The 72,089-nt window shown below is 31.8% G+C and overlaps 2 protein-coding genes across 2 annotated transcripts in view; both read left to right on the top strand.

Annotated features, from left to right (window-relative positions):
• The first annotated feature begins 12,604 nt into the window (after positions 1-12,604).
• LOC119609648 (box A-binding factor) lies at positions 12,605-55,149 on the top strand. The gene is made up of 6 exons (XM_037964490.1): positions 12,605-13,335; positions 13,402-13,565; positions 38,014-38,080; positions 38,147-38,274; positions 45,545-45,636; positions 54,220-55,149. Exons 1-6 carry the CDS (start codon positions 12,605-12,607, stop codon positions 54,847-54,849), a joined length of 1,812 nt encoding a protein of 603 aa, XP_037820418.1. The 3' UTR covers positions 54,850-55,149.
• Positions 55,150-71,035: 15,886 nt separating this feature from the next.
• LOC119609649 (transcription factor Sox-14) overlaps positions 71,036-72,089 on the top strand; it is a 7,604-nt gene continuing 6,550 nt past the window's right edge. Inside the window, exon 1 of the mRNA XM_037964491.1 lies at positions 71,036-71,530. The gene's annotated coding sequence lies outside the window, so the exon portion shown is untranslated. The remainder of the gene's footprint in view (positions 71,531-72,089) is intronic.

Genomic DNA, 72,089 nt, shown 5'->3' with positions numbered 1-72,089 from the left:
GACTAGACTATAGACTAGACTATAGACTAGACTATAGACTAGACTATAGACTAGACTATAGACTAGACTATAGACTAGACTATAGACTAGACTATAGACTAGACTATAGACTAGACTATAGACTAGACTATAGACTAGACTATAGACTAGACTATAGACTAGACTATAGACTAGACTATAGACTAGACTATAGACTAGACTATAGACTAGACTATAGACTAGACTATAGACTAGACTATAGACTAGACTATAGACTAGACTATAGACTAGACTATAGACTAGACTATAGACTAGACTATAGACTAGACTATAGACTAGACTATAGACTAGACTATAGACTAGACTATAGACTAGACTATAGACTAGACTATAGACTAGACTATAGACTAGACTAGAGACTATAGACTAGACTATAGACTAGACTATAGACTAGACTATAGACTAGACTATAGACTAGACTATAGACTAGACTATAGACTAGACTATAGACTAGACTATAGACTAGACTATAGACTAGACTATAGACTAGACTATAGACTAGACTATAGACTAGACTATAGACTAGACTATAGACTAGACTATAGACTAGACTATAGACTAGACTATGGACTAAACTAAAAACTAGACGACAGACTAGACTATAGGCTATAGACTAGACTATAGACTAGACTATAGACTAGACTATAGACTAGACTATAGACTAGACTATAGAGCTATAGACTAGACTATAGACTAGACTATAGACTAGACTATAGACAGACTATAGACTAGACTATAGACTAGACTATAGACTAGACTATAGACTAGACTATAGACTAGACTATAGACTAGACTATAGACTAGACTATAGACTAGACTATAGACTAGACTATAGACTAACTATAGACTAGACTATAGACTAGACTATAGACTAGACTATAGACTAGACTATAGACTAGACTATAGACTAGACTATAGACTAGACTATAGACTAGACATAGACTAGACTATAGACTAGACTATAGACTAGACTATAACATAGACTATAGACTAGACTATAGACTAGACTATAGACTAGACGATAGACTAGACTATAGACTAGACTATAGACTAGACTATAGACTAGACTATAGACTAGACTATAGACTAGACTATGACTAGACTATAGACTAGACTATAGACTAGACTATAGACTAGACTATAGACTAGACCATAGACTAGACTATAGACTAGAATATAGGACTAGACTATAGAATAGATTAGACTATAGACTGGACTATAGAATAGATTAGACTATAGACTAGACTATAGAATAGACTAGACTATAGACTAGACTACTAGAATATATGCTAGATTTTCACTTCAGTTACAAATCTTAAAAGCACAAAATTTATTTTAGTAAAACTTTAATTAATTTCTCTTAACAAATTTGTTTATTAAACTTTTACAAAATATTTTCCATAACAAACAGTCACTAATCCATTGATTAATATTTTATCTTTTAAAACTTCTTTAAACCAGACATTTGACAAATATTTGATATTCTATTCGTAAAGAAATCTTTTTAAAACCCAACACTCTTTATCATTCTCCAGCACTTATATTGTTAGACAAATGTCTTTTAGAATTGATCAGTTTTTTAAACTCACATAAAAATCTAAAGACTGCAGCAAAGAACTTGATTGAGAAAGAGTGAGAACCGAAGAGAGAATCAATATTCATTCATGTGAAAAGAATGATATTGTTAGCGAGTGTGAAAGTATTTGTATTTATTGAACATTAGGTGGCCTTTTTGTCGTTATTATAGTTGCTGTTGTTGTTGTGGTGCTCATGAAAAGAGCGCGAAAAACGAAATCATATACCGATTTAATTTAAGACATGTCCAACGATTAACCAAACAAAACGTTACAAACCTGAACAGAAGAAGAAATAGAGGAACAACAAGAAGTTTTGAAATGAACAATAGTGATCATAATAATAGCAGCAGCTAACAAGCAGCAGCAACAGTAGAATCAACAAATAAACAATTTTAACATTTATTTTACAAGTTTCGTTTCTTTTTATAAATACATATACAAATGTTTGTCTGTATTCTTCATGTGTCTGTTTGGTTGTCTGTCCGTTGGCTGATCAGTTTATATCCCCATCCCAGGCTGTCTGATTGCCTTTAGCTTTAATGCAACACGAATAAGCGGCTCAGCATGTGGCTAAGCCGATCATAATTCTTGTTTGTCAGTCTCAACCTGAGCTAGAGACCAGCAGCTTTTGTTTCCTTTGTCTTGAGATATGTTTTTTCTTGATTTTTTTATTCATTTTTTTGTGGCTTTTGTTTTGCTCTTTTTTTGTTGGTAGTTTTTGTTGTTTTGTTGTATTCAATGTGAAACACATTTATATAGAAAATATTTGTTCATGTGTCAAGTGACTTGAGGCAATTTGCTCCTACTGTGGGCATAAAAATGCGCTTCTTGGCTCATTGTCAGAAATGCTTAAAAGATTTGTTGCTGCTGCTGCCTCTCAACTGCTGTGCGAACGAAGTTGGGGCTTTTCTGTTGGTGGACTAGTGGTGTATCATCTTATTGGATGTCCATGAGAGCTGCAGCACATTTGCATCAAAATGTAATTTAGCTGTGAAGTTATAAATTTTCACGATGAGATCTATTAACGCTCAGCTTTAACTAAATATATTTTTCTTGTTATTTTTGTTGGCTTTTGGTATGTGTATTTATAAAATATTTTTATAATGTTGCCCAACGGCCCACGTTTATGGAAATTTGAAATTTCAATGTGTGTGTTTTATGCAGCAATTCTTCGGCAGACATTATGGAACCAATAAAGAAGTTCAGGTTGATTGTTTGGTTTACGTTTTGCCTGGTGGTTATAGTTAAAGTGGACGTGGTAATGTTGTGCCATGTTTGCTTATGTTGTTTAATTGTTTTGTTAATCTGTAATACTAACGAGGAGCTAACGGTGAAATTAATATCCTTTTATAGTATTTTTTGGAGAAAATCGAATAAGTAAAAGGCTTTTACGACAAAGAATCCATTAAAAAAGTAACAAAAATAAAAACGATTTTAGACTAGCCAATATCATGTACTTGGATACACTTGGTCCAGACTATAGTCCATACTATAGACTATGGTCTAGACTATATACTAGACTAAAGTCTACACTATAGACTGGACTATGATTCCTTCTATAGACTATGAAGTAGACTATAATCCAGAATATTACTTCTCCTATAGTTCAGACTATAGTCCCGACTATGGACATGACTATTGACTTGACTATAACCCAGACCATTGACTTGACTATGGTTCAGACTATAGACAAGATTATGGGTTTAGACTATAGACTCGACCGTAGTCCAGACTATCGTTTCGTACTAAAGACTAAAATATAATTTATACTATTGACTAGACTATGATCCAGACAATACACTAAACTGTAAAACAGACTATAGACTAGATTATGGTCCAGACTATAGACTAGACTATAGTTTAGAACTGAACTACAAATGAACTGGAACTGAACCAGAACTGAACTAGAACTGAACTAGAACTGAACTAGAACTGAACTAGAACTGAACTAGAACTGAACTAGAACTGAACTAGAACTGAACTAGAACTGAACTAGAACTGAACTAGAACTGAACTAGAACTGAACTAGAACTGAACTAGAACTGAACTAGAACTGAACTAGAACTGAACTAGAACTGAACTAGAACTGAACTAGAACTGAACTAGAACTGAACTAGAACTGAACTAGAACTGAACTAGAACTGAACTAGAACTGAACTAGAACTGAACTAGAACTGAACTAGAACTGAACTAGAACTGAACTAGAACTGAACTAGAACTGAACTAGAACTGAACTAGAACTGAACTAGAACTGAACTAGAACTGAACTAGAACTGAACTAGAACTGAACTAGAACTGAACTAGAACTGAACTAGAACTGAACTAGAACTGAACTAGAACTGAACTAGAACTGAACTAGAACTGAACTAGAACTGAACTAGAACTGAACTAGAACTGAACTAGAACTGAACTAGAACTGAACTAGAACTGAACTAGAACTGAACTAGAACTGAACTAGAACTGAACTAGAACTAAACTAGAACTGAACTAGAACTGAACTAGAACTGAACTAGAACTGAACTTGAACTGAACTAGAACTGAACTTGAACTGAACTAGAACTGAACTAGAACTGAACTAGAACTGAACTAGAACTGAACTAGAACTGAACTAGAACTGAACTAGAACTGAACTAGAACTGAACTAGAACTGAACTAGAACTGAACTAGAACTGAACTAGAACTGAACTAGAACTGAACTAGAACTGAACTAGAAACTGAACTCGAACATGAACTAGAACTGAACTAGAACTGAACTAGAACTGAACTAGAACTGAACTAGAACTGAACTAGAAACTGACTAGAACTGAACTAGAACTGAACTAGAACTGAACTAGACTGAACTAGAACTGAACTAGTAACTAGAACTAGAACTGAACTAGAACTGAACTAGAACTGGAACTAGACTGACTAGTAACTGAAACTTGAACTGACTAGAACTGACTAGAACTGAACTAGAACTGAACTAGAACTGAACTGAACTGAACTAGAACTGAACTAGAACTGAACTAGAACTGAACTAGAACTGAACTAGAAATGAACTAGAACTGAACTAGAACTGAACTAGAACTGAACTAGAACTGAACTAGAACTGAACTGAACGAACTAAACTGAACTAGAACTGAACTAGAACTGAACTAAACTGAACTGAACTAGAACTGAAAGAACTGAACTAGAACTGAACTAGAACTGAACTAGAACTGAACTAGAACTGAACTAGACTAGAAACTAGAAGAACTAGAACTGAACTAGAACTGAACTAGAACTGAACTCCTGAACTAGAACTGACTAGAACGAACTAGAACTGAACTAGAACTGAAACTAGAACTGAACTAGAACTGAACTAGAACTGAACTAGAACTTAGAACTGAACTAGAACTGAACTAGAACTGAACTAGAACTGAACTAGAACTGAACTAGAACTGAACTAGAACTGAACTAGAACTGAACTAGAAACTGAACGAGAACTGAACTAGAACTGAAACTAGGAACTAACTTTAACTGAATTAGACCTATGCTGCTACTATAGTTAGACCATAGGTCACACTATAGATACTATAAACTAGACTATAATCCATACTTTATTCTAATTATAGTTCAGACTGTGTATGTTCAGAAAGTAAAGGTTTTCGTCTTAATATAAACAGTATTGTCCTGTATGATCAACTTGAATATTCGAAACAGAATCTTGTGTCTTTTTTAAATACCAAAAATGTGTTATAAAGCCCCTCGCAATTATATAAACAGAAAATTAAATGTCATTAATGATTTTACACTTCTAGATTTTTAGTAAAAAAAAAAAAAACATAAAAAAACAAGAAAAAATATGATAATGATGGTAATACTTTTAAACTAGAAGTAGTTAAATATACAATTTTATAGGTTTTTTACACCACAGGACATTTTACTAACCGAAACTGTCGCCAAAACAACGGCGATAACGTTTTAAAGGCTGCTGGTGTTAAAACTAAAATTCTGAAGCTAATTTTAAACGAACGAATTCTCACATTTTAACAAGCAACAAATCTGCAACTGGCAGATTAAAAGAATATACATATATTTTATAAAAGAAACAAAATGCAATAATAATGAAAATAACAAATTTGGAACAATCTTAATAATAACAATAAAAAAATACGCATATGAATAAAAAACTGAAAATTTTGAAAGGACAGACGTGGGTTTTTTATGGCAAAGTTTTTTTTAATCCTTATTAAGTGCCATGTGTATGTTTCATTTTTAATATTTTTTATATGATACTGACATTTCAAAAGTTAAGGGACAGACGGATGGACGGACGGACAGACTTTTTTGATACTATGTATGTATGTGTGAAACCTAAACATGTGCAAATTGCTGTTGATTGTCTCTGCTACATTGTAGAATTTTACATTTATTGTTGCTTTTTCGGTTTTGGGGGAAAGAATGGAAGAAACAAAAAACTGTCATATCATGAGAAGCACCAGTGACCAGGAGTACTCTTTATATGTCTGGCCAACACAGTAGTGCATCCTGCTGTTTAGAAGAACATGAAGAATTTGTTTGAACAAATTGGGTCGGTCGGCTTTTTTTATAATTGTCTCTGTTTTATTTTAAGTTTCTTGGAATTTGACAATTGTTTATTAAAAAAGAAATGATTGAAACTACAACCACTTTTAGTTAACACAAACATATTTAAAGATATCAATTGAAGAATTTGATTGCAGCAACAAAACCTAGCTAAAGCCAACAAAATTTAATCAAAATTTTATGATTACTTAATATATAAAAATAAATTTCTTACAAATTCTTCAACTCATCCACAGATGTCTTTTCTAGTTTATAAATATTCCATCAAAAATATCCAACAACTGTTTTAATAAAATTCTTTTCAAATTTCCTTAACTAGTTATTTAATCTTTTAACATAATATTCATATTTTAACTAATTTGCACGTTAAACATTTTTATTACTTTTAAATATTGATTTAATTGATTAATAAATAAATAAAAAAAATAATAAAAATCAAATTTCTTTTCTGCTTATACTCTTGTTTTGTCACTTTTAAATAAATTCTTTATAAATTATTTCCATTTTCTCTCGTTAGAAAACGAACATCATGGCATAAATCTTTGTTGTTGGTTTTATTTTTATTCTATTCTGTTCATACAACTCGCATCAAGTCCATTCATAAGGCATTTGGGCCAAAGCCGTCGTAAAGCAATTTGCTTAAGCCGTCATAAAAATAAAGTTTATTACACAACAACTATGAGTGGAGTGCGAAAGGGAGGGGGGGGGGGGGGGGTAGTAGTAGAGATTTTTAGACCCCAGAACGAAATAACAAACAAACAAATAACAGAAGAGAACAATACTGAACAAAATTGCTCGACCCATTGTCGTCGGTATAATAAAAAAACGTATTTTTGTAACTTTAAGCAGTTTCTTGTTTTCTTATACAGTTGTTTTGGTTTTTTCCTGTTCTTATGAGTTGTAGTGTAGTGACTTGCGTTCATTCACATTTAGTATGTTTGTACTCGTATGGGTAGTATATGGTGAAAAGTTAGGGTGTACCAGAATAAGAACTGAACTAAACTATAACTGAACTAGAACTGAACTAAAACTGAACTAGAACTAAACTAGAACTGAACTAGAACCGAACTAGAACTGAACTAGAACTGAACTAGAACTGAACTAGAACTGAACTAGAACTGACTAGAACTGAACTAGAACTGAACTAGAACTGACTAGAACTGAACTAGAACTGAACTAGAACTGAACTAGAACTGAACTAGAACTGAACTAGAACTGAACTAGAACTGAACTAGAACTGAACTAGAACTGAACTAGAACTGAACTAGAACTGAACTAGAACTGAACTAGAACTGAACTAGAACTGAACTAGAACTGAACTAGAACTAAACTAGAACTAAACTAGAACTGAACTAGAACTGAACTAGAACTGAACTAGAACTGAACTAGAACTAGAACTGAACTAGAACTGAACTAGAACTGAACTAGAACTGAACTAGAACTCAACTAGAACTGAACTAAAACTGAACTAGAACTGAACTAAAACCTAAATAGAACTGAACTAGAACTGAACTAGAACTGAACTAGAACTGAACTAAAACTGAACTAAAACTGAACTAAAACTGAACTAAAACTGAACTAAACTGAACTAGAACTGAACTAGAACTGAACTAGAACTGAACTAGAACTGAACTAGAACTGAACTAGAACTGAACTAGAACTGAACTAGAACTGAACTAGAACTGAACTAGAACAGAACTAGAACTGAACTAGAACTGAAGTAGAACTGAACTAGAACTGAACTAGAACTGAACTAGAACTGAACTAGAACTGAACTAGAACTGAACTAGAACTGAACTAGAACTGAACTAGAACTGAACTAGAACTGAACTAGAACTGAACTAGAACTGAACTAGAACTGAACTAGAACTGAACTAGAACTGAACTAGAACTGAACTAGAACTGAACTAGAACTGAACTAGAACTGAACTAGAACTAGAACTGAACTAGAACTGAACTAGAACTGAACTAGAACTGAACTAGAACTGAACTAGAACTGAACTAGAACTGAAATAGAACTGAACTAAAACTGAACTAGAACTGTGGACTAAACTCTAGTCCAGTCTATATGCCAGACTATAATAAAATAGTTAAGTCGATAATCGTATCATGTTTGTTTTCTATTAAGTATGATCAACGGACACCCTAAACATTGCCTGTCTTAAAATCATAAAAGTTGGTTGGCATGCGTTTTTATGCCAACACTGCCAAACAATATTGTTTAGACAATTCTAATGCGAAATTATGGGCAAATAAAAAAAAATTAAATTAAAAAAAAAAAAAACAAAACAACAAGAATATAAATTTATTTTAGACAAAGACCACAACAGTCTCTCCATGAGCAACTTAAGGGGTGTTTTAAAAGCCAAACAGTCTAAAATACAATTTTTGTTATGAATTTCAAATTAAAACAAAATCAATTAAGTAATTGAGAAATATAATACCAATTTAGTATTAACAATAATAAAGTGTTGTTTTAATGCAAATAAAATATAAAGAAAAGGATTAATAGAGGGTAAACAGATTCCTTCATTTGCAGTATTTTTAAAGACCTTTTAGAGAACAATAATGATGAATAGAAAAAAAGCTTAAATTTTAAATTATGAAAACAAATTTTCCAAAATGATTGTAAAAGCATTGTTTAGCCCAACACTATTGTCCTGTTGAGCATAAACACTCATGAGTCTAAAACACCAGCAGCTTAATGTTCCTTAACATTGTATAGATGATGGTGGGTATAATGGGTCATTTATAGAGAAAGTTTTTGAGGTTTGGGGGAGTCTATAGCTGATGACGATGATGATGATTTTGTTTTGAATAAACGATGACTGGACATTCACATGTCGCCGGCATATGTTTGCTTCTTTTTTTTGAAATACAAAAGAAAGAATGAATACTTTCTATTCATTACCAATAATACTTTTCTATTTTTCTAAGGGATGACCCTTGTCTTTTTTTTGTTGGTTTATGTTTTGTTAGGTTTGGGTCACTTCTCTTTACTGGTCTTGGTACTGCTTCATTGTCAGATTTGGTCTTTGTTTATTTCAGGCTTTTTTTGCTGTTTTGTGTGTTAAATACACTTCAGTTGGATTAAAATATAAAAGTGTTTAAGACACAATTTGGGGTTAAATATTCATAATGGTATTCTCCATAAAAGGGTTTGACTTGTAAAATACTTTTGTAAAATTTCTCCCGTAAGGCCGTCGGGCCTGTTCATGGCATTGAAGTGACGACCTAATAAATTTTTAAGATGTGTAAACAAATATTTACATCGTAAACTACAATGTACAAATTTAAGTGAAAATTAAGTTTAAGAATCGATTAAGTGCTGCAAATAAAATGAATTTAATTTAGCAACGAGGTCATTGCTTGGTTTAGAATAAAGAGCATAAAAGGGGTTTTGTTAGGACTATTGTTGAAAGCAAATAGTTGTGTTAATATTTATTTAGTTTGAAAGTTTTTAGTTGATAGAAATTTCTATAAAGAATCCTTTAACTGTGTTTAAAGCGGCATAAGCAAAACGGACAGACGGACGGACATTACTAAGCTCACCCTACACGCTATAAACACCTTTTGAAAAGTACATTTTATCAAATATTTTAGCAGAATTTTAGTAACGTAATTCTCTAGCATATGTCTGTAAAAATCCAAGACTTTAGCTCATAAGATAACTAAGGACTTTAGATAGTTGTTTTTAATTAACATACGGACAGACAGACAGACAGACAGACAGACAGACAGACAGACAGATAGACAGACAGACTTCACTAAATAAAATCCACTGTAAGCAAAAAGCTTTAGGAAGTTTATTTCAAACAATTATTTTAAAAGAATATCAATAATATATATCCGAGCGTATCTTTCTCCGACAACCAAGATTAAGGTCCATACAAGAGTACAGACTTTTCAAAATTTTATTTAAACCATTATACGGACAGACAGACATTACTAAATCGAATTCATTAAACTTAAAAAGCCTTTGGTAGCTTTATTTGAATAATAAGTTTTGTAAAATGTCAATAAAAAGAATGACTGGCGGATTTCAAGATTTAGAACCAAAGTTAAGTGAGGAGATAACTGGTGACCAAGAAAAATTTATTTCAACTAATATACAGACCGATGGATATTATTAAATCGTTTTCTTTATCAGTGGAAAGTCTTTGGAAATTCTATTTGCTCAACTATTTCTCGGGCGATTTAATTCACGGTTTAGTTCTTAGAGCGTTTAATCTAAGATTTAGGTCAATAGGATAAAGTGAACTTGAAAACTGAAATTTTAAAATTTTCTTCAAATATACGGACAGACGGACATTAACAAATCTACTTCAATAGCTGTAAACTACCTTTGGAATATGAGTTTAAACAAACAATTTTGCAGAATGCCCATAACAAAATTCTAGAGAATTTAGGTCCAGAAGTTGACAAAAGGTTTAGGTCCAAAAGTTAACAAAAGACTTTAAATAGTTGATTTAAACTAACATGGAAGGACGGACATCATTTAAACGGCAACATTAACTCCAACGAGTGTTTCATAATGTTCACTTCAGCAAACATTTCTCTAAATTGTAAGTTATATATCTTTGTCGGATATATATGTATAAACCAAGATTTCACTCTTTAAAATATCAGGAACCTTTAGGTTGTAGACCTTAACGAACGGAACGAAGGACACACTTCAATCTCATCAATATTTAAATGGATTTTATGGCCCCACAAATAAAAATTGTGGAAATTACAAATCAAACATGTGTAGAATATTTTGAAGATTACGACTCCACAAGATAACTGGCGTTCTCGAAAAATTCACAACAAAAAACATAAGGACAGACGGACATCACTGACGCCCTTAAATATCCAAAGACTTTGAAAGTTTAATTTGAACAAACGAATGGACAGACAGATATGGCTAAATCCCTAACGCTAGTTGAAAGAGTTTAGTGTATCGCTAATGGGGCGATTATTAGATTACAAGAAGATTTTGGTTGATACGATATCTGGGGTATTCAGAAATATGATTTCAAGAAATATATATATACTACAATACGGACGGATGTTACAAAATCGGCTACAGATTTGGTTAAATCCCTAACGCTAGTTGAAAGAGTTTAGTGTATTGCTAATGGGGCGATTATTAGATTACAAGAAGATTTTGGTTGATACGATATCTGGGGATTTCAAAAATATGATTTCAAAAAATATATATATGTACTACATTACGGACGGATGTTACAACATCGGGTCCTATCTATCAACTATGGGCCCGTCATAAAGTTTATTGAATTTAGAATACTCTGGAATATATATCGGACCCATATGATATCAGGGTCTTTTAAAAAATTACTCTAAAGTAACAGGTGGACTTTCTTTATCGTCTTTTTTATTTATGAAGGATGTTTTATGGGTCTTTGAATGAAAATTATAATTTCAATATGTTTAAGATTTACCCAAGATTTGATGCACAAGATATTCCCCCTGGATATATAGATATAACCCCATCTATCCCAAAGTACTTTTTATGTGAAATTTTGTAGAGAAACTTTAAAAAATGGAAACTGTAAATCTATTTTTTGTTAAAAAACTTAAAAATTTAAAACCGTTAAAGAAATTGTATCTTAAATTGTTTAAGATCAAGGGATTAAGGTTAAAATATGATAAATAATATAAAATATTAATTTTACAACTTTTGTTTTAAACAAAATTTTATAAAAATTAATCTATTGTTTTAAACACAAATACAAAATTTTCTCTCTATAAAGCAATGGGAATCGGTGTAAATATTTAACAGAGATTTCCGGTTTTGACAAGTCTTTTTTAAACATATATTTATAAATGTTTTTCTTATCTTAATCAAAACAATTAATCATAATTAATACCTAACTATTGTTTAACATTTTAAACAATGGAAAATTAACAAAAAAAAATTTTATATTAAAACAAATAAATTTGTTATTTGACTCTATTTTGAAAGTTATGACAGATTTCACACTGATTTTGTTTGAAAAAAATTAACAGGTATTTTCTCGTTTTAAGACAAAAACCTAAAACATAGATTTTAATTAAATGTCTAACATAACGCGCTAACAAATAATGTGTTAAAACTTCAAGGGGTGCCTAGTAAACAATATACGAAAAGGTGTTGCTTTCTTATGTAAATGAAAGAAAATTAATAAATCAATTTAAAAAAATTTATTTTAAAAATAAATCTAACTTTAACAAAAGGGTTTACAATTATAGGCCCCTTTGACTAATTGGATTTTTATTAATTTTTTTTTTTTTGTTTGTCTTTGCAGCATTGTTGGGGTTTTATTGGCAGCATCAGCAGCAGCAAGCAGAGGTGTCATCATAGTCTCTAAACATATTCAAACAATTTGTACTGGTGTTGTTGAAGTTGTTGTTAATAATTCTATGCTTGTCTGCCCAGAATGATGGAACATATTCCATCAATATCACTCTCTGGGATATCGTTAGCACATCCACTCTCTATCTCCACGGGACAAACACTCTCCAATCATTTTGGTAATAGTTCATCGGCAGTTAGTTCTTCAACCGGTAGTCATATTGAACAGTTAGCAGCAGCGGTACATCATCAGCATCATCAACAGCAACAGGCCCAACAGCAGCAGCATCAGCATCATCATAATAGTCATTTGAATTCCGCCTCTAGTCTACAACAGAGCGGAGGTAATCATTTGACTTTAAATTCTTTGTGTGGTTTACAAAGTGTTCAACATTCGACGGCTCCTACATTGGTCTCGCACAGTAACTCGGTTAGCAGTAGTTCTCAGCATTTGCAACAGAATTCTTCAGCTCATAATTATATATTACATCACGCTTCTCATCCCTCCAGTCACTTGCAAACGGTTGCTACTTCGCACTCCAATAGCTCGCCCTCACTGCACTCTCATCCTCTATCTTCCTCCTCCAGCCGTTCTTTGGCTTCTTTAAGGCAAACAGATCACTTAAATCACTCCTCGGCTAATCACAGCCACTCCTCAACGGCGGCTGATAACAGTTCCGTAGCAACGTCTTCAGCAAATTCTTCAGCCATGGCGGCGGCTGCAGCGGCTCACCTGCATCACAGTGCCCAATCATCGCCCATGACAAATTTACATCAAAATATGGGCAGTCTTATGAATAGTGGCGGTAGCGCTAGGTGGGTTTTAATTTAATACCATGTCTCCAGTAAATGGTCTCATTTTAATTGTTCCCTTTTTCTCAGCGATGTCTTTTTTAGCCTGATGATACAAAATACAACGAAACGTCAAAACGAAGAACATATAAAACGTCCAATGAATGCTTTCATGGTGTGGTCGCGGCTGCAGCGCAGAAAAATTGCCCAAGACAATCCAAAAATGCACAATTCGGAAATATCGAAGAGATTGGGTAAGTGGGATTTTAAACGACAACATTTATAAGATACAAAAGCTTTTTGTTAACTATTGTTTTTATACAAAACTTTGGAACTGGGATATCAAGAAATATTGTGGTGGTCGTGGTTTTTTGTAATTTAAAACAGAAACTTTCTCGAAGGTATGTTTGTTTGGAATTGGTTCCTTAAGATATCGGGGGTCTTTGTGTAAATGATTTCAATTTACGTATGGAAAGACGGACATTACTAAATTGACTTCAATTTCTAAAACGAATAGAAATTGGTATATAGCGTAAAGTTCCATGAAATAAGTTAGTGTCCTCGTAGTGTTCCTCGTTATAGTCAATTTTGATAATTTTAAATGCAAAGTTTTCCAACGTTTGCCTGAAAGATTACGGCAAGAATTGGATCCGCAAGATCTTAAATACAGATTTCAGGAGTGGTCTACGTCAGCGCCTACCTTGACAAACTAAGCTTACGGTAGTCTTTTTCAACCACACGCTGAGCTAGAGGCGACTTAACTACGCCCCTTTTTGACTTGCTAAGATCAATAAAGTATCAATTACTGAAACCGATCCATGTATAAGCTCTTTACTTAAGTACTCGAGCAATATAATGTCTGACCATTACAGTTTCGTTGTGGAATGTTTGGCAAATCTTCAGATGATATCTAAAGTCTTCCTCGACTGCTAAAGTCTCTGTTGTTTCGACAACTGCACTTAGAACCGTATTTGGTAGGCAAAAGTATGATATCTATCAATAAGTCTAGACATCGTTCCTTCCACACATGCGGTAGTTAAGGAATGCACAGAGTAAACTTTGACAAAAATCCCGGAAAAAGAAGAGAAGTGATAATACCATTACCGAACCTTATATATCATCCGGCACACACAAGATAAAACCCATACAACTAATACTTTCATGAGAGAGTGTGTAGCTAGTTCCACATACTCTCTCTATAGCGATCCGGTGACATCAACTAGTCTAGACATCGTTTCTTCCACACATGCGGTAGTTAAGGAATGCACAGAGTCCCGGAAAAAGAAGGGAAGCGATAACACAGGGATAGGATACCACACAATTTTATCACCATCCAACCCATCACAGAACCTTATATTTCATCCAACACATACAAGACAAAACCCATACAACACATATAGTCATGAGAGAGTGCGTAGCTAGTTCCACATACTCTCTCTATAACGATCCGGTGACAGCAAATCATTCCTAACATTTAGTCTCATAATCACTGCTTCGTTGGGTGATGTTGCCGAGACAAAATCAATCTTTAAACCAATATTCCTTTCCCACGATTTGGGTTTAAACTACGTGCAACTCGAAGGAACCTTTCTAACATACACTACAAGGCAAAGTCGGAAACAATGAACGACAGGCAACCAGATAAGTACCAGGTACCAGATAAGTAAGGATCTCTGGTAGGACCACGAGTCAATTGACTACTGTTGGAGTCATTTATAACCTCAGGATTCCAATAGCAGGAGAGGGCGGTCAACCAAGGTAGTAACATGCCCCAGGTTGTTATCAAAAAAATTCGAAAAGTTGATTTGGGTTTCAACTAAGTGCACCTCGAAGGGACCTTTCCAATATCCACCACAAGCCAAAGTCCGAAACAATGAACGGCGAGCAACCGGTACCAGATATGTTAGAATCTCTGTAACTTATGGAGTATGATGCCTCAAGATTCCAATAACACCATAGTGATGGCAGTTCATCGATGACACATGCTCCAGGTTGATTTGATATCATTCGAAGAAGATATTCGGCAATAATTGATGCCTGAACATCACTAAATTTATTTCGCTATCTAAAGCATCATATTTACTCGATTCCTTCCTCTTTTAGCGGGAAAGTTCACAAAGTTTAAACCATCATTGTTGTTGTAATAGTACCACTACCAACCATTCTACACTTGTTCTATTTATAATGAAACTCTTTTCAAAGGTTTCATCTTTCTAAACTAAACAAACTTTCAAAATATGAGAACAAAAACCCAAAAAACACTTAAACAAATTTGTTTTCACACTTAGATGTCTTCTCCCAGGCTTTTTAAACACCTACAGCCTGCACCAAGCCATCAACAATTGTTTAAATAACTACTTTGACCTAAGCACTTTTATAATCTCTTGCCTAGCTTTCAAATATTGAATGTAAAACATTTTAAATGAATATTCAATTAGAAAAAAACCCTCAAATTTCGCCATAATCATTGGCACACTCAGTTCAACACATTTCCCACACACTCTCTCTATCCCTTAGCCGCTAACACTTTACTTTCCTTTAAACAGTTGGCCGTTGAATGACTAAACTAAATTTGATTCAAAATCCTTAACGAGCAAACGAGTGTTTGACAGACAGACAGACAAGCCAGTTAACAATTTTTTGTATTAATATTGTATGTCTAGATAAATTTTTTGAAGCGAATGACAAAGATGACATCAACTGTCAAACAATGACACTAGTTTTATCACAAACATAAAACAAACAAATAGATTTTTCCAAAATGACACAACACTATACAGGAGTAAAGAGAGAGAGAGAGATTAAGCTCTTTAAAAACCACTACTCCCTAAAGCTACCAAAAATGAAGGGTTGCCAAAATCACGCCCCTGAACAAAACATAATCTCAGATATCAACCTTTTTGTTGCAAGTTAACTAGTTGCAGCTTAGTTAAGTAGTTCGCTTTAAATAATCCCCGTTTAAGCCAAATGAGAAAATAGATGACGCGTGTCCCACAAGTAATGCTAAACAACCAGTCATGTAACCACTGATTGAGAATCTTACAAAAATTTTTTTAATTTAATTTGAATTCAATTCCATATACATATATGAGTAGTTTGGGTTTTAATTTTTCCAGCCCAAAATCAGCTTGTCATATATAGGGTGTATTTGCCTTACGTTTGACACGTGTCCTTGGTACTGTATTAACTTTACTCTCTATTATTATTTCAATACAACGTCGTCACTTTTCTTACTACTCTACCACCCCACCCCCTTCCTCCTTCTATACTAATCCACATTTGATGCCGACGAGACGAGATTTCTTTTAATGTAACTTTTTCATTTAGCATAACAAAGGACCAGAGTATGGTGATGTCTTTAAAATTACCCAAAATTTCTTAGACACCAGGCATATTGTCAATTGTTGTGACACAATGACACAGCGAAGGCAAACGAATTTGCTGAAACACTAACGCTGTTTGACAGACTTTGCCTGTTTCAACACAGATAGTCAGCAAATAAACTAGAAATTTATCGTCTTAAATATCATAAGCACCTTGTGTTAAGGATAATTGAAAATTGTTAAGAAAAATACCACAACCTGATTTATATTTCTAAAGGTATTTGCATTAATTATTATAAAATAAATATGCGAAAATTTTAAGGGAATAAGTGTGAATGTAGAAATGTTGCATATAAATGAAAATTATCTTTAATTGAAAACTATTTCCCAGATTAGTTGTTTGAAAAAAGATTTTCCTCTTGGTTTAACATTTAATTTAAAGATAAGACAATGTTATTCAATATCATGCACAATGAGGGATTTGAGATAGCTTATGGACTCTAAGTTTCCTCGGAGACAACAATCTTCACTAAAAAATTTTGGAAGTACGCTAAGATCAGCCTTAGCTTATACTCCCTATAGGCACAACTACACAGACTCCGACGAGAGGTCAGAGAAACTCTTTTTTCCACAACCATTCCCATGGAAAGCTTAAAAATCCTCGAATCAATATGATCCTTTATCAATCCTTGCTATTCTCTTCATCATTGAGACTAATGATCATGGAAATCAATAACCGGAAATGATTGTATATGTCAAATTAAACGTGTTAGATGATTATCTTAATAAGAATATCACATTTAGATCAATTGAATAGGGAAACTTCGATCGTTTACTTTCCTTTCCGAGTGATAAAGGAGATTACGAAACGTGATCTCCACTAATTATGTGGATGTTGTAAATTGTTAGGCAAGTATTGCTTGTATATAGGTATGATCTTTTTCCAAATGATCCATTAGCCATTTAGGGATCAATTGTATAGGGAAGACGCTCGATCACTTTCCTTTCCGAGTGATAAACGAGATTATGTGGATGTTGTAAATTGTTAGGCGAGTATTGCTTTATATAGGTAGGATCTCTTTCCAAATGATCTATAAGCCATTTAGGGATCAAGAGAATTCTGGTTCTGAACAAGCAGAAGTAAAAGATGTAAAATTTCTCAAATAGAAATCTGTGAAAATCTAAGATCACTAAGAGTTCTTTAGACGTTAAGATATATGGGGAAGTCGCGACATAACTCCAGCAAACGTCAATTCTTCAATCCGAATATTCAAGTTGTACAACTCTATAGGATAATCCCTTTTAAAGCGAAGGTTTGTCTTATATTAACACAATCCGATGTTTTAAACGGATTTAGAAGAATAAATACTTTTGTTCATGATCGAAGAGAACTGGCTAACCTAGATCCTCTAACACGGATGTTCAAATTGTATCACTTTATAGATTAACCCGTTTAAAACGTAGATTTTATGCCGTTGAAAAGTGGTAGTATTGACTTGCACGAAGATGGATCTATAGGATAATCCGTTTTAAAACGAAGATTTAACTTATATTAACACAATCCGATGTTTTTAAAGGATTTATAACAATAAATACTTTTGTTCATGATCGAAGAGAACTGACTAACCTATATCCTCTAATACGGATGTTCAAATTATTGGACTTTATAGGTTAACCCGTTGTAAACGCAGATTTCATGCCGTTGAAAAGTGTCAGTTTTGATGTGCACGAAGATTGATCGCTGGATGATTGCTATAAGCATGATCAGTTGAATTTATCGGATATGAACATTAGGAATTACCTTCGCACATGATCGTAGTGTATTGACTCAGATGTCACAAAGGAATCTTAGTTGTAGGACTAAAGTGCCTTACTAAATGGGATCGCTAGTTGAGTGCTATAAGAGTAATCAGACGAATTTATTGGATATGGACATTTGAAGATATATCTTAAAGGGACCATAGTTGTAGAACTAAAAAGTACTACTAACTGTTGCAAAATAGAGATATTTGTTTCGATGTTGAAAATCAGAGAACGAACGAGTTTAGTGTGTAGTCTCCTTTCCCCGATAATAAGTCAGGAATAAGCTGGTAGAGGCTTATTTCAGGAGAGGAATAGAATCCAATCACTTTTCTTTCTTGATGTTTTAGATTCTTGCCCACAGTTTGGTTTGAATGTCAGCAAACTTCTTGACATCGAAAACAATCATTGTTGGACGTTATCTTTAAGTCCAATGTTCTCTGACCAAAACTAAAGAGGTAGAATTTCATTTGTAATGGTTTTTGCACTTCGTGGATGAAACATTCTTCCAGAAATCGGACAAATAACTTGTTTCGACAAAAAACAAATTTTTCAGCAACTTTCGCTTAAAATCCGGAATATTAGGCAGTAAGTAATGTCTTACAAAACGATCTTATCCGATTTTTAGGGATCATACATTTCATTAAGCCAACTGAATTGGATAAGAGGAAAAGTAAGCAAGATAAACTACTGGGATGTTTAATATTTAGAGAAGTTTTAGTTCAAAAACTCAAGTCTTCCACTTAAAACTTTTGATCAAATACCGCTAAAATCTTTAAAGATTTTATTCTTCATTTAAGCAAAAACTCAAGAGCCAAACAATTTATTTCAATGACTAACACAATTTTTGTGAAAATAACAATGAAATGATTTGTTATTCTTTTCCACAACACACAGAAACCCCAACAATTTTTCTATACATATATATAGAAAACAGGATAATGCTTATTTTCAATTATATAATCGAAATAGTTTGTTGTTTGTTATTGTTACTGTTATTATTATGATTATGATAAGTATTTAATGTATTTTTCACAATATTGTTGTTGTTGCGGTGGCTAAAGGTTTACTCTCACTTAGGATATAAAAAAGGATATAAAAAACAAACTATGAGCTGTAGTTGTGTGTGTGTAAACAAAACATATTGCTGCTGCTGCTACTGTTGTTGTTATTATTACTACTATTATAATGGTTGTTATTATTTTTATTCTGTGAAGTAAAAAATATTTTTTTAAGGGAAAAATAAAAAAAAAAACTAAATAGAAAACATATTTCCAATCACCTCTTTGTTAAAAGTACTCGGGGTACTTGAGTTATGAAATAAAAAAAAAATATCTAAAAAATATTAACTAACTGTTATTATTTTTTTCCATTTTTTGGGTTCTGCTAACAATGTTGAAGTTGATGTCTGTTGCCTAAGCCTGTGAAGGACAACCTAATAATACAAGTACTTGTTAAACACCCTTACCGCTTTTATAAAATACTGTTTCAGCAACCGGAAACAAAAAAAGAACTCTGTCTTTCTCATACAGTTGAAAAAAAAAAAAATAACAAAAAAGAATTCAAAAATTCAATTGTTACATTTTGGCGAAGCTTTTTGTAAAATGAGAATATTGTAACGAACGCAGGCAGTAATGAAAATATATTTTTTTCAAAACTAAAAAACATAAATGGTTGGATGATGCTTGAAGTGTATAGAATTGAAAAAAATAAAATCAGTGAGTAAATGGTGGGTTTGCCAAACAATATGTTTCCTGAATCTATCACAGTGTCTCAGTTTTCTGTCATATTGGGTTTGGCAACAGCAACGGCAGACGTTGACTACCAGGACAATATGTTTCTGTTATATTTGTGGTTGTTGTTGCATTAGCATCCTTTGTTGTAAAAAAACAATTTTTGATTAGGAAATTAAATCATATTTATCTGAAGTGGTCTATCTATCATCAAACCGCAAACTGCAAACACAAAAATAAACAATAAACAACAAACAACAAATAGCTCGAGAAAATAAACTTTAAACTAAATTGAAGAGGATGTGAAGCGTACAAAATGGAAATGAATAGAAACGAAATTTATCACAGTACTAGAAGTAATTAGAGGGTTAGTGGGACAAACAGCTAAATGCAAAAAACTATAGTTCAGACTATAGCCTACACTATAGTCTGGACTATAATCTTGGCTATAGTCTGGACTATAGTCTTGGCTATAGTCTGGACTATAGTCTTGGCTATAGTCTGGACTATAGTCTTGGCTATAGTCTGGACTATAGTCTTGGCTATAGTCTGGACTATAATCTTGGCTATAGTCTGGACTATAGTCTTGGCTATAGTCTGGACTATAGTCTTGGCTATAGTCTGGACTATAGTCTTGGCTATAGTCTGGACTATAGTCTTGGCTATAGTCTGGACTATAGTCTTGGCTATAGTCTGGACTATAGTCTTGGTTATAGTCTGGATTATAGTCTTGGCTATAGTCTGGACTATAGTCTTGGCTATAGTCTGGACTATAGTCTTGGCTATAGTCTGGACTATAGTCTTGGCTATAGTCTGTACTATAGTCTTGGCTATAGTCTGGACTATAGTCTTGGCTATAGTCTGGACTATAGTCTTGGCTATAGTCTGGACTATAGTCTTGGCTATAGTCTGGACTATAGTCTTGGCTATAGTCTGGACTATAGTCTTGGACTATAGTCTTGGCTATAGTCTGGACTATAGTCTTGGCTATAGTGTGGACTATAGTCTTGGCTATAGTGTGGACTATAGTCTTGGCTATAGTGTGGACTATAGTCTTGGCTATAGTGTGGACTATAGTCTTGGCTATAGTGTGGACTATAGTCTTGGCTATAGTCTGGACTATAGTCTTGGCTATAGTCTGGACTATAGTCTGGACTATAGCCTTTTACATAGTCTTATACATAGTTTAATATATAGTCTAGTTTAATCTATAAGGTAATCTAAAGTATAATCTATAACAAAGTCTTTGGTCTTGTCTTTAGTCTATGTTATAGTCTAGTCTATAGACTAGTCTATAGTCTAGTCTATAGACTAGTCTATAGTCTAGTCTATAGTCTTGTCTATGGTCTAGTCTATAGTCGAGTCTATAGTCTAGTCTATAGTCGTGTCTATAGTGGAGTCTATGGTCTAGTCTATAGTCGAGTCTATAGTCTAGTCTATAGTCTAGTCTATAGTCTAGTCTATAGTCTAGTCTATAGTCTAGTCTATAGTCTAGTCTATAGTCTAGTCTGTAGTCTAGTCTATAGTCTAGTCTATAGTCTAGTCTATAGTCTAGTCTATAGTCTAGTCTGTAGTCTAGTCTATAGTCTAGTCTATAGTCTAGTCTATAGTCTAGTCTGTAGTCTAGTCTATAGTCTAGTCTATAGTCTACTCTATAGTCTAGTCTATAGTCTACTCTATAGTCTAGTCTATAGTCTACTCTATAGTCTAGTCTATAGTCTACTCTATAGTCTAGTCTATAGTCTACTCTATAGTCTAGTCTACAGTCTACTCTATAGTCTAGTCTATAGTCTAGTCTATAGTCTAGTCTATAGTCTAGTCTATAGTCTAGTCTATAGTCTAGTCTATAGTCTAGTCTATAGTCTAGTCTATAGTCTAGTCTATAGTCTAGTCTATAGTCTAGTCTATAGTCTAGTCTATAGTCTAGTCTATAGTCTAGTCTATAGTCTAGTCTATAGTCTAGTCTATAGTCTAGTCTATAGTCTAGTCTATAGTCTAGTCTATAGTCTAGTCTATAGTCTAGTCTATAGTCTAGTCTATAGTCTAGTCTATAGTCTAGTCTATAGTCTAGTCTATAGTCTAGTCTATAGTCTAGTCTATAGTCTAGTCTATAGTCTAGTCTATAGTCTAGTCTATAGTCTAGTCTATAGTCTAGTCTATAGTCTAGTCTATAGTCTAGTCTATAGTCTAGTCTATAGTCTAGTCTATAGTCCAGTCTAGTCTAGTCTATAGTCTAGTCTATAGTCTAGTCTATAGTCTAGTCCTATAGTCTAGTCTATAGTCTATAGTCTAGTCCTATAGTCTAGTCTATAGTCTAGTCTACAGTCTAGTCTATAGTCTAGTCTATAGTCTAGCCTATAGTCTAGTCTATAGTCCTAGTCTATAGTCTAGTCTATAGTCTAGTCTATAGTCTAGCCTATAGTCTAGTCTATAGTCTAGTCTATAGTCTAGTCTATAGTCTAGCCTATAGTCTAGCCTAGTCTATAGTCTAGCCTATAGTCTAGTCTATAGTCTAGCCTATAGTCTAGTCCACAGTCTAGACAATATACTATATTCTGGACTATAACCTAGTCTATAGTTGTATTTTCCTTATAATTACATCACTTGGTTTAGAAACCTTATTTGGCAATAATTTTTTTTCTAGAAATCATTACCTATTGTACATTACATCACACTCAGAGACATTACACAGACCATATTTAATTTGTGTCAACTTTAACCCTCTCCCCCAACAGGGAAGCCATATACGAATGAATGTAGAATATGGTACCTTAGTCTGGAGTTGACAAAAGTTTACCATTGTTTACAATTTGTTAAGCAAAGACGTCGTCATTTTCGAAGTGAAAAAATGGAAAACCTTTTAACTTGCCTTTTGTTTTAAGAATTTTAATTAATTTGCTTGCCTGTTGTTGTTGCTATTGTTTCTTGACTTTTGTTTTTGCGAAGCCATTCTTGTATTAAATAGAACAATGTATACAGCAACAACAAACAACTCTTTTTTTCTTGCAATTTTACTCCACAACAAAAATTCTTACAGGAAAAAAAACCCAATAACAACAACATCAACAATACTACAAACTAATGTTCGCAGTCAAGCTCATGTTTTGTTATTGTTGTTTTCTAACTGCATATTATTACTCTTGCTAATGGCAACCTGTATGTGAGCAGAGTTTATTAAACTGGTTCAATTAAATGTATGTTTGTGATGATGTTTGCATGTCTCACGAGTAAACGACCATGTACGAGTTCATCAATTTATGTTTTTTTTTTCGCTTAATTTCAATTTCTTATTGTTGCTGTTGCTTGTGATATGCGTGGGGGGCTTCTTTTCTCAAGTTATTTGTTTTTGCTCAACTGCATAACAATTCATTCGTGATTAATTATAATTGTTGTTGTTATTAATGTTGTAGTTGTCGTTTTCGTCAATCTTCGTCTTCATTTTCATAATTATTTTTGTTGTTGTTTTGTTAGCTGTTGTTATTCTGTTCGATTTCTATTACAATTTGTTTTAATGATTATTTTTGTTTTTACATACATATTTGTTGTTGTTTTTTCATTGTTTAGAAAATTAATGTAGAATGTTGTTGTAGTGTAAAGTAAAAAATACACTGACGACTCAGTTAATAAGGAAAATGCATACAGAATTATAAAATGAAAAATTTCAATGAAATATGATCAATCGTGAAAATTTTTTAAAAATCGCTGTATCATAAAATTTATTTATACATCAGTTCTAGTTCAGTTCTAGTTAAGTTCTAGTTAAGTTCTAGTTCAGTTCTAGTTCAGTTCCATTTCTGTTCTAGTTCTGTTCTAGTTCTGTTCTAGTTCAGTTCCATTTCTGTTCTAGTTCTGTTCTAGTTCTGTTCTAGTTCTGTTCTAGTTCTGTTCTAGTTCTGTTCTAGTTCTGTTCTAGTTCTGTTCTAGTTCTGTTCTAGTTCTGTTCTAGTTCTGTTCTAGTTCTGTTCTAGTTCTGTTCTAGTTCTGCTCTAGTTCTGTTCTAGTTCTGTTCTAGTTCTGTTCTAGTTCTGTTCTAGTTCAGTTCTAGTTCTGTTCTAGTTCTGTTCTAGTTCTAGTCTGTTCTAGTTCTGTTCTAGTTCTAGTTCTGTTCTAGTTCTGTTCTAGTTCTGTTCTAGTTCTGTTCTAGTTCTGTTCTAGTTCTGTTCTAGTTCTGTTCTAGTTCTGTTCAAGTTCTGTTCTAGTTCTGTTCTAGTTCTGTTCTAGTTCTGTTCTAGTTCTGTTCTAGTTCTGTTCTAGTTCTGTTCTAGTTCTGTTCTAGTTCTGTTCTAGTTCTGTTCTAGTTCTGTTCTAGTTCTGTTCTAGTTCTGTTCTAGTTCTGTTTTAGTTCTGTTTTAGTTCTGTTCTAGTTCTGTTCTAGTTCTGTTCTAGTTCTGTTCTAGTTCTGTTCTAGTTCTGTTCTAGTTCTGTTCTAGTTCTATTCTAGTTATATTCTAGTTATATTCTAGTTCTGTTCTAGTTCTGTTCTAGTTCTGTTCTAGTTCTGTTCTAGTTCTGCTCTAGTTCTGTTCTAGTTCTGTTCTAGTTCTGTTCTAGTTCTCTTCTAGTATTGTTCTAATTTTGTTCTTTCTGTTCAAGTTCTCTTCTAGTACTGTTCTAGTTCTGTTCTTTCTGTTCAAGTTCTGTTCTAGTATTAGTTTTGTTCTGGTTCTACATCAGTTCTAGTTTAGTTCTTATTCAATTCTTATTCTAGTTTAGTGCTGGTTCAGCTTTGTTTTAGTCCTAGTTCTGTGTAAATAATTTCACCTTTTGAATCATGTGTTTTCTCCCTTTAATTTGATTACAATTCATTAACTTCTATTGCCTACTTTAAGGTTTTTAAATAAAAATTTGTTAACTTTTTTTACTTTCGTTCAACAACTTTTTAACTTTAAGAGACGCGGTTCATTGATAAAAATTGTACATTTAATTAATCACACAATATTTCATTTATTATTTTTTTATATTCTTTGTTTGTTTTTATATTTATTTCAACAGAAAAAGTAAAAATTTCATTTAAAAAGCTGAACTGAACAAAACAAAAGTAAAACATATAAACAAACACAAACTCCAGACTATAATTAATGACAGTTACAATCTCAAATACAATTACCATGAATTACGTGAAAAAAAATATAACGGGGAGAGAACTCTCAATATAATAATTTTTGTGAAGCACACACTTGAGTGAATGTATGTGTGTGCTTTTTTACTCTTTTTTTTATTTTTCCTGTTTTAATAGAAGTTGTTGTTGGTTTTTTCATTCATTATTGTTGTGTTACTGTTTTTTTGCTCCCATTTAGCCTTTAAAAAGGAAATTCGCACCGCCATTTTTTTTGTAACCTTTTCAATTTGAGGTTTTTTGTGTTGTTGTTGGGAAAGAGAGGTGGGTGTTTGGTTGTATGAATGGTATTTTTTCCTGTTTGGTTTGTTATTTATTTAAATAATATTGTACAGTATAAAATAATGAGCTCTTTGCAAGTCTTTTGTTTAACAAAAAGTTGGTTTTTTATTATTTCATTATATTATTATTAAAAAAAAAATTGGAAACAAAAAAATGTTACATTTCAAGTGTAAAAGTTTGACATTGCTATAATGTGGCAACTGTTTCTCAGTTTTATTTATTCATTCATTCATTTATTGAACAAAATGGCCGACTCTCTACAATTAAAGTGTTTGAGTTTGGTTGTTGTTGGAGTTTGTAGTTGAAATGGAATTGTAGTAAATCAGTTTTTGGCTAAAATTCTTAATTAAAGGTGACTTTACACTAGCAATCAAATATTTAAATAGATTTGTTTAATTGAAAAACTTAACGAAACTTTATTTTTCCCAACGAAAGCAAATTTTCTAAAAAAGCAAGTAATTTACGTTATAAATCTACTAAAACTTGTAATTTTTGATCATTTAAAAAACTTAACGAAATATAAATTTTCTGCAAGATATAAATTTTTAGGGAAATTTTAATATATTCGCTGATAATTAGAAAATTACTTCTTCAATCTTTAAACGATTTTAACTTTTGATCATTTTTTAAACTTAACGAAACTTTATTCTTCTGAACGAAAGAAATTTTTAAGAAAATTTTAACATATTCGTTTAAAACAAGTAATTAAATTTTAAAAACTACAAAAAAAAATTATTTTTGAGCATTTAAAAAACTTAACGAAACTTTATTTTTTTAACGAAAGGAATTTAAACGAAAAATTTTTAAAATTCATTCAGTTCTAATGAACTTTTCCTTAAATCCAATAAAATTTTTCTTTTTTGGTCATTTAAAAAACTTAACGAAACTTTATTTTTTTAACGAAAGAATATTTTATAGAAATTTTAACACATTCGTATAACTTGGTTAAGCTGTTATTTTAAACTGCTTAAAATTTGTATTTCTGTGCATTTAAAAAACTTAACGAAACTTTATTTTTCTGAACGAAAGATAATTTTACAGAAATTTTAACACATTCGTAAAGCTTAGTTAAGCTATTATTTTAAATTGTTTAAAATTTTTATATTTGTGAATTTAAAAAACTTAACGAAACTTTATTTTTTTAACGAAAGAAGTTTTTATGAAAATTTTATCAAATTCGTTCAATATTGCTCAAATACTACCCAAATCTAGAAAAAATTTTTGCATTTTGATCACTTTAAAAACTTAACGAAACTTTATTTTCTCAACAATAGAATTTTTAATAAAAATTTGACATAATATTTTAATATTAGTTAACCTACTAACTAAATTCGTTCAATATTTAATAAATTTTCAACTTATTTTTACTTGACGAAACTTTATTTTTCCCACTTTAATTAATTTCTTATACAATATTCAGCTTTATTTATCTTTCTTTACCTTCTGCTAGTGTAAACACTTTTTCCATTATTAGCTGTTATTTAGCATTAAACTTTCTCTAATACCTTTGGGCTTTTGCAAACTGACTAAAACATTCTTTGCATTTAATTGTAAAAGTTTTTAATTAAAACTTAAATTCATTCAATCATACTTTATGAAAAACTTTGTTTGAAATTTAAATTTTTATACAATTCAATAGAATTTAGTGTCTCTCTCTACTTTAAAAGCACTCTAATCAATAATAAATATGACATTGGCATAATCCTTCAATACAATTAAACTTTCAAGCCATATTTGGCAGTTTACAATAACAACAAAAGCAAACAAACAATTGTTGAAAAAAAGAGAACTTTTCAATTTGGTTTGTAAAGCGAAAAAAGTAAACATCAACAACAACAACAACTACAAGAAAAAATAATAATAAAAAGTAAGTTTTAACCTTTTTTGGCTAAAGCTTAAGCGTATATTTGAATTGATACAGCCCCTTTAACAGTGAAAACTCCCTCGTTTCCTCACTCCCTTTTTTAGTTTGTTGTTTTCATTGTTATACAACAGAGGCTCCCCTTTCTGGCTCTAGTTTAAACAAGGGAAAGAGAGAGAGTGAGAGCATGTACTCGATAACAAAATACAATTTCGACAATGTTATCAAACAAAGGACAATAGCTGCAACTGACAGCAAATATTATGCTTCTGTCAATTGACAAAATGGATGTTTAAAATGGAATTGTATTTCGTTATACAAATAATATAGAAAATAATGTATTTGTTAGTTGAAATAACAAAGAAAAAAATTGAATTTAAAATAAGTTTTAAAAAAAGTTTTAAATATTTTGAAAGTTAATATAAAAAGTTAAAGTAACATAAAGAATAATTTAAAAAAATGTATAAGAATTTGTTTAATAGCAAAGCTAAGACTTACCAATTGCTTACAACAAATTTAAAGAAATCTGAAAAGAAATAAAAAAATTAGTAAATTTTAGAATCAATATTGAAAACTGAAACAGAACCAAAACCAGAAGAAAACTAGAACTGAACTAGAATAGAACTAGAACAGAACTAGAACAGAACTAGAACAGAACTAGAACAGAACTAGAACAGAACTAGAACAGAACTAGAACAGAACTAGAACAGAACTAGAACAGAACTAGAACAGAACTAGAACAGAACTGGAGCAGAACTAGAACAGAACTAAAACTAGAACAGAACTAGAACAGAACTTGAACAGAACTAGAACAGAACTAAAACTAGAACATAACTAAAACTAGAACAGAACTAGAACAGAACTAGAACAGAACTAGAACAGAACTAGAACAGAACTGGAACTGAACTGGAACTGAACTAGAACTGAACTAGAACTGAACTAGAACTAGAACTGAACTAGAACTGAACTAGAACTGAACTAGAACTGAACTAGAACTGAACTAGAACTGAACTAGAACTGAACTAGAACTGAACTAGAACTGAACTAGAACTGAACTAGAACTGAACTAGAACTGAACTAGAACTGAACTAGAACTGAACTAGAACTGAACTAGAACTGAACTAGAACTGAACTAGAACTGAACTAGAACTGAACTAGAACTGAACTAGAACTGAACTAGAACTGAACTAGAACTGAACTAGAACTGAACTAGAACTGAACTAGAACTGAACTAGAACTGAACTAGAACTGAACTAGAACTGAACTAGAACTGAACTAGAACTGAACTAGAACTGAACTAGAACTGAACTAGAACTGAACTAGAACTGAACTAGAACTGAACTAGAACTGAACTAGAACTGAACTAGAACTGAACTAGAACTGAACTAGAACTGAACTAGAACTGAACTAGAACTGAACTGGAACTGAACTGGAACTGAACTGGAATTAAACTGGAACTGAACTAGAACTGAACTTGAACTGAACTAGAACTGAACTAGAACTGAACTAGAACTGAACTAGAACTGAACTAGAACTGAACTAGAACTGAACTTGAACTGAACTAGAACTGAACTAGAACTGAACTAGAACTGAACTGAACTAGAACTGAACTAGAACTGAACTAGAACTGAACTAGAACAGAACTAGAACAGAACTAGAACTTAACTAGAACTAAACTAGAACTGAACTAGAACTGAAACTAGAACTGAACTGAACTAGAACTGAACTAGAACTGAACTAGAACTGAACTAGAACTGAACTAGAGCTGAACTAGAACTGAACTAGAACTGAACTAGAACTGAACTAAAACTGAACTGACTGAACTAGAACTGAACTAGAACTGAACTAGAACTGAACTAGAACTGAACTAGAACTGAACTAGAACTGAACTAGAACTGAACTAGAACTGAACTAGAACTGAACTAGAACTGAACTAGAACTGAACTAGAACTGAACTAGAACTGAACTAGAACTGAACTAGAACTGAACTAGAACTGAACTAGAACTGAACTAGAACTGAACTAGAACTGAACTAGAACTGAACTAGAACTGAACTAGAACTGAACTAGAACTGAACTAGAACTGAACTAGAACTGAACTAGAACTGAACTAGAACTGAACTAGAACTGAACTAGAACTGAACTAGAACTGAACTAGAACTGAACTAGAACTGAACTAGAACTGAACTAGAACTGAACTAGAACTGAACTAGAACTGAACTAGAACTGAACTAGAACTGAACTAGAACTGAACTAGAACTGAACTAGAACTGAACTAGAACTGAACTAGAACTGAACTAGAACTGAACTAGAACTGAACTAGAACTGAACTAGAACTGAACTAGAACTGAACTAACTGAACTAGAACTGAACTAGAACTGAACTAGAACTGAACTAGAACTGAACTAGAACTGAACTAGAACTGAACTAGAACTGAACTAGAACTGAACTAGAACTGAACTAGAACTTAACTAGAACTTAACTAGAACTAAACTAGAACTGAACTAGAACTGAACTAGAACTGAACTAGAACTGAACTAGAACTGAACTAGAACTGAACTAGAACTGAACTGAACTGAACTAGAACTGAACTAGAATAGAATTACAATTCTTTTGAATAAATATAAAATTTACATAAAACCTAAAAAAATTTAATAAAAAATAAAAAAACAACCATTCAGTAAAAATTCAATTTCTTACAGGTTTAATAATAATATATTCCATGTGGGGACTTTACATTCTCCGGGGAGTTTAAACAAAAACGGTCAAAATCTTACATTATACCAAAAATATAAACAGGATAAACAACAAAATACAAAAACAAACACAATACAGCAAAACATGTAATGATTTCTTCTCCTCCCCCCACAATGGTGATTCAGAGAATCAAATCAATAAGGAAAACAATTGATTAGATTTCAATTGAAGGCTGCTGCATTATATCTCACCCTCTCTTTCCTTCTAGTAGATATTTAACTTCCATTTAAGCTTGATTACATACAACCTTGCTGTTGTTGTTTAAGGTTTTGCCTTCGTATTTCTTCGTTAAAGCTTTATTACTTTTTTTTTACTTTTCCTTATTGTTTAGCTTTTATTGTTGTTGCTGCCGTTCAATACTCATTGATAATTGAAATTGAAAAAGAGAGAGAGAGAGAGGGGTTTTTGCATTGTTTTGTTAGAAATCGCCTTTTTCTACTTATTTTCCTTGTTGCAATTGACAGGTGTATCTGTCAAATTTTTAAAAGCGGGTTGCTGTTGCTATTGTTATTTTGCTGTTGTATTTTTTACGTAATACGCCTTTATCATAATTGTTTATTTTCTATTGAGTCTTCAGTTTTAATTTTCTTAAAAAAGTAGATAATTGTTTTTTCGGTTTTCATTGTTTTTGTTACGTGTGACGTGTTATTAAATAGAAAAGCTTCAAATTTTAATAAAATCGTAAAAAGGAAAAGGGTTTTAGTAAAAATAATATGAAATTAATTTCTTTAGGGAGTAAACTTAAAACACAATATTTTTTTATGTTGTGGAGATTTTACTTTTCACGTCGCACAAATTAAGAACATTCCTCAAAATCACTTGAACCCTCTATTTGTTCCTGTCACAATACAATTTATGAAACTATGACAACTTGAACCAAACAAAACATAAATATGAAAATTGTATTGTCTCCCAATATAAACACACATGAGTAAATGAATTCCACATAAAAATGAGCAATTTCTCCTCCTCCTTATGCATATACTCCATCCAGGTAATTGTTAGCGGAAAAGTAATTCTCGATGACAAGAAAGAAACCTAAAGTAATTGCTCATTTTTATGCGTCTTATTATTTGCCAAATTATGAAAATGTTTCTTTATATGACAAATAATAAAAGACGATGAGAATAACTGGACGCGACACCTTTCAAAATGACATAAACACAAAAACACAATAGAAACGACACAAACAAATGGTAAACAATAAAGTATGATTGTTAAGATTTCTCTTAAACTAAACTTAACACAAAAACAAATCAAAACAAAAAAGGACTTTACTGTCATATTTACACTTTAATAATTTATTAGTAGAGTAAGTAGCAGGGATGGACAAGTCAGTATTAAAGTCTAGATCATATTTTGATCTAAAGTCTAGTCTATAGTCTAGTCTATAGTTTAATCTATAGTCTAGTCTATAGTCTAGTCTATAGTCTAGTCTATAGTCTAGTCTATAGTCTAGTCTATAGTCTAGTCTATAGTCTAGTCTATAGTTTAATCTATAGTCTAGTCTATAGTCTAGTCTATAGTCTAGTCTATAGTCAAGTCTATAGTCTAGTCTATAGTCTAATCTATAGTCTAGTCTATAGTCTAGTCTATAGTCTAGTCTATAGTCTAGTCTATAGTCTAGTCTATAGTCTAGTCTATAGTCTAGTCTATAGTCTAGTCTATAGTCTAGTCTATAGTCGAGTCTATAGTCTAGTCTATAGTCTAGTCTATAGTCTAGTCTATAGTCTAGTCTATGGTCAGTCTATAGTCTAGTCTATAGTCTAGTCTATAGTCTAGTCTATAGTCTAGTCTTTAGTCTCGTCTAGTGTATAGTCTAGTCTAGTCTTAGTCTAGTCTATAGTCTAGTCTATAGTCTAGTCTATAGTCTAGTCTATAGTCTAGTCTATAGTCTAGTCTATAGTCTAGTCTATAGTCTAGTCTATAGTCTAGTCTATATTCTAGTCTATAGTCTAGTCTATAGTCTAGTCTATAGTCTAGTCTATAGTCTAGTCTATAGTCTAGTCTATAGTCTAGTCTATAGTCTAGTCTATAGTCTAGTCTATAGTCTAGTCTATAGTCTAGTCTATAGTCTAGTCTATAGTCTAGTATCTATATTCTAGTCTATAGTCTAGTCTATAGTCTAGTCTATAGTCTAGTCTATAGTCTAGTCTATAGTCTAGTCTATAGTCTAGGTCTATAGTCTAGTCTATAGTCTAGTCTATAGTCTAGTCTATAGTCTAGTCTATAGTCTAGTCTATAGTCTAGTCTATAGTTAGCTTAGTCTAGTCTATAGTCTAGTCTATAGTCAGTCTATAGTCTAGGCTATAGTCTAGTCTATAGTCTAGTCCTATAGTCTAGTCTATAGTCTAGTCCTATAGTCTAGTCTATAGTCTAGTCTATAGTCTAGTCCTATAGTCTAGTCTATAGTCTAGTCTATAGTCTAGTCCTATAGTCTAGTCTATAGTCTAGTCTATAGTCTGTCTATAGTCTAGTCCTATAGTCTAGTCTATAGTCTAGTCTATAGTCTAGTCTATAGTCTAGTCTATAGTCTAGTCTATAGTCTAGTCTATAGTCAGTCTATAGTCTAGTCTAGTCTAGTCTATAGTCTAGTCTATAGTCTAGTCTATAGTCTAGTCTATAGTCTAGTCTATAGTCTAGTCTATAGTCTAGTCTATAGTCTAGTCTATAGTCTAGTCTATAGTCTACTCTATAGTCTAGTCTATAGTCTAGTCTATAGTCTAGTCTGTAGTCTAGTCTATAGTCTAGTCTATAGTCTAGTCTGTAGTCTAGTCTATAGTCTAGTCTGTAGTCTAGTCTATAGTCTAGTCTATAGTCTAGTCAATAGTCTAGTCTACAGTCTAGTCTATAGTCTAGTCTATGGTCCAGTCTATGGTCCAGTCTATAGTCTAGTCTATAGTCTAGTCTATAGTCTAGTCTATGGTCCAGTCTATAGTCTAGTCTATGGTCTAGTCTATGGTCCAGTCTATTTTTATAGTTTAAGTTTTCCATGTCTGCTAAGTAGTCCACCTTACTCTCACAAGTGTAAGTACCTTTGCACACAAACACATGTTTAAACTTATTACTAGTTTAGTCTTGAGTTGGACAAAGAGGAGGGAGCATCAAATTAGTTTGTTTATTTACTAATAAAGAGTTTATAACGGTAACTATTCTTAAGAGTAAATATGATTAAAAGAAGTATGTTTATTGGTAGACATTTGATTTTTTTGTTTACATACTACATACTTAATTTAGCAACTGTGTTTTAAGTATAAGGTTGATTGAAGGTCAGTAAGAGTTTATTTTTCAACACAATTAAAATTTTGAATTAAAAGAGATCTAAAATTATAAAAATTTAAAAAAAGTAAATGAGTTTGATAGATTTTTAAATAAAAGTGCTACTAGGCGTATGATTGTTGGCGGAAAAATGTTAATAATAAGCTTAAATAACGATTTAAATAACTGTAGAAAAACACTTTCTAGTAGATATATTTGTATTTATTTGTATCAAACATTTGTCTACACATTTATAATCAACATTCAACCAGCAACTATCTTTCTTATATATCACCTCCCCCATCCTAAAACATGTTATTCCCCTCCATTATAAACATGTCATTCCATAGTGCTATAATGATTACAATCTATATGACTATACTTACTACTCCTTTCAACAATACAAATCCCTCCTCCTTCACTTTTCCTAAATAACGTTCTACTTTAGACTTTATAAACAATATAACTGAATGACTGGCAGACTGACTTGCCTATAATCTCTACATATGTATGTAAGTATATGTGTTCATGTACCAAATCTTTTGTTTATAACATTTCTTCTATTTGTGTTCATATGAATGTATGAGAATCTCTAAACATATTGTACGAATTGTAAGTAACCTGCTACATCATATCCTGTCTTGTTGTAAATTCTATTGTTCTAAATTTCTTGATAGAAATTGAATGAAGAATGATAGCTTAAATTATTATCAAGAACAAGAAGTAGAACAACAACAAAATGTATAGTAACCATTGTTAAAAATAAACAAAAGTTTAAAATACACATGTAGACATACTTAAGTTATAAACTTTTTATAAAAGGTTTTTACAAAATGTGTGTTTTCAACAGCAAATTAAGATTTTTTGCTAATTTACAAAAATGTGGAATAATAATAGAAGTTAAAATAGACTAGACTATAGACTAAACTATAGACTAGACTATAGACTAGACTATAGACTAGACTAGACTAGACTATAGACTAGACTATAGACTAACCTATAGACTAGACTATAGACTAGACTATAGACTAGACTATAGACTAGACTATAGACTAGACTATAGACTAGACTATAGACTAGACTATAGACTAGACTATAGACTAGACTATAGACTAGACTATAGACTAGACTATAGACTAGACTATAGACTAGACTATAGACTAGACTATAGACTAGACTATAGACTAGACTATAGACTAGACTATAGACTAGACTATAGACTAGACTATAGACTTGACTATAGACTAGACTATAGATTAGACTATAGACTAGACTATAGACTAGACTATAGACTAGACTATAGACTAGACTATAGACTAGACTATAGACTAGACTATAGACTAGACTATAGATTAGACTATAGACTAGACTATAGACTAGACTATAGACTAGACTATAGACTAGACTATAGACTAGACTATAGACTAGACTATAGACTAGACTATAGACTAGACTATAGACTAGACTATAGACTAGACTATAGACTAGACTATAGACTAGACTATAGACTAGACTATAGACTAGACTATAGACTAGACTATAGACTAGACTATAGACTAGACTATAGACTAGACTATAGACTAGACTATAGACTAGACTATAGACTAGACTATAGACTAGACTATAGACTAGACTATAGACTAGACTATAGACTAGACTATAGCCTAGACTAGACTAGCCTAGACTAGACTATAGACTAGACTATGACTAGACTATAGACTAGACTATAGACTAGACTATAGACTAGATATAGACTAGACTATAGACTAGACTATAGACTAGACTATAGACTAGACTATAGACTAGACTATAGACTAGACTATAGACTAGACTATAGACTAGACTATAGACTAGACTATAGACTAGACTATAGACTAGACTATAGACTAGACTATAGACTAGACTATAGACTAGACTATAGACTCGACTATAGACTCGACTATAGACTCGACTATAGACTCGACTATAGACTAGACTATAGACTAGACTATAGACTAGACTATAGACTAGACTATAGACTAGACTATAGACTAGATAGACTAGACTATAGACTAGACTATAGACTAGACTATAGACTAGACTATAGACTAGACTATAGACTAGACTATAGACTAGACTATAGACTAGACTATAGACTAGACTAGACTAGACTAGACTAACTATAGACTAGACTATAGACTAGACTATAGACTAGACTATAGACTAGACTATAGACTAGACTATAGACTAGACTATAGATAGACTAGACTAGACTATAGACTAGACTATAGACTAGACTATAGACTAGACTATAGACTAGACTATAGACTAGACTATAGACTAGACTATAGACTAGACTATAGACTAGACTATAGACTAGACTATAGACTAGACTATAGACTAGACTATAGACTAGACTATAGACTAGACTATAGACTAGACTATAGACTAGACTATAGACTAGACTATAGACTAGACTATAGACTAGATAGACTAGACTATAGACTAGACTATAGACTAGACTATAGACTAGACTATAGACTAGACTATAACTAGACTAGACACTATAGACTAGACTATAGACTAGACTATAGATAGACTATAGACTAGACTATAGACTAGACTGTAGACTAGACTATAGACTAGACTGTAGACTAGACTATAGACTAGACTATAGACTAGACTATAGACTAGACTATAGACGAGACTATAGACTAGACTATAGACTAGACTATAGACTAGACTATAGACTAGACTATAGACTAGACTATAGACTAGACTATAGACTAGACTATAGACTAGACTATAGACTAGACTATAGACTAGACTATAGACTAGACTATAGACTAGACTATAGACTAGACTAGACTAGACTATAGACTAGACTAGACTATAGACTAGACTATAGACTAGACTATAGACTAGACTATGACTAGACTATAGACTAGACTATAGACTAGACTATAGACTAGACTATAGACTAGACTATAGACTAGACTATAGACTAGACTATAGACTAGACTATAGACTAGACTATAGACTAGACTATAGACTAGACTAAACTAGACTATAGACTAGACTATAGACTAGACTATAGACTAGACTATAGACTAGACTATAGACTAGACTATAGACTAGACTATAGACTAGACTATAGACTAGACTATAGACTAGACTATAGACTAGACTATAGACTAGACTATAGACTAGACTATAGACTAGACTATAGACTAGACTATAGACTAGTCTATAGACTAGACTATAGACTAGACTATAGACTAGACTATAGACTAGACTATAGACTAGACTATAGACTAGACTATAGACTAGACTATAGACTAGACTATAGACTAGACTATAGACTAGACTATAGACTAGACTATAGACTAGACTATAGACTAGACTAGACTATAGATTAACTAACTTTTAAATTTATTTTTATTAAAACACCCTTTTTTATGCTACACAAAAAGCTAACAAATGAACATAGTTTTGTTTTACTACCTCTCTCCCAACATCCTGTTTAATCTACATTTCTATACATCATATTAAAAAAGTATAAACAGGTAAGATAGTATTTACTTATGTGTGTGTAAATAACACACTTATTATTTGTCACAGGTTGCCTTGAGAAACAAAAGAGAGAAACAACAAACCAAACATACTTTTCTTCCTTTTTCCCCAATACAACAAGAGACAGCTATAAATAAGTGGGACTATGTATGAGTATGTGTTTAACATGTCCTTGCGCATTCTCTGGTAACTTGTCTTGTCTTCTATTGTATATATGTTGTAGTTGTTTTGTTATTTTTATATTTTTAATGGAACTTAAATCCATTTTTCTGCTTTTAACAATTATTGTTGCTGTATATGTAGGAGGAAAGAATGAAAGGAATACAGAATATTGTTGAAAATATCAAAAATGTTATCCTTATAATGGCAGAAGCTTTTTCTCAGATTTGTTATATGTTGTTGACAATTGTTATTGTTTTCAGATTGTCAATATGTTGCTGAGTACTTAACTTATAAGAGTGTGTGTTTTTGTGTGGGATAAAGTGAGGGGGAAAATATGTCCTTAATATTGAGTTGAGTGTGTGTAGCTTTTCCTTTTAAAAGTCTTGTTTATAGTTGTGTGTTATAGGAGGTTTTCTAGAATATAACAGGGTCCTTAGAAATCTAGGATAATTTAAGTTTAGTTACAATGTTATGTTGGTATTACCCTGTTTTTCATTAAACCACAAAATTGACTCAATTCTCTGGAAAAAGGGAGTTGGGGTGTACATTTCCCTTGTATTACTTTCTGTAATTTTACTTCATTGAGTTACTTACATCCTTAAGTATCTTCATACATTTGCTACAAATGTAAATGACAACTGTCTTTCTATTAGTAATATTCTTACAATATTATTCTTTAGCAAGAGCTCTTGTTTTTGGTTACTATTATTGTAGTCCTTGTTCAACAAATTGAAATTATCCTTGTCATTAGCAACCGTTACAACATTTTTCAATGGTTTAGTAAATATTTGAAAAGTGAAAGGTAATTAATATTGATTTAAATTATTTACGCTTTTTCTTCTTTTCTTTTTATTTGAAGGAGCCGAATGGAAACTTTTAACCGAAGAAGAAAAACGTCCATTTATTGATGAAGCCAAGAGGCTGAGGTAGGTGTAGCAACCAACAATATCCCTACATTTCTGTAAAATTCGTTTAAATTTTCTTTATCTTAGAGCCATGCATATGAAAGAACATCCCGATTATAAATATCGACCGAGAAGAAAACCCAAGGCTTTGAGAAGAGATGGTTATCCCTATCCAATGCCATATCCATCGGTACCAGTAGAGGCTTTAAGGGCAGGTAAGTCACATACTATAAATTAAATCAAATTTTATAAATAATTAAACGAAAACCTACAGTCTACAAAAGGTTACTAAACCCTCTAAAGTTCGCTTTTTGAGTGAAAACATAAAAGTCCATTTTCTGGCTAAATTAGAAGAGTTACGGCCTAAAGGATGAAAATCTGTGATCACTTCTAAATCCTACCAAAATTCGATTTATTAAGTGAAAACATAAAAGTCCATTTTCTGGCTAAACTATAAGAGCTACGGCCTAAAGGATGAAAATCTGTGATCACTTCTAAATCCTACCAAAATTCGATTTTTTGGGTGAAAACATAAAAGTCCATTTTCTGGCTAAACTAGAAGAGCTACGGCCTAAAGGATGAAAATCTGTGATCACTTTTATTTCCTACCAAAATTCGATTTTTTGAGTGAAAACATAAAAGTCCATTTTCTGGCTAAACTAGAAGAGCTACGGCCTAAAGGATGAAAATCTGTGATCATTTTTATTTCCCACCAAAATTCGATTTATTGAGTGAAAACATAAAAGTCCATTTTCTGGGTAAACTAGAAGAGCTACGGCCTAAAGAGTGAAAATCTGTGATCAATTCTAAATCCCTCCAAAATTCGAGTTTTTGAGTGAAAACATAAAAGTCCATTTTCTGGCTAAACTAGAAGAGCTACGACATAAAGGATAAAAATCTGTGATCACTTCTAAATCCCACCAAAATTCGATTTTTTGAGTGAAAACATAAAAGTCCATTTTCTGGCTAAACTAGAAGAGATAGGAGCAAAAGAATGAAAATCTGTGATCACTTTTATTTCCTACCAAAATTCGACTTTTTGAGTGAAAACATAAAAGTCTATTTTCTGGCTAAACTAGAAGACCTACGACCTAAAGGATAAAAATCTGTGATCACTTCTAAATCCATCAAAAATTCGATTTTTTTAGTGAAAACATAAAAGTCCATTTTCTGGCTAAACTAGAAGAGATAGGAGCAAAAGAATGAAAATCTGTGATCACTTTTATTTCCTACCAAAATTCGATTTTTTGAGTGAAAACATAAATGTCCAATTTCTGGCTAAACTAGAAGAGCTACGGCCTAAAGGATGAAAATCTGTGATCACTTCTAAATCCTTCCAAAATTCGATTTTTCGAGTGAAAACATAAAAGTCCATTTTCTGGCTAAACTAGAAGAGCTACGGCCTAAAGGATGAAAATCTGTGATAATTTTTATTTCCTACCAAAATTCGATTTTTAGAGTGAAAGCATAAAAGTCCATTTTCTGGCTAAACTAGAAGAGCTACGGCCTAAAGGATGAAAATCTGTGATCACTTCTAAACTAGAAGAGCTACGGCCTAAAGGATGAAAATCTGTGATCACTTCTAAATCCCACCAAAATTCGATTTTTTGAGTGAAAACATAAAAGTCCATTTTCTGGCTAAACTAGAAGAGCTACGGCCTAAAGGATGAAAATCTGTGATCACTTCTAAATCCCTCCAAAGTTCGATTTTTTTGAGTGAAAACACAAAAGTCCATTTTCTGGCTAAACTAGAAGAGCTACGGCCTAAAGGATGAAAATCTGTGATCACTTCTACATCCTTCCAAAATTCGATTTTTTGAGTGAAAACATAAAAGTCCATTTTCTGGCTAAACTAGAAGAGCTACGGCCTAAAGCATGAAAATCTGTGATCACTTCTAAATCCCACCAAAATTCGATTTTTTGAGTGAAAACATAAAAGTCCATTTTCTGACCAAACTAGAAAAGCTACGGCCTAAAGGATGAAAATCTGTGATCACTTCTAAATCCCACCAAAATTCGATTTTTTTGAGTGAAAACACACTACGGCCTAAAGGATGAAAATCTGTGATCACTTCTACATCCTTCCAAAATTCGATTTTTTGAGTGAAAACATAAAAGTCCATTTTCTGGCTAAACTAGAAGAGCTACGGCCTAAAGCATGAAAATCTGTGATCACTTCTAAGTCCCACCAAAATTCGATTTTTTGAGTGAAAATATAAAAGTCCATTTTCTGGCTAAACTAGAAGAGCTATGGCCTAAAGGATGAAAATCTGTGATCACTTCTAAATCCCACCAAAAATCGATTTTTTGAGTGAAAACATAAAAGTCCATTTTCTGGCTAAACTAGAAGAGCTACGGCCTAAAGGATGAAAATCTGTGATCACTTTTATTTCCTTCAAAAATTCGATTTTTTGAGTGAAAACACAAAGGTCCATTTTCTGGCTAAACTAGAAGAGCTACGGCTAAATCCCACCAAAATTCGATTTTTTGAGTGAAAACATAAAAGTCCATTTTCTGGCTAAACTAGAAGAGCTACGGCCTAAAGGATGAAAATCTGTGATCACCTCTAAATCCCTCAAAAATTCGATTTTTTGAGTCAAAACATAAAAGTCTATTTTCTGGCTAAACTAGAAGAGCTACGGCCTAAAGGATGAAAATCTGTGATCACTTCTAAATCCTTCCAAAATTCGACTTTTTGAGTGAAATCATAAAAGTCCATTTTCTGGCTAAACTAGAAGAGCTACGGCTTAAAGGATGAAAATCTGTGATCACCTTTAAATCCTTCCAAAATTCGATTTTTTGAGTGAAAACATAAAAGTCAATTTTCTGGCTAAACTAGAAGAGCTACGGCCTAAAGGATAAAAATCTGTGATCACTTCTAAATCCTTCCGATTTTCGATTTTTTTAGTGAAAACATAAAAGTCCATTTTCTGGCTAAACTAGAAGAGCTACGGCCTAAAGGATGAAAATCTGTGATCACTTCTAAATCCTTCCAAAATTCGATTTTTTTAGTGAAAACATAAAAGTCCCTTTTTTGGCTAAACTAGAAGAGCTACGGCCTAAAGGATGAAAATCTGTGATCACTTCTAAATCCTTCCAAAATTCGATTTTTTGAGTGAAAACATAAAAGTCCATTTTCTGGCTAGAAGAGCTACGGCCTAAAGTATTAAAATCTGTGATCACTTCTAAATCCTTCCAAAATTCGATTTTTTGAGTGAAAACATAAAAGTCCATTTTCTGGCTAAACTAGAAGAGCTACGGCCTAAAGGATGAAAATCTGTGATCACTTCTAAATCCGTCAAAAATTCGATTTTGTGAGTGAAAACACAAAAGTCCATTTTCTGGCTAAACTAGAAGAGCTACGGCCTAAAGGATGAAAATCTGTGATCACTTGTAAATCCTACCAAAATTCGATTTTTTGAGTGAAAACATAAAAGTCCATTTTCTGGCTAAACTAGAAGAGATAGAAGCAAAAGAATGAAAATCTGTGATCACCTCTAAATCCTTCCAAAATTCGATTTTTTGAGTGAAAACATAAAAGTCCATTTTCTGGCTAAACTAGAAGAACTACGGCCTAAAGGATGAAAATCTGTGATCACTTGTAAATCCTTCCAAAATTCGATTTTTTGAGTGAAAACATAAAAGTCCATTTTCTGGCTAAACTAGAAGAGCTACGGCCTTAAGGATGAAAATCTGTGATCACTTCTAAATTCTTCCAAAATTCGATTTTTTGAGTGAAAACATAAAAGTCCATTTTCTGGCTAAACTAGAAGAGATAGAAGCAAAAGAATGAAAATCTGTGATCACCTCTAAATCCTTCCAAAATTCCATTTTTTGAGTGAAAACATAAAAGTCCATTTTCTGGCTAAACTAGAAGAGCTACGGCCTTAAGGATGAAAATCTGTGATCACTTCTAAATTCTTCCAAAATTCGATTTTTTGAGTGAAAACATAAAAGTCCATTTTCTGGCTAAACTAGAAGAGATAGAAGCAAAAGAATGAAAATCTGTGATCACCTCTAAATCCTTCCAAAATTCCATTTTTTGAGTGAAAACATAAAAGTCCATTTTCTGGCTAAACTAGAAGAGATACGGCCTAAAGGATGAAAATCTGTGATCACTTCTAAATCCTTCCAAAATTCGATTTTTTGAGTGAAAACATAAAAGTCCATTTTCTAGCTAAACTAGAAGAGCTACGGCATAAAGGATGAAAATCTGTGATCACTTCTAAATCCCTCAAAAATTCGATTTTGTGAGTGAAAACATAAAAGTCCAATTTCTGGCTAAACTAGAAGAGCTACGGCCTAAAGGATGAAAATCTGTGATCACTTCTAAATCCCTCAAAAATTCGATTTTGTGAGTGAAAACATAAAAGTCCAATTTCTGGCTAAACTAGAAGAGCTACGGCCTAAAGGATGAAAATCTGTGATCATTTCTAAATCCTTCCAAAATTCGATTTTTCGAGTGAAAACATAAAAGTCCATTTTCTGGCTAAACTAGAAGAGCTACGGCCTAAAGGATGAAAATCTGTGATCACTTTTATTTCCCACCAAAATTCAATTTTTTTTAATGAAAACATAAAAGTCCATTTTCTAGCCAAACTAGAAGAGCTACGGCCTAAAGGATGAAAATCTGTGATCACTTCTAAATCCCTCAAAAATTCGATTTTGTGAGTGAAAACATAAAAGTCCAATTTCTGGCTAAACTAGAAGAGCTACGGCCTAAAGGATGAAAATCTGTGATCACTTCTAAATCCTTCCAAAATTCGATTTTTCGAGTGAAAACATAAAAGTCCATTTTCTGGCTAAACTAGAAGAGCTACGGCCTAAAGGATGAAAATCTGTGATCACTTTTATTTCCCACCAAAATTCAATTTTTTTTAATGAAAACATAAAAGTCCATTTTCTAGCTAAACTAGAAGAGCTACGGCCTAAAGGATGAAAATCTGTGATCACTTCTAAATCCCTCAAAAATTCGATTTTGTGAGTGAAAACATAAAAGTCCAATTTCTGGCTAAACTAGAAGAGCTACGGCCTAAAGGATGAAAATCTGTGATCACTTCTAAATCCTTCCAAAATTCGATTTTTTGGGAGAAAACATAAAAGTCCATTTTCTGGCTAAACTAGAAGAGCTACGGCCTAAAGGATGAAAATCTGTGATCACTTCTAAATCCCTCAAAAATTCGATTTTTTGAGTGAAAACATAAAAGTCCATTTTCTGGCTAAACTAGAAGAGCTAAGGCCTAAAGGATAAAAATCTGTGATCACCTCTAAATCCCTCAAAAATTCGATTTTTTGAGCGAAAACATAAAAGTCTATTTTCTGGCTAAACTAGAAGAGCTACGGCCTAAAGGATGAAAATCTGTGATCACTTCTAAATTCTTCCAAAATTCGATTTTTTGAGTGAAAACATAAAAGTCAATTTTCTGGCTAAACTAGAAGAGATAGAAGCAAAAGAATGAAAATCTGTGATCACCTCTAAATCCTTCCAAAATTCCATTTTTTAAGTGAAAACATAAAAGTCCATTTTCTGGCTAAACTAGAAGAGATAAGAGCAAAAGAATGAAAATCTGTGATCACTTCTAAATCCTTCCAAAATTCGATCTTTTTAGTGAAAACATAAAAGTCCATTTTCTGGCTAAACTAGAAGAGCTACGGCCTAAAGGATGAAAATCTGTGATCACTTTTATTTCCCACCAAAATTCAATTTTTTTTAATGAAAACATAAAAGTCCATTTTCTGCCTAAACTAGAAGAGCTACGGCCTAAAGGATGAAAATCTGTGATCACTTCTAAATCCCAACAAAATTCGATTTTTTGAGTGAAAACATAAAAGTCCATTTTCTGGCTAAACTAGAAGAGCTACGGCTTAAAGGATGAAAATCTGTGATGACTTCTAAATCCTTCCAAAATTCGATTTTTTGAGTGAAAACATAAAAGTCCATTTTCTGGCTAAACTAGAAGAGCTACGGCCTAAAGGATGAAAATCTGTGATCACTTCTAAATCCTTCCAAAATTCGACTTTTTGAGTGAAAACATAAAAGTCCATTTTCTGGCTAAACTAGAAGAGCTACGGCCTAAAGGATGAAAATCTGTGATCACTTCTAAATCCTTCCAAAATTCGATTTTTTGAGTGAAAACATAAAAGTCCATTTTCTGGCTAAACTAGAAGAGCTACGGCCTAAAGGATGAAAATCTGTGATCACTTCTACATCCTTCCAAAATTCGATTTTTTGAGTGAAAACATAAAAGTCCATTTTCTGGCTAAACTAGAAGAGCTACGGCCTAAAGCATGAAAATCTGTGATCACTTCTAAATCCCACCAAAATTCGATTTTTTGAGTGAAAACATAAAAGTTCATTTTCTGGCTAAACTAGAAGAGCTACGGCCTAAAGGATGAAAATCTGTGATCATTTTTATTTCCTACCAAAATTCGATTTTTTGAGTGAAAACATAAAAGTTCATTTTCTGCCTAAACTAGAAGAGCTACGGCCTAAAGGATGAAAATCTGTGATCACTTTTATTTCCTTCAAAAATTCGATTTTTTGGTGAAAACATAAAATTCCATTTTCTGGCTAAACTAGAAGAGCTACGGCCTAAAGCATGAAAATCTGTGATCACTTTTATATTCTAGCAAAATTCGAAATTTCGAATGAAAACCTAAAAGCCTTTGTACTTGCTAATTTAGGTTTTGTTTTTACTTTTTGTTTATTAAATATTTATTTAATAATAATATCAAGTATTGTTGCCATGATGTCATTTACAAACATGTTTCTGACAAATACACATAATGGAAATATGTTATAGACCAACAAAAGCTAATTTAGGAAAAACTATAAGTATGTGAAAGGACTTATAAAGGATGTGTAATAAAAAGAATACAAAGACATAAAGACAAATACTGAAATGTCACGTAAGCAGAGAATGACATTAGCAAGAGACATGAAAAATCTAGCTGGAATCCATAAATAAATATTTATTATGTGTAACAGTTTCTTTGTGTTTTACAGGGGGGGGGAGTTAACTTGTATTAAAACTATTAGGGGGATTTTCAGGGTTTACTGAGAAGAAACCACCAATTGTGGACATAATTGAGTTATGTGGGGAGAATTTAGCTTAACTCAGCATTTGTATAGACAGCTAATGTTTGCTAGAGTAATATATGGTTCTATTGGAGAAAAGTTTTGTGAAATAATGTCCTTCCGGTTGTCCTTTTTGCCGCCTCTTTGAGGGGTTAAAAGAGCAAAAACTAACAATCTAAGTTAAAGCTGAGAAAGCATTAATAGAATTTCAAGATTAAGAGTAAAACCCGCTGCATCACTCTGACACTTAGAAGAGATGAGGTCAGCATTGCTTAGGCAGACAATCTATTATTATGATAATTGTTTAATAAAGTACCAATTTGAGTGTAACAAAGAAATAGTTAAAGAACACTTGACAACAACTATGCTTTACTCAAAACCCTTTTTAAATTATCTTTTGTTTGCAGGCATAACGCCCAGTTATTTTGCGCCGGGACCAGCAGCAGCCGCTTATCATTTAGGCAGTCATCTAACGCAAACGAATCCACCAACATCACAGGTGAGTAGTAGCTACATAGTAATTTAAATTGTTACAAAATTGGGCATAAAAGGGTTCAAGTAAAAAAGCCGATCAACAATTAACTCAAGTACCTTGATTCAAAAAGGAAATGTGGTAATTGTTTCTTTTTTTCACTTCTCCAAACTACTTTCAAGGTCTAGTTTTATACATATAGAAGTACAGTAGCCATTAATTTGTTAAATGCTGATTCACTAACCAGCGATTTTAATCATTGGTTTTGTTTGAATGCTTGGTATAATAGGAATGGTCTGAAGACTTGATTGATCGATCGTTTGTTTGTTTGATCTAAACTTTAGTAAACTTACCTGTGTGCGTGTGTGTGTTGAAAAGGTTGTGGTCGTTAGCCATCGTCACACCTGCAAATTATTTCGTTGATTGTTTAATGACATAATTTCCAACTCCTCTAAAGAACGCCCACTTAAAAGAGTGGTGGCGCAAACCTGGAAAAAATACAAAGAAACCCTGGTTAAATAAGAGAATAACAAAAACACTGAGAGAAAAAATATAGATAAAATGCACACCAAACTCTCTCCCAAACTGCTCAAGATAACAGCTTCTACATTATCGATCTTTGTAGATATTTTATAATATTTCTCTCTGTGTATTTCCTTCCACCAACATTTGCCCTAAACAAGTGTTACCTTTCCTTGAATACCTCAAACTTTATCTCTATTTAGTTTTTTTTATTTGTTTATCCTTAAAAACCTTGTAATTGTGCAACCTTTTTAGCCAACGTTACGCTTTACTCTAGTTCCTCTTTTCCATAATTTTGGCAAGTCATCAGTACAACTCTACTCTATTCAACACAATTATTTACTAACGAGAGTGTTTAGGCACTCATTGATGCCGTATAACACCTTGTAATTTTTCAATTATGAACATTTAAAATTAAGGCAGAAGCACCCTTTTATGTTAAAGGTAAGCAACAAACCAGGCTAGTACAACTCCAACAACAACATGACAAACTAAATTAAATTATGATGATGACGATGTGACAAGTACATTAAACTACTATATGGTAAGGGTTTCAAGGAGTGTTGCCTGTACTGCACATATGCTTTGGTGACACTTGTAAGGACGGACTTATAAACATAAATAGTAGGAAAAAGAAACCCAAGTTGTTGGCAGCTGTTTTACAAAGAATTTTTGTTGAACCATAAGCGTGAAAAATCAACTGGAGTTACGTTACTTTTCATATTTTTCTCTTGGTTGGTTTTGTATATAAAATATGATATACTTGGGAACATTTCAAGAAGTGGCCAAATTTATAGGGACAACAGGGAATTTACTGAACATCGCTTCCAGATTTTTTGTACTCTCCAAAGTTAAGGAAGCTAAGGAAAGGTTTAAAGATATTTCTCATTAAATTAATGCAAAAGCCATTTGGAACACCAGCCCAGATGTTGCTAAACCATTTGAAGATTTCCAATAGTTTTGTACACTTTAGACTCTCCTCAACCAAAGCAAAAGTCGACTATTCCAAATACATCACCTTCCAGCTAATGTAACAATGGTCTAGACGATGTAAGGAACTTCCAAATCAGAAGTGAACAAAAAGAAGAAGAACAAAATGACTTGATCATCTCCCCAAAACAGTCCAAAAACAAATCCAGCCATGTTATAGCCAAACTAAACCTTAAAGTTGCTGACAATCCGATTAACACTCGACGATATTCGTAGAGCCGATCTAGTCGATGCAAGGCATTATAAAGCTGAACTGTGGCGAATTAGATCTTGATCACTTGAATAATTTTCGCAAAAATGTTTTGAAAATTCAACGCGATGATGTATCAAAATCAATCCTTATGAATCAAGGATCTTCTAACTACACATTGAAATCGACAGACAATCGCATAAGGAAGAAGAGCTAAAACAAGCATCTCCCTATAAATTACCGAAATCGGTTGGTTTAAACATATTGAGCCTGATAGAGGAATAAATGAAAATCTTATTGAAACGTAAACTTAATATGGGAAATTGCTAATTGTGGTATACAGTTTCGAGTATCTGTCATCCAAACAGATGATACAGTCATCAGTTTCGAGTATTTGCAATCGAATCAGAATCATAAAATTCCCAGTTGCATCTTTAGGAAGTACCGATTAACTCCAGAAAGTTTCAAGTAGAATCTTGAAGTCAGTAAGTTCGTGAACATGGACGTTGAGTAATGATCCAATTAAAGTCATGAAATTACCAGTTGGATCTTTCAAAAGTTCTGATTAACTCCAGCAAGTTTCAAGCAGAATTTTGATGTCAGTTAGTTCGTGAATATGGACGCTGAGTGAGGATCCAAGGAAAGTCTTATTTGAACGTAAAGTTGATGTCGGAAATGAAAAAGTTGTGATATTTAGTTTTGAGTATCTGCAATCCAATCGGAATCAGGAATTTCCCAGTTGCATCTTTAGGAAGTTCCGATAAACTCCAAGAAGTTCCAAGAAACTATTCTACCAAATAAAGCTGTAGGTATCTGAATATGACAGCTAAAAGAAGAAGTATAAGGATCAAATCAGACGAAGGAAGACACCAAAACTTGACATCGAAAGTTGCTAGCCAAATACTTCATCCGGGGGCCAAACATTATAAGAGATCAACCTTAACTATCCAAGAATCTGCTAGATGAAAATTGATGACTAAAGTTCGAAACTTTTCCTACTCAAGGGAGTAGAGGCTCGACATACAGCAGTTTCGAAAAAAATTAGCATAGTCTCCCGATTGTAGACAATTGATTGATGCTAATGAATTGGGTAGACTGATCTGATCCATCGATTCGATGTCCTTTCACTCACCTATATAGACTTTTAAGACTATTCTTCTACCCAAACATTACCAATGCGAGGAAACTAAATGTAGCAAGCATCGCCCAGTAAACTCCTGAAATTAGTAGATGTGTGAATGTGGAAAACGCATAAGGAAGTAGGTTGGCAACATGAGAACTAAACTAAGCCCAGGGTAAACCGAATTAAAAAGTGAAATTTGGGGTTGGGTAATTGAAGGTTGTGCTACCGGGGTTAAACTTTTTAACTCTATTTTCATCTAAGGCATCATCCTTAGGTATCTAATAATTACAAGGGAGAAAGCTACAGTTTGGACTTTATTTTACCCACTAGAGAAGTGTCCTGATCTACAGAAGTTGCAAAAGAAATCCGCGTCGCCAAACGATCAAAAACTATTGGCTGAGTATGAATAATCTTACAAGTCGATTTCTTTCCTCTTAAAGCTATTCTTTGTCTTAAACTGATCCGCCATCTACTAGCAGTAAACTACCAAGATGGAATTGGACGATTTTCTTGATATTCATCGCAAGATCTAGCGTGAAGAAGGTGAAGACAGTGCTTCGAAATTGACAGCGATACCAGGCTTTTTCTAGACATTATAGTCCAAGTTCGTTCAAAACCTCTATTTATCTTCTTTATCAGAAACTCTCACAACCTTCGAGAACTGCGAGAATATAATCATCGAAATCACCTGCAATAATATTCACATCATAGACGAATTAGGTAAAGAAAGACAAAGTTGATGAGTTTGGACTTCTGTCGATGAATCGCCTTAACAGATACGTTATTGGTTATCTACTAAATTAGAAGTCCGTAGTTAGTTGATCAATCTAGTAATCAGCATGAGGAATTATAGATTTTGGCGAAGATTTTGTTTCTATGATTTAATCAGAAGAAACATAGTTCTTCGATCTAAATAGAAAACATTTTAATGCCAAGAAATCTTCAGAAATTTTTCAAATAACTTTAAATAAAATAGAGATTTCCCACTCACAGTTCACACCCCATGATTAAAAAAACATCTTCACCTAAAATTACATATTTACACTCATTAGCAGCACTTACTCTTTATGCTACAAACACATACAAAACAATCATCTAAAAAGAGTAATTAAAGCCCTTAAGTAACGTTGTGCCACATAACTTCTATTTAAACATCCGCCTACTTCCCCTTCTCAACTACAATTTTCTGCAGTCAAACATTAAAACAAGGTGTGATGCTAAAACCTTAAGTTTCTTTTAGATCTATTGTTTGAAAGAAACTCCCTCTTAACTCAATAGCTGAACTTTAACCACAAAACATATATGTATGTACGTACAACAAACAAAGTCGTAAAGAAGAAAATTCCCTTGACATATTGTTTGGCAACAACATAATTATAATAATCACCAGGTTGGTAACAGTTGCGTTGCCAACCAACAACAAAGCTACACCCCCTCAAAGTCATGCCAAACGAACAATTCAAAAGACGCAATCACATATTCATTAAATGTGAGTGAGAGATAGGTTGAAAATATGGATGTATGTATGTTGGCTGAATGTTTTTTTTTTTCTGAATAGATGTGACAGCCTTGTTAGCGAGTTGCAATGTATTCATTAGCAAGTTATTAAAATCCATGACTGTCGTATGGCTTTGTTTGTGGCAAAAAGTAAGAAAAGGAGGCAACAAACAAAAAAACTGTTCACCGTTCTTTTAGTCGTTTGGAACAGGAACCATATAATAAGTCAAATACCTCATATGTAAGTGTTTGATGGACGTCGTTGTCGTCGTCTATATGTTGAGCAATAAATTTTGTATTGATGTTTTGTTTGGGGCGAGTGTTGAAAGTTTTAATATTTTTTTTTTTTCGTTTGGGGCGTAATCTTTTGCCATGGTTACTAAAAAAAAATCAACAACTTTAAATTATAGAGTTTATTATTTTCACTTGAGTTGCAGATTTTCACATTTAAATAATCACTTTAGTTTTGTTGTTTGTTTGTAACTATAACGGAGTGGGTATTGTTTGTGGCGGCTTAAAATTGACGGTCAATGAGGTAGAAAGACAGTCAAAGACACCAGCTTTTTCAATGAGTTTAAGTCTGTATTGTGGGTCAAGAGTATTTGATTGATTTCTTTAGTAATCGCATGTTAAATTATGCAAAAAAAGAAGGAACGGAGGCTTTAAACTTTGAAGTTTATTCCAAAATCGACTCAAAACAATCTTAAATTTGAGAAGAATTCTTAGAATCCGAACTTTGATTGCAATAGCTTAACAAATTCTGAAAAAACTCCCTCATTCATAGAATTTTCCTGCTAAACCATGAATAAATTCTCGATCACTGGAAGATCACTTTAAGCAAATGAACTCGATGAGACGCACGGAAAGGAGCATTGCTCAGGTAAACCGTTAATAAGGCTGGTGAATAAGCTTAAACAGAAGAAATTACTTAATCATTCTAACGAAGCAAGGATCGTCCAGCAAAACGCAAGTTGTGGTATACAGCTTAGACTCTCTGCAACTCAACCAGCTAGTCAACTACTCCATGGGAGAACAAATATTCTAGATCACCCACATTCAAGTTGTCAGAACTTTGAATTCTTTTTTCAAGTCATCTCTTTGATCTTCTTTAAGCGATCACAGATTAAATAACATTCGAGAGATGTCACTGTTTGTGTAGTTTCACATAACCGGGTTCATATGACTCTTTTTTCAATTTAATCTGCATTAAACTAACTCCAACTTACAGTTGTCATTTTAGTTGGACGATCTGGAAGTTATTGCGTTTGATGCAGAAATGAGCTAATCGCCATGCATCGATTAGTTCTGAGAATATCTTAAGGTATATTTGCGGTACCTAGTGACATCTTTTTTAAATGGGGATTCTGTTGGTGATGTTACTTCGGAAAATATTCAAATATGTTTGGGAGTCCAAAAGTCACTTCGCATAGTTTGTCCAATGATCTCGTCAAGGTAACCTAGTTGGACTGAATCGTAAATGAATATCCAAGACGTAACCTTTATGAAGTTGTTCCCAAACACATCTTCCTTTAAGATCTATAGTCCCAAACTTCCGAGGTCGTAAAGACGAAAGTTCAATCAATCAAGAGTCCATGATTGTATATAGTTTTACATTCGTGTGCTTAACAGAGAACCACTGAACAAACTCTTCCTACAATTTCAAATTTGGCCTAAGAGATCCAGTTGACATAGTTCGATACCCCAAAGATTCTAAAAAGCTTTCCCCCTTAGATTAACTTTAAAGTCCAGTCAAGTGGAACCATGCAATTGCGGAATTCTGTCATTACGAAACGATTATAATGCATTAACTGTCCTTATATAAGAAGATTCAGTTAAGAAGATAACTCCTCTAGAGATTCTAAACAGTTCTCTAAGAACAACTTCAAAGTAAAGATAAGTTAAATCTTTCAATTTCCAAACTATTTGAGGTAAACCATATGTTTGATATTGCTGGTATTAACAGCCCCTTGGAGGGAATATAGTGGACATTCCGGCCCGTAGAACCGTGAGAATGGAACTTCTATGATAACTGGAGAAAGTGTAGATTCTAAAAAGCTCTTCCCCTTAGATTAGCTGTGAAGTTCAGTCAAGTGGAACCATCCAATTGCGGAATTATTTCTGACATTGCGAAACGATTATAATGCATTAGCTGCCTTAATATCTGGGAATTCTGTTAAGAATATAACTCCTTTTTACAATTCTAAAGAGTTCTCTAAGATCCCCTTCGAAATGAAGACAAGTTAAATCTTTCAATTTCCAAACTATTTGAGTTAAACCAGAATGAGACTTCTATGATTACTGGCGAAACTGGAGATTCTAAACAGATCTTTGGTTTAAACACTGAAGTGGAACCTACCAATTTAGCAACTTTGCGAGTATGTTCCAAAGAGTAGATGTTGCGTTAGGTTTCTTTGAGAAATAAAGATTCTGAGGAACAAAGCAACCAACTTTAAGTTTTATAACTTCGAAGGACATTCCTGCAATCGTTGTGATGGTCTCATTTCTCCTTCGTAAGGGTGTTGAAAGGATTACAAAGATCCTGCGATCCCTACTTTGGCTTAAAAACTGAAGTGGGAGTTTCCATTTTAGGAACTGTGCGGGCATATTCCAAACAGCATATGTTGTATCGGGTTTCATTGAGAAATGAAGATTCTGAGGAACAAAGGAACCAACTTAAAGTTTTCTAACTTCGAAGGACGTTCCTGCAATCGTTGTGAATTGTATAGAGGATGTTATCGCGCACTTGTTATATCTATACAGGCACCATTACTCCTTCGTAAGGATGTTAAAAGGATTAGGATGATCCTGCTATCCCTAGTTTTCAAAGGTTTGATAACATAAAGATCTTCTGGTAGAATCAATGTAAAGTGCAAGCAAGAGAAAGGTAGGTCAAAGGAAGATTTCTACGTTAAAGACTTTTGCATAAGATTAGGCTTTCTAGACAAAACAATTTATTAATTCGAATGACAATTCATATGAAAACAATTAATTTCCGCGCAGAGTTCTGAGGTCTATTATATCAAAGACAGCAAAGACTCTAGTACTTTCAATAGAATGAGTCTGCTTGATACTTTATATAATTATCTGCAGCATAGGAAAGAGATTGTCGAATCCCTTTTCCCTTTCAGGCGTAAAGTGTTACATATGTTTTCCTCTTAAATCCTGTTAAACAAAACAAACACAATTCCTTACACTGGCCAACAAAGTTAAGCTGAAAGATGAAACCATTTAAATGTAACACATTGTTTTCCATTTCCCAAAACCTTGGCTATCATTTAAATTTCATTTCGTTTAACTGTTTTGCAGTATGAGTGTGAGTGTGTGTGTTAAACACAAACACAATTAATTGATTACAACAATCAAAATATTTGTGTTTTTGAAATAAAAATTCCCAATTGGTTTCAAATTGTGATGGTAACAGACGAAAGAAAAGAAACAACTTACGAGGCTGCAATTATAACATCACGTTTATAGACCATGATTATGATGATGATGAGGATGTTGGATGGGGCGGTTTTGAATGCTTAAAAGGGCTTTAAAGGTTGCCAGTGTAAACATATTCAATTTTATTTGAGTTTAAATTTGAAATCAGAGTAGATGATGATGTGTTAACAAAGTAATTATAGACTCGACACCCTATATTTTTTGGAATAAAATGAGGGTTACAAACAACAACGGCCACGAACATACATCCGTTACTGTTTTCACAATTTATTTGTATATTTATTTGCTTGTTGTTTTTTTCTGTTTAGTTAAACAATGTGAGAACATTTAGTAAAAGAAAAACCTCCCCCCTTAGACAGGATTTTGAAAAGCAATTTTTTTTTTTGTGAAAAAAAATTAAGAAGATGAATAAACATTATTTTAAATAAATGCGATTACATTGCAATAAATATTGCTGTTGGTTGTTTGTTTTAGAAAACCTGCTACAATTTGTAATGTTTGCTTTTCCACTTGAGTTGTTAATTGCGGCTACAAAAAAAAAAAAAAAAAGGATTCTCTCTATAATATACAAGGATTCCAAACAATTCAATTCAATACAAATAATACAATTAAATTGAATCCAATTCAATTCATTGCTATTTGCAATCCCATTAATGTTTGATGTTTAAGTCTCTGAAAGGGGATGTTGAATAAAAGTGTTTCCTTTTGTTAGAAGTAACTAAATCGCCTTAAAAACTAAAGTGTCATCATGCGCAATTAGACATTAGACAACCAACAACAACAATTGTCTCTTAAATCTAGCTAAATTTTAAAAAATTTTTCTTTTATTCCATATTATTTGCAGACTTCTATATCCGGACAAATGGAAGTGCCCAAATTTGCTTTAGATCGCAACTCTTATCTAAGCACAGCTGCCACCGCCGGATCTCTTTACGAGTCCTCAAAAGCAGCCCAGGCTAGTGCAGCCTATAGCGCCTATTTGGATCCCAGCGTCTTGACTAAGGCCTATTTCGATTCGAAAATGTATCAAGATCGAGCCGCCAACTATGCCTTTGATATAACGAAAATCTATGGTGCCCAGCAGCATAACTCGGCCGCTGCTGCCGTGGCTCATCAACATCATCAGCAACAACACCTGCTTAATGGTCTGGGCATAGCCAGTCCTCACAACAACAACAGCAACAATGCCTCTTCGAATAGCAACAATAATGTAGATGAACGTGACAATTCACCACATTTGGATACGGGCGGCAATAGTAGTAGTGGTCCCATTGGCGTAATACCCGATACAAAATCTCATTTACACTCACCCAACGACAGCCAATTAGAATACTCTCAATATGCTCAATACAACCAAAGTGCAGCAGCAAGTTTTAATAATGGCGCATTAACGGCTGCCGCTTCAACGAATACCGCTGCGGTTAGTTCGGCCACTAGTGGTGACTTTCGTAGGCCCCTAACAGTTATATTTTGACCGCCATCTGATGAATGCGAAGAGCTAAATCTGTCCATAACAAACTAGGCTATAGACGCATATACACCCTCAGAAAAACAAAACTTAAAAAGGATTTCTCTCCCCTTTCTTTTCCTTTTCTATTTGTTTAAAAATTTTACAACGATCGGTGCAATTTTATTAATACATGGAAAATCAAAAGTACTTATAAATACCAACAACAAACATTATATATAATAATATATATAAATACTTAATTAAATCATATATAATTATATATATATACATTCCAAACAACAACAACAAAAATATATTAAATAATAAAATTATATAAAACTGAGATTAATTATTTAAATATAATTTTCTTTTTTATTAATATTTTTCTTTTAATTTTTTAAAAATATTACAAAAAAATTCTGTAAAATTTAAGCATTTTTTAGGGATTTTGTTAAATTGATGAATAGTTTAATTAAAGCAATTAAAGTTTTCAACAAATTGGACATTTGTAAAGAAGTACCTTCTTAAGACAGTTTTCTTATAGAAAAGAGTCTTCCTAAGACAGTTTTCTTAAAGAAATGATGTGTTCTTTACACAGTATTCGTAAAGAAAAATGTCTTCTTAAGACAGTTTTCTTATAGAAGAGTCTTTTTAAGACAGTTTCCTTAGAGAAAAATGTCTTATTAAGACTTCTTAAGAAAGTTTTATAGATAATTTTCTTCTTAAGAAAGGTTTCTTCTTAAAGAAAGGTGTCTTCTTGAGACAGTTTTCGTATAGAAAAGTGTCTTCTTAATACAGTTTTCTTATAGAAAAGTATCTTCTTAAGACAGTTTTCGTATAGAAAAGTTTCTTTTTAAGGCAGTTTTCCTATAGAAAAGTGTATTCTTAAGACAATGTTTGTATAGAAAAGTGTTTTCTTAAGAAATTTTTTTATAGAAAAGTGTCTTCTGAAGACAGTTTTCGTACAGAAAAGTAGAAAATTGTCTTCTTAAGACATTTTTCATCTACAAAAGTGTCTTCTTCAGACAGTTTTTTTAGAGAAAAATGTCTTCTTCTGGGAGATTTTTTATAGAAAAGTGTCTTCTTATTAAAGTTTTCGTATAGAAAAATATTTTCTTAAGACAGTTTTCGTATAGAAAAGTGTCTTCTTAAGACAGTTTTCGTACAGAAAAGTAAAAATTATCTTCTTAAGACAGTTTTCGTATAAAAAAGTGTCTTCTAAAGACAGTCTTAGAGAAACGTATCTTCTTAAGATAGTTTTCGTATAGAAAAGTCTCTTCTTAAGACAGCATTCCAATAGAAAAGTGTCTTCTTAAGACAGTTTTCCAATAGAAAAGTGTCTTCTAAAGACAGTTTTCCAATAGAAAAGTGTCTTCTGAAGACAGTTTTCGTACAGAAAAGTATCTTCTGAAGACAGTTTTCGTACAGAAAAGTGTCTTCTGAAGACAGTTTCCGTATAGAAAAGTGTCTTCTGAAGACAGTTTTCGTATAGAAAAGTGTCTTCTTAAGACAGTTTTCGTATAGAAAAGTGTCTTCTTAAGACAGTTTTCGTATAGAAAAGTGTCTTCTTAAGACAGTTTTCGTATAGAAAAGTGTCTTCTTAAGACAGTTTTCGTATAGAAAAGTGTCTTCTTAAGACAGTTTTCGTATAGAAAAGTGTCTTCTTAAGACAGTTTTCGTATAGAAAAGTGTCTTCTTAAGACAGTTTTCGTATAGAAAAGTGTCTTCTTAAGACAGTTTTCGTATAGAAAAGTGTCTTCTTAAGACAGTTTTCGTATAGAAAAGTGTCTTCTTAAGACAGTTTTCGTATAGAAAAGTGTCTTCTTAAGACAGTTTTCGTATAGAAAAGTGCCTTCTTAAGACAGTTTTCGTATAGAAAAGTGTCTTAAGAAGACAGTTTCTCTAGTGAAAAATGTCTTCTTAAGACAGTTTTCTTATAGAAAAGTGTCTTCTGAAGACAGTTTTCTTATAGAAAAGTGTCTTCTGAAGACAGTTTTCTTATAGAAAAGTGTCTTCTGAAGACAGTTTTCTTATAGAAAAGTGTCTTCTGAAGACAGTTTTCTTATAGAAAAGTGTCTTCTGAAGACAGTTTTCTTATAGAAAAGTGTCTTCTGAAGACAGTTTTCTTATAGAAAAGTGTCTTCTGAAGACAGTTTTCTTATAGAAAAGTGTCTTCTGAAGACAGTTTTCTTATAGAAAAGTGTCTTCTGAAGACAGTTTTCTTATAGAAAAGTGTCTTCTTAAGTCAGTTTTCTTAGAGAAAAGTATCTTCTTAGGACAGTTTTCCTATAGAAAAGTGTCTTCTTAAGATAGTTTTCTTAGAGAAAAGTGTCTTCTTAAGACTTTTTTATAGAGAAAAGTGTCTTCTTAAAATGCTTATTTTTTACAAAATATTAAAAATTAAATTTTGTTTTTAAAACAAAAAATAAAAATAAAACTTCTAATGAAAGAACTAACAGTGTCTAACAAAATTGGTTAAATAGTTTAAATGTAGAAATTTTTTTAAACAAATTTGGTAACAAATTGGTTTAAACGGTCAAAATTTGGAATACAAGATTTGTTGGAAATTTCATTTTGTTTTCTTGAAAGTTTTATTAGACACTGTTTTTGATATAATAGCATAAATAATAATAACAAAAATAGATTCTTAGGAAAATTGTAGCATGTATTCGATTTTATTTTCTAGGAGGTGTAAATACACAAAAAAAAAAAAATAAATAAAAACCATATAAATATTATTAAAGGAAAATTATATACAAATAAAAAAATGAGAAACATAACAATGGTCTCAAATTAAAGCCTCATAACTGACAATTTTTTCCTCTATAAAACTTAAAGTATGCAAATGATTACTCTGTCATTAGTTCAAAGTTTAACGGATTAACTTTAGAGGGAAATTTTATCAGTTGTGAGAGTTTTTTGAGTGACCAGAGTTTTAAGTTAAATGTTTTGATTTTCTTTGAATTTTATAAAATTAATATGAATTTAATTGCATTAAAACAGCAAAATGTAATTGTAACAAATGATTGTATAATAAAAAAACAAAATTAATTTCATTATTTTATGAAAAAAATGAAGAAGGAGTATTATTTAAGGGAAATCTAAGGTAAAAGGTAAGTAGGGGTTTACAGCTAATGTACTAGTCTAGTAACTAGTGAACAGTAACTAAAAAAATTTGCTTTATTTGGATTAGAAAGTCGGGCTTTATAATCCTGAGTTCTGAGTTTACTTATCACACAGTTAATTTCAAACCTGGCCACCAGTAACCAGTCAAGTAACTGGTATCGTTGTAGTCTTTGCTAGAGTAAAGCTACTTTAAATCTTAGCAATTGCAGTAATTTATTTAAAAAGTTTCTTAAAATACTTCAAACATTTCTCTTCCTCTTACTCTCTTCGTTTCTTGAAAGGAAGTTAATAACAAGTTCCTTTCCCCCTTTTTTTCCTCCCTTCCATTTCTGAGAGTAATTAAAAAGTAAATGCTGTTAATCAGAATTATTCATGTAAAAACTTTTGAAGAACATTTTAAGTTTTGCTTTTTTGTTTTTAACATTTTTGCCTCTTTTCATAAGGTTTTTAAGATTTCAATAAGACGAATGTCATTAAATTAATTTACGTTAATGAGTGCCGTTGAAAAGCCACAAAATGATTTTCGTTTTATTTTATTTATTTATTTTCTTATAACTTAATTGGTAATTGAGACTGTGTCAGTGTATAAAATATTTTCATATTTAATTAACGCAAATTATAACTGCACTCTTTAAATGGTTTAGTGAACATTAAATGAAAGAAATTATAAATAATTAGTAGAAGAAAGCATATTAAGGAAGTTTAAATAGGAAATTTATATGTAAGTCTTTTAAAGGGTGTGAGTAGGTGTGAAGCAAAAAATCAACATAAAATTACATAATTTTACATTATTTCAGTAAAAGTCTTTTATAAATTGTTAGACAATTGCATTATTTTAATCTAGTTTGAAAGTAGACATCATTTCCTATCTAATGATATATAATATGCCTACCTTATCTTTGAAATAAGACCAATTTAATGGGTTCAAAGTTAACACTACGCAAACAAAAATTACCAAAATCAAGAAGTTTACCTAAGATACGGCATTATTGAGCACTGTTTTATCAAACACTTTAACAAATATCACTGCATTACCTTCAAAACCCCAATCATAACACCTGCAGCAGCGCCCTCTCCTGTTGAGTCATAAAACTACAAGTTACTTCAGACACACTATTACCGAAAATTAGAATTCTTCAAATCTACTAAAAGTATTAATTCTTTTCACAGCCCAACTTGACAACATACAATTACCGATAATATAAAAAGCAAAATTTTCGATACCCTACTTGTCAGATAAAACAGTACCAACGACAAATTTGACATCGAGATGGCACAACCAACATCGAATTACAATGGTTCTGCGCTTGACTGAGGAAAATATTTTATAATCCACAGAAACCCAAAATCTAAGAAGACACTTTTCTATAGGAAAACTGTCTTCTATAAGAAGACACTTTTCTATAGGAAAACTGTCTTCTATAAGAAGACACTTTTCTATAGGAAAACTGTCTTCTATAAGAAGACACTTTTCTATAGGAAAACTGTCTTCTATAAGAAGACACTTTTCTATGTCTGTCTTCTACAAGAAGACACTTTTCTATATGAAAACTGTCTTCTATAAGAAGACACTTTTCTATATGAAAACTGTTTTCTATAAGAAGACGCTTTCCTTTACGAAAACTGTCTTCTATAAGAAGACACTTTCTATATGAAAACTGTCTTCTATAAGAAGACACTTTTCTATAGGAAAACTGTCTTCTATAAGAAGACACTTTTCTATAGGAAAACTGTCTTCTATAAGAAGACACTTTTCTATAGGAAAACTGTCTTCTATAAGAAGACACTTTTCTATAGGAAAACTGTCTTCTATAAGAAGACACTTTTCTATAGGAAAACTGTCTTCTATAAGAAGACACTTTTCTATAGGAAAACTGGCTTCTATAAGAAGACACTTTTCTATAGGAAAACTGTCTTCTATAAGAAGACACTTTTCTATAGGAAAACTGTCTTCTATAAGAAGACACTTTTCTATAGGAAAACTGTCTTCTATAAGAAGACACTTTTCTATAGGAAAACTGTCTTCTATAAGAAGACACTTTTCTATAGGAAAACTGTCTTCTATAAGAAGACACTTTTCTATAGGAAAACTGTCTTCTATAAGAAGACACTTTTCTATAGGAAAACTGTCTTCTATAAGAAGACACTTTTCTATAGGAAAACTGTCTTCTATAAGAAGACACTTTTCTATAGGAAAACTGTCTTCTATAAGAATACACTTTTCTATAGGAAAACTGTCTTCTATAAGAATACACTTTTCTATAGGAAAACTGTCTTCTATAAGAAGACACTTTTCTATAGGAAAACTGTCTTCTATAAGAAGACACTTTTCTATAGGAAAACTATCTTCTATAAGAAGTCACTTTTCTATAGGAAAACTGTCTTCTATAAGAGGACACTTTTCCTATCTTCTTATGGAAGACAGATTTCTTATAGTGTTCTCTTATAGAAGACAGTTATCCTATAGAAAAGTGTCTTCTTACAGAAAAGTGTCTTCTTATAGAAGACAGTTATCCTATAGAAAAGTGTCTTCTTATAGAAAAGTGTCTTCTTACAGAAAAGTGTCTTCTTATAGAAAAGTGTCTTCTTACAGAAAAGTCTCTGCTTATTGAAGATAGTTTCCCTATGGAAAAGTGTTTTCTTATAGAAGACAGTTTTAAAGGCAGTTTTCATTTAGTTTCTATACAAATTTTATTTAATTTTTGTATAAAAGTTAATTAAAAACCGCTATTATTAACAACTATTATTATCCTTTGATAATTATTATGATTTTTTTAATAATTTATTTTTAATTTTTCTGTCCAATTTTCCTATTAATTTCATTTAATTACAAAGAAAATGTTTTGCTTAATCAGTATAATTGTTATACGAAGAAAAACAACAATACTTTTCTATAAAGGAAATTTTTGTGAAAAAAACAGGACCTTTATCCCCAACCTACAAATAAATTAAGATGACAATAAAATAAAAATGAGAAAAAAAGGAAGATTGCACACAATTAAAATGTGAGCTTTTTTTCTTTTGGGAGCCATTTAAGTACATTTTCATTGTGCTGACTGTTAAATTGTTCACACTAAAAATTTGCAACAAAGCCTGAAATATGGACTTGTTTTCAAACAATAAATTTGGGCATTAGCTAAATGACTTTTACACTCACTCTGGTAGTAGCAACAGCAACAACAACAACAAAAAAACAGAAAGAACATTTTTGCTTTTTTTTCAGCAAAAAAAAATACAAAAACAACAAAAATAATAATGTTGGCATAATTTTCATACACAGATAATGGCCATTAAATCCTTAAATACACTAACTACTGTTAAAACACTACAACAAACATTGGTTTGGTTAAAGGACTCAAATGCAAACAAGTGCTGGCTATGGAAAACGAGTGTCTGGGGTATTTTCTTGCTCATAGCTGGTGTTGTTAGCATCATCATTGTCATTTCATAATTGCGACCAGTTACCAAATGAATTTGTCTGTGTGTGTCCTTTATTAGTCAGAAGAAATTTGATTTGATTCCTTGAGAGTAATCTTTTTCATTTTGGGTATTTGGAATTGATAGTTTTCAAAGAGATGTATGTCATTTGAATTCATACAAAAGATTTTTAATTTAAGGTTTGTTTGTAGAGAACATTTTTCAATTGCAGTTTATAACCAGGATACAAAGTTTTGAGTTTTTTTGGCTTTCATTTGCCATAAATATTCCTACAATTTATAAGGGCAGTTGTGTAAAAGAATTAAATTATGAATTAAGGATTTCATCAAATATTTTATAATGTTTTCTATAGAGCAGTTTCTTCTTTGGACAGTTTTTTTTATAGAAGAATGATTCTTTAGACAGTTTTGTAAGGAATAATGTCTTTCTTCAATTTTCTATAGAAAAGTGTCTTCTTTAGACAGTTTTCTATAGAAAAGTGTATTCTTTAGACAGTTTTCTATAGAAAAGTGTATTCTTTAGACAGTTTTCTATAGAAAAGTGTATTCTTTAGACAGTTTTCTATAGAAAAGTGTCTTCTTTAGACAGTTTTCTATAGAAAAGGGTCTTCTTTAGAGAGTTTTCTATAGAAAAGGGTCTTCTTTAGACAGTTCTCTATAGAAAAGTGTCTTCTTAGACAGTTTTCTATATAAAAGTGTCTTCTTAGACAGTTTTCTGTAGAAAAGTGTCTTATTAGACAGTTTTCTATAGAAAAGTGTATTCTTAGACAGTTTTCTATAGGAAAGTGACTTCATTAGACAGGTTTCTACAGAAAAAAGTCTTCTTTAGACAGTTTTTTATAGAAAAGTGTATTCTTTAGACAGTTTTATATAGAAAAGTGTCTTAGAAAGTTTTCCATAGAAAAGTATCTTCTTAGACAGTTTTCTACGGAAAAGTCTATTCATAGACAGTTTTCTATAGAAAAGTCTATTCTTGGACAGTTTTCTATAAAAAGTGTCTTCTTTAGACAGTTTTCTATAGAAAAGTTTCATCTTTAGACAGTGTCTTCTTTAGACAGTTTTCTATAGAAAAGTGTCTTCTTTAGACAGTCTATTCATAGACAGTTTTCTATAGAAAAGTCTATTCTTGGACAGTTTTCTATAAAAAAGTGTCTTCTTTAGACAGTTTTCTATAGAAATGTGTCTTCTTTAGACAGTTTTCTATAGAAAAGTGTGTTCTTAGACAGTTTTCTATAGAAAAGTATATTCTTAGACAGTTTTCTATAGAAAAGTGTCTTCTTTAGATATTTTTCTAGAGAAATTGTCTTCATTAGACAGTTTTTTATAGAAAAGTGTTTTCTATAGAAAAGTGTATTCTTAAGATAGTTTGCAATAGAAATTGTCTTCTTTAGATAGTTTTCTATAGAAAAATGTCTTATATAGACAAATATAGAAAAGTGTCTTCATTAGACAGTTTTCTATAGAAAAGTGTCTTCTTAGACAGTTTTCTATAGAAAAGTGTCTTCTTAGACAGTTTTCTATAGAAAAGTGTCTTCTTAGACAGTTTTCTATAGAAAAGTGTCTTCTTAGACAGTTTTCTATAGAAAAGTGTCTTCTTAGACAGTTTTCTATAGAAAAGTGTCTTCTTAGACAGTTTTCTATAGAAAAGTGTCTTCTTTATATAGTTTGAAATAGAAAAGTGTCTATAGACACATTTCTATAGAAAAGTGTCTTCTTAGACAGTTTTCTATAGAAAAGTGTCTTCTTAGACAGTTTTCTATAGAAAAGTGTCTTCTTTATATAGTTTGAAATAGAAAAGTGTCTATAGACACATTTCTATAGAAAAGTGTCTTCTTTAGATAGTTTGCTATAGAAATTGTCTTCTTTAGATAGTTTTCTATAGAAAAGTGTCTTCTTCAGACAAATTTCTATAGAAAAGTGTCTTCATTAGACAGTTTTCTATAGAAAAGAGTCTTTTTTATACAGTTTTCTATAGAAAATAGTCTTCTTTAGACAGTTTTCTATAGAAAAGTGTTTTCATTAGACAATTTTCTATAGAAAAGAATCTTTTTTAGACAGTTTTCTATATAAAATAGTATTTTGTATGCAGTTTTTTACAGAAAAGTGTCTTCTTTAGACAGTTTTCAACAGAAAAGTGTCTTCTTTAAATTATTTTCTATAGAAATTTTCTACTTTAGATAGTTTTTATAGAAAAGTGTCTTCTTTAGACAGTTTTGTTTGGTATTATCTTTTGGAGACATTTTTTTAGAAATGTGTTCTTGGAAAAGTTTTCTTAGAAAGATGTCTTCTTGAAGATGTCTAGACAAATGTTTTTTTTTTTCCCTAGATCTCTATTCTATGGAAAGTTTTATACTTAAAAAGTTCTGATCGTTTTTTTAACTTAAATTCAACTCTTTTATATTATTGCTTTTTCTCCTACAACTGAGATTTGTGGCTTTTATATGTACATGTGTTGCAGATTAAGTGGAAATATGTTGAAACGAATGTGCCACATAAGGTGTCATTATCAATTATTTCTATACATGTAAGAAAAAAAATGTGTATTTGCAACAAGTTTCACACAAAATTTTGCAATAAAAATTTATATTTTTTCAATATATAAAAAACAGCTTTGTATAGACTCAAAAGCATGCATACTTTTCAATCATTATAATTTTTTTTATTGGTACGTCTTCTTAAAAGACTTGGAAGTATTAATTTACTCCTACACACACACATACATGCAGATTTATACATCCGTTGCATATTACTACTACGGAATGGTACAGCAATTACAGATGTATACACACACACACTCACTTCCCTTTTTAAACAAGGAAAATTGTTGTGGGGACTTTAAACTACTGCTGGGATGTTGGTAAGGTGAGGTGGTATGGTGAGGAAGCTGGTAAAATGACATTTTTATCAATTTAACTGCTTCGGTGCCTTTGTGTACGCTATTGGCCAAATTGCCCTAAAATTAAAAGCATGCGCGTAAGAGCTGTTATATAGATGGGAATTCTAGGGGGAGGAAAGGGAAGCAAAACACACACACATACTCACAGTGTTACACTATTGTATAGGGAAAACAAAAAAATATACAAATTCTCATACAAATTCCCAAACAACTGCCATTTTCATTTGTTAAGATTTTATTGTAAAAGGGGGATTTCCTTTGATTTTATTGTGTGGTTTTTGTGTGTTATTTGTCTTGTGCTTTTACAACAACAACATCAAGTGGTTGGAGTAACTTTTTTTGGTTGTTGTTATTGTCGTTGAAATCAAATTACTAACATGCTGTTAAAGGAAATAAAACTCTACAATTTTTATTTAATTTGCGGAGACTTAGAGAGTGAAAAGAATAACCAACATGCGCTTAAGAATTATTATTTAAAATTTTGTTAAATTTGTTTAAAAAAATAAACAATATTAATCTTTAATTTATAACTCTTTTAAAAAAAGTGAGAAATTTCACATTTAAATAATAAAACTCTAGCTTTATCTTAACTCTAGCTTTATGCTCTTTTAAACATAACTAGCATTCTCTTTTACAACACAAGAATACAACAAATTCTTTGTCTCCTTTTATCTCTTTTTACCCACTAGAAAAGCACGTGTTATTAACCGATGTTTATAAACGAATTCAATAAACGATCAATATGTATATATTAAAGACATCGTGCTTTTGTTTCTTTTAGAATACGTGTGTGTTTTCTTTATTTACAACCTCTACTAGCACATATGTATGGATTGTGGTTGGCAAATCGTTAAATAAACACAACAACAACAATAATAATAAACACTGCTTTACTTTTGTTGTTAGTAAAGGTATTTTATTTTAACAGTTAGTGTTGACAATTTAGTGCTTTTTTGAAGAAAATTATTGCAAATTTTTAAATTTATCTTCAACAATTTTTAGCTGAATCGGTTAATTTTTTAATTTTTACTAATTTTCAACCAAATTACTCAGCTGAATTGTAAAATTCATTAGCTGAATTGTAAAATTCATTAGCTGAATTGTAAAATTCATTAGCTGAATTGCAAAATTCATTAGCTGAATTGTGTTTTCTTAAGCTTTTCTAAATTATTTGCTTTATAGCAACAAAAATACTTAGCTGAATTGCGGAAAACAGTAGCTGAATAGGAAAATTTTATATAAAATAGCTATTTCATTCAAATTTCTATTAAATTACTTAGCTGAATTGTTAAAACTAACAGCTGAATTTGTTATTTTTTAATCAAATTTAAAATTCAAGGTTGGCAACCGTTATCGCTAAGCTATCGTTACCGCTAAAATACCTTTTCAGCACAACTACCGTTACCGCTAATATACCCATATCGAAATAAGCCAAAATACCGATAACCCTAAAATATCAATACCGAAATAAGCTAAAATACCGATAACGCTAAAATACCAATACCGAAATAAGCTAAATTACCGATAACGCTAAAATACCAATACCGATATCTTATTAAAAAGAAATAAAATTTCCAAAGTAAGTAAATATTCACTTTATTAATATTGTTAATATCACTGGCGATTTTTCATTTCTTCCTCAAACAATGGCAACCTTCTTTTTATACCCACCATCAAAAAAGGAGGGATGTATATCTGAATTGCTGAGTTTAATCGCGATACTAATGGTTATAAATCAATATTTGGACGTTTAAGATATCTTTATATCCTCCACCACCATCAGTGGTGATAGAGGGTATATATAACTTTGTCCCAACAAAGTATATATATTCTTGATCCTTATGAAATTCTGAGTCGTCTGTCCGTCGGTCTGTCTGTTTGTCTGTGTAAAACACGCGCACGTTAAAATTAAGCACGAAAATTCACCCAACACGTTCTTTATTATCCGGTACAGTTTGGTATTGAAAATCAGTAAAATCGGTTCACGATGTAAAAAGTTATGAGTAAAAATTTCAGACTACATCGAAAAAAATAACGTTCTTTTTCCCAATTCTGAAGTAGTTTTCTCAGAAACTACCACAGATATTTCGATGAATTTTGTCGCACATTACTTTTTTGTGCCAGGGATCAAGTGTGTTCAATTGATCCAATATTTCCCATAGCCCCCATACAAAGGTGTATACTCCCGGAAATTAGTTTATCGTTAATAACTCCCTCAAAAATATCGGTATCAACACAAAATTTTGTACATAAAACTATAATATGAATAGAAATCATACTAGCTCCCATATAAGGCCCTCTTCCGAAAATCATTTAAACTCAAATATTCCATTGTCAAATAAAGCTATCTTGATAAAATTCGACACAAATAAGTTTTGTGTACATACATATGAATCACTCTACGAAATTTTTCTGGAGAGGACCGTAATTGGTCATAGCTCCTATATAAGGTCCACTTTCATTAATAATTCATTAATAAATCTATTGGAGTAATATTCGACTTGAATTTTTTGTTTGCATATACATCATTATACGAAATTTTTTCTTGATAGGTCCATAATTGGTCACAACTCCCATATAAAGATCATTTCCGAAAATTACTTAAACGCACATTGACAATCAAAGTCACCGGGATCAAATTCGACATAAATGTGTATTTTGTATATATAAATCGTTATACGGAATTTTACTTCTGAAAATCACTTAATACCACTTAATTCATTACTAAATGATTATATCCAGATAAAATTCGACATGAGTATGTTTTGTATAGATAAATCATTATATTAAAATGTTTGCAACTGGCCTTTTAATATAAAATTTTATGAACCTAATCGAAATTAGTTCCACATATGCATAAATATTAGTACCCTCACTACGGAAACAAAAATTTTGAGAAGTTATGTAAAAATTAGATAGTTAAATGGGTTTTAATAAAAAGTAGCTTGCTGGTGAAGGATATTTAAGATTCGGCATAGCCGAATCGAGATTGCTTTTATTCCTATATAAAACTTAATTGTGCCAATTTTTGGAGATATAGTAGTATATTTGACGTAGTTTCGAGTTAAAAATCCCAAATCGGAAGTTCTGGTTGTATGGGGACTAGGATAAATAAGTACTTTGCATCTGTGCTGATGTTTGTAACGCATAAAAATATTGGACCTACACCCACTTTAAAGTATACCGATCTAACTGGATGAACTACATCCAAGGAACAGATGGATAAGCTGCGATATGTACGATATAACTATCAGGAAAAAGGTATTTCGCGGTATACTACTGGGTGGCATTTTGTCACTTTTACTCTGGGTTATCACGATTAATAGCCTCCTAAGGACCCTAACTGATAAAGGACTTAAAACTGCTATGCAGATGATGTCGTAATACTTTTAAATGGAAAGGATCCAAATAACTTATGTAAAAGAGCTGTGGAGGCTCTGAATACGGCCTTGAGCTGGGCTCAACCGAGAGGCCTCAATGTTAAAATCTGTCTTTTCACAAGAAAGATAAAAATTTCTACGTATACTGAACCCTGCTTCCTAGGCATGAAGATACCAGTGACAAAGTTCAAAGTCCATTAATTCAACTACCCCCACCACCTACCGGTTTGGGGTTTTTAACTCATAACTATGTCAAATATACTACTATCTCACCAAAAATGTATAGAGGCATAAACGACTATGCCAATTTTTATAATGATCGGCCGCCCCCATACAACCCCCCTTTAAAAAATATCTTAAACGTCCAAAAATTGACTTGTAACCATTAGTGATGAAATTCTGCATAACTAACATCCCTCTTCCCAATTTGTTGAGTATCTGCCCATATTTAAACCTAACTCCCATAAAAAGCTTCTTTTAAAAATTTTGTTTTTCATCAATAAATTGCTTTAATACATCGGAATTAAGGTAAAATTCAACATAATATTTTTTTTATGAAAAATAAATAATTTTTAAAATATACCCATGATGTAGGGTACAATATAGTCGGCCATGCCCGACTATACTTTCATACTTGTTAGTTATTTAAATCATACTGAAATTACCGCTAAAATATATTTTTTGTACACTACCGATAACGCTAAAATATCAATACCGAAATAAACCAAAATACCGATAACGCTAAAATATCAATACCTAAATTAGTCAAAATACCGATAACGCTAAAATACCTATACCGAAATAAGCCAAAATACCGATAACGCTAAAATACCAATACCTAAATAACTCAAAATGCCGATACCGCTACCTTATCACCGTTTCGAAACGGTTGCCAACCTTGTTAAAATTTACTTAATTTTTAACAAAATAATTCAGCTGAATTGTAAAAATCATTAGCTGAATTAAGATTGCTTAAACTTTTTTAAGTTATTTATCTTTTAGCAACAAAAATACTTAGCTGAATTGTGGAAAATAGCAGCTGAATTGGAAAATTTTACATAAAATAGCTATGTCATTCAAATTTCTATTAAATCACTTAGCTGAATTGTGAAAACCAACAGCTGAATTTGTTATTTTTTAATAAAATTTAAAATTTACTTAATTTTTACCAAAATAACTCAGCTGAATTGCGAAAATCATTTGCTGAATTAAGGTTTATAAAACTTTATCATACTTTTTACCTCTGAGCCTTTAAACAACTTAGCTGAATTGTGGAAAACAACAGCTGAATTGAAAATTTTGATAAAAAATTGCTATTTTATTAAAATTTCTATTAAATTACTTAGCTGAATTGTAAAAGCCAACAGCTTAATATGTTATTTTTTAATAAATTTAAAAATTTACTTAATTTTTAACAAAATAACGCAGCTGAATTGCGAAAATCATTAGCTGAATTAGGTTTTCTTAAACTTATTTAACATATTTATCCTTTAGCAAGAAAAATAATTAGCTGAATCGTGGAAAATAGCTGCTGAATTGAAAATTTTGATAAAAAATGGCTATTTTATTAAAATTTCTATTAAATTAATTGTGAAAAACAACATCTGAATTGTACAAAACTGTTACTGAATTGAAAATTTTGTTATTTTCCATAAAATTTACTCAGCTGAATTTCAAAATTGATTAGCTAAAGTGTGGTTTCAGAAGCTTATTTAAGAAATTTATCTTTGGCAGTAAAAATTAAACAGCTGAATTACATAAAACAGTAGCTGAATTTGTTTTATTTTTTTTGTAATAATATCCATAATTCATGAAATTAGCTATTAATTTCCTCAGCTGAATTGCCTATTAAGCTAGCTGAATTGTAAAAAACAAAACCGAATTTGTTTTACTGACGTAGAATTTTAATTTATGATAGTTTTTCTTAAATTTTACTCAGCTGAATTTACAAATTATAATAGATTACTTTGTAATTTATAAGTTTATGTAAAAAATTTCCCTTAAGAGGCAAAAATACTTAGTTGAATAGCAAAAATCAACAGCTGAATTTGTTATTTTGTAATAATATGTGTATTTCAAGAAATTTTATTTGTAATTTACTCAGCTGAATTGCCAATTAAGCTAGCTGAATTGTAAAAATATTAGCTGAATTTGTTATTTTATAATAATATCCATAATTCATGAAATTAGCTATTAATTTACTCAGCTGAATTGCGTATTAAGCCAGCTGAATTGTAAAAAAAATAACACAATTTGTATTACAGATGTAAAATTTTAATTTATATTAATTTTTCTTAAATTTTACTCGGCTGAATTTACAAATTATAATAGATTACTTTGTAATTTAAAAGTTTATGTAAAAAATGTCCCTTTAGAGGCAAAAATACTTAGCTGAATTGGGAAAATTAACAGCTGAATTTGTTATTTTGTAATAATATGTGTATTTCAAGAAATTTTATTTGGAACTTACTCAGCTGAATTGCCAATTAAGCCAACTGAATTTTAAAAATATTAGCTGAATTTGTTATTTCCGAAATGTAATAGCTATTTAATTAAAATTCTCTAAAAATAACTGAGTTAGCTATTCTATATTCCATTTCTACAAAATTTAGTTTGCTTAAAACTAAAACTAGCGCTTTTTTCCACCACTTTAGCCACACTGTTTTGCACATTATTTGTTTATTGTTATTTATGTTTGCAACAATGTTTGTTTGCAGTCTTGATGATAAAATTCAAATGATAAGAATACAAAAAAGTAATACAGATAACTGTGATATTTTAATGAAAACAACAACAACAACAATCAGCAACAACAATACCACACAATAAAAGGAAAAACAATAATAATAAACCAATAAAAAGTTGTACAACAATATAGAAGAGAAATACCAATACAAATCAAGATTTCTAATCCTTCGTTACACATACAAATAAATAGAAGACACCTTCAAACACACAGATACACTGTTACACAAACAATAAGAAAAATAGCTCTACATTATCAAATGATAAAGAGAAAAAAAGTTAACCAAACAAAAAACATTTCGCGGTTTCTCTACAAACACAAATAATAGAAATGATACCAACCATTTTTATAAGTAAAACCAAGTCATCCTTTTTGAACACACATACACACTACTTACTACTACTATGAGCAGTATGTAAGAATGGGCGACTAAAACTCTACACTTGAATGTAAAATATAGAAAAAAGGGTGTTCGATTACACCAACAACAATATTAAACCCACAACTTTTTTTTGTTGTTTTTGGTTTTTATTAACAACAACTATAAAGTGGTGGTTTGTTGGTATATGAGCGAAAACATAGAGGAGCTGGCTGAGCCGAACAGCAGTGCTCTAATAAAAACTTCACAGTCAGTTTGTTACACATTCCGGGGACACAACCACAAAAATCATTTCGTGTTTTTCACTTGAAAGTTTCGCATGACACAACGCGTTAACGGACATTTATGGAAATTTTAGCGGATTTTTTTTTCGCAGGAAGTATAAAAAAACAAATAATAAAAATTAATAAAAAATATAAAACTTAAAAAAAAAAAAAATAATCTATGGTTAAAAGAAAAATTTTTAAATATTTAAAAATAAACAAATTTTAAATTTAACGGTTATTTAAGATAAAAAATTAAACTAAACATTTGTGCAATTAAACAAATTTTTTTATAAAAAAATAAAATATTTTATAAAAAAGTGTAAATAAATAATTTATAATAAAACAAGAGCTTTTCTTATAATAATTAAAAATAAGTTTTTAAACAATATAATACCTTCTTCAATGGACTACCTATTCAATATTAAGTTGTCGTAAATAATTCCTAAAACTAAAAACCCTTCCCGGATAAGAATAGGTAAGAAATACGCTTAAAAAGTTTTAAAAAATTCTTTGTTTAAAATTAGAAATTATTTAAATTATGGAAAAATGTTTAAATAATATTATAACTAGAATTCAATTACATGGATCCAAACCCTTTTTTTCTATAACTAGAATTCAATTACATGGATCCAAACCCTTTTTTTCTATAAAACAGATCGAACTTCCCGACGGCATTTGAACTAAAGTTTTAACTTCCATCTTAACAAAAGACCTTCGATCTTAAGCAAATAATGAATTTTTATCTTAAACCCTGAGGGTTTATGAATAACCTTGGACTATGGGTCCAATTTGACTTAAAGCCCCGAGAAATTTGACTTAAAGCCCCGAGAGTTAATTTCTAGTTAAACAAGATGTGTTACATCAGATTCAATGGAATACACCTAGCCGGCCCGTTAAGCATTCCTTTACTAGAGTCTCTGGAGGGAATGCATCTCCCAACCACCTTTCTGATAGACTACAACACTATTTACAGAGGCACCAGGGGTTAATTTCTTCTAGCTCAAGCTAAGTTAATTGTGATTGATTAAAATTGG

This window comes from Lucilia sericata, unplaced genomic scaffold, assembly GCF_015586225.1.
Source record: "Lucilia sericata isolate MDLA Ls3-8-SP2 unplaced genomic scaffold, ASM1558622v1 Contig001024F_arrow, whole genome shotgun sequence".
Lineage (NCBI taxonomy): Eukaryota > Metazoa > Arthropoda > Insecta > Diptera > Calliphoridae > Lucilia > Lucilia sericata.
This window is presented reverse-complemented; position numbering and strand designations above follow the sequence as displayed.

Bases quoted from the DNA above. Each gene is read 5' to 3' on its own strand.
- LOC119609648 (XM_037964490.1), top strand. From the start codon at position 12,605: ATGATGGAACATATTCCATCAATATCACTCTCTGGGATATCGTTAGCA. The intron at 13,336-13,401 runs GTGGGTTTTAAT...CCTTTTTCTCAG, and splicing joins AATAGTGGCGGTAGCGCTAG to CGATGTCTTTTTTAGCCTGA. The intron at 13,566-38,013 runs GTAAGTGGGATT...TTTTATTTGAAG, and splicing joins GGAAATATCGAAGAGATTGG to GAGCCGAATGGAAACTTTTA.